This window comes from the organism of the source record quoted next, unplaced genomic scaffold, assembly GCF_019419815.1.
Source record: "Pyrus x bretschneideri cultivar Hongxiangsu unplaced genomic scaffold, Pyrus_bretschneideri_v1 Contig36, whole genome shotgun sequence".
NCBI classification, from domain to species: Eukaryota; Viridiplantae; Streptophyta; class Magnoliopsida; order Rosales; family Rosaceae; genus Pyrus; species Pyrus x bretschneideri.
In genome coordinates, this window is record NW_025999679.1 from 2043441 (window position 1) to 2115529 (window position 72089).

General features: G+C 39.9%; 2 pseudogenes; both read right to left on the minus strand.

The window, feature by feature from the left end:
• Positions 1-2198: 2198 nt before the first annotated feature.
• Positions 2199-54991, minus strand: LOC103931617 (annotated as a pseudogene).
• LOC125480853 lies at positions 10389-10499 on the minus strand (annotated as a pseudogene).
• Positions 54992-72089: the final 17098 nt, after the last annotated feature.

Consider the following 72089-nt stretch of genomic DNA (forward strand, 5'->3'; position numbering starts at 1 on the left):
AGGATCGGAGATTAGGAAGTACCAAAAAATGACCGCTTTCGCCAAAGAATGGAGAATCAGATAGAGACCTCAACCATAGCATACAAGCTGAATGGATGAAGTGGAAGAGTGCATTTGGCGTGTTGTGTGACCACCGTATACCATTGAAGCTCAAGGGAAAATTTTATAGAACGAAAATAAGGCCGGTGATGTTGTATGGCACAAAATGTTGGATGGTGAAGCATCAACACGTACATAAAATGGGTGTAGTGGAGATGAGGATGCTTCGTTGGATGTGTGGGCACACGAGAAATGATAAGATTCGGAATAAAGATTTCCGAGGTAAAGTAGGAGTAGCTGAAATTGAAGGAAAGATGAGAGAAAATTGGTTATAGTGGTTTGGACATGTGCAAAGAAGGCCTACTGACGCTCCAGTTAGAAGATGAGACTATGGGATCGAGGTCCACGGCCGAATGGGTAGAGGAAGACCTAGGAAAACTTTGGAAGAGATTCTAAGAAAAGACTTAGAGTACTTGGATATAACGGAGGACATGACACAGAACCAAGCACAATGACGTTCTAAGATTCATATAGCCAACCCCACTTAGTGGAAAAAGGCTTTGTTGTTGTTGGCAAATCAATACATGAGGAGACTTCATTAGATGACCCGTAGTAACTAATAATGATGTTGCATTATTGTTGATCTTAAAAACTACTTAGCTCATGTGGCATGCAGTCCAATAGCCAATAAGATAACTATGTTGTTATGATGAATATAGGTGTGCCAACTCGCCATCAAGCTCAGTTGGCAAGTAGGATAAATGTGGTGGTGGTGTCGAACACGCTTCTGACTTCTGTATCCGAGCGATCACCGGGCAAGGAAGAAACACATCGCGGCCTCTAGGTTTTAGAGCCTGAAGACAAGGCTGCTAGTCATTATGAAGTTCAAATAGGGTTAACTTTCAATGTGCCAAACACTGAGCAACCTAGTAACACCTCACTTCATCGAGAAAGATAATGAAATGACCTATTTCAATAAGAAAACCGAAGACTCCCTATTGATAGAGACTTGGATAGATAACCAGCTGAATTTGAAGCAGTGTTGTTACCCCAAACTGAAAATGCTCCTCGATCGCATGATTCTATGGCACCAGTTTTGTTAATCTAAACAAAGATGTCGTAGGTTGTTATTACCATGCTGTTAATCCAAATTGAAGGTATGTTGACGAAGTCAAGGAAGTTAGTGTTTTCTCAAAGGTTTGAGAGGGTTCCACATTGAGCTAGAATTTGCGCAAGGCGTTTGTGTGCTGAATTGAAGGTCCTTTAAGTGTTGCAAAGCCACTTCTATTTATTGGGATGGATTCATGTTGATCACTCACGCCGAAGTAGAATCCTACCTAGACTGTAACTCCTCGGCATCTCCTGATCCAATCCCTTATTAGATAGGCCTAATCCATGCACAACCTTTGCCCACTCAAATTAGAACTAGGACTCTGAACCCAATCCTCTTTCTGCATTTGATTCACTCCTAGTCTGATCAAACATGAGCCTTGATTCTTGGAATGGTACGAATGTTTTCAAAACTCTTCTTGATACTAAACAATTTTACTTATGGAAGGACTCGGACGATCACTCTTCATCCTGATCCCTCAAGAGCCTTTCTTCTCTTAGGACGGCCGTCACACTATGTGATGGACTCGGCCTAATTTAAAGGATTAAGAGCTGGCCGAGAACCCCCCAAGCCATTTCAAGTTTATAACTTCATTCGGCCTAGGCCCAATGTTTTAGGCTCAAACAATTCCAGATATACCCAGTGTTAAGCTCAATGTCGATAAGGAGATTCAAATTGCTCCTTCTTACCTGGGTTGGAATGCCTCAATGTCAAAAACCTCATTTTAGGCTAGATTGCAATCTAGTTGGCAATAATGCATCTATTACGCTTGCTCTATGGCCCAAATCATTTTTAGCTTATTGAATGTGATTAACCTTGTCTGAGTTTTGAATTTAGAACTCCTTCACAAATTAAGTTAATTGAAATTAAAATAAATTATCATTTACTATTTGACAATCAAACCTTTACACAATGAGCCAGCAAATAATAAAAAATGTATACCAATGCCTATAAGTTTCTTGTACAGTTGAGGTTCTTAAAAAAAGTGCCGTGTATATTTTACGCTTACTTTTCTTTTCTTCCATCATTCACTGCTTCTAAATTTCAACTACAGAAGCTTCCATGCTCTCCCTCCCTCCATATTCAGTATCTTAAGTCTTCCAAAAAACATAACTGCCATTAGAACCATTTTGCCCTCATCGCTTCATCTTCCTGAAAACCCATACCATTTGTCCTAGCAATTGCCATTAGGGTTCGGCTGTCGTTTGCAACTGTAACCAGTTGTGAACCCTACATTTCCATAAGCACGGCGGGAGAAAAAGATCATTTTAAATTAGCAAAAGTGTTTTAATTGTAAAACATTAAAGTAAAAGACAGCTATAAAAATAACTTCATTCGATCCCTATATAATAGTGAACTAATCTATTGATTTTTATTATAACATATAATAGGATGAAGTCAAGACTCAAGAGTCCATAATTAACAAAAATATAGTTAACAGGCAAGTTTACTCCGTAATTAACAAAGTTGTTCTCAGCATTTTATCAACTCGCAGGCATGAAGTGGGTCGCATAGGACAGGATCCCCGAATTATCATGGATGACAAATAAAATTCGATTAAAAAGTTATTTAAGGTTCGAAACATTGTCTTACTCTTTATCTCACTTGATGACTTCAATTACGATATTCAAAACATTGAATTTGAGGGGATCTTCTTTTATCTTTGTCTGCTCAGTTATGCATACTAAGATGATAAAGATGGCCAGATACGACAGCTGCGAGAATATGAGAGTCTCCACAACCTTTCCCCTTCTCGTTTTCTTCCTTTCGTGAGGTTGTAGAGGATGATCGTCATCTTCTATGGGGAGGAAGGAAGTGTAAGGAAGAAGGTACCTTTAACAAAATATTACAAAAGCCACACTGTCAGAAACATTGTTGTATTGTATGTCATTTTCCACACTTAAAAGAAAAATAAATAAGCTCGCGAATTAATACTGACTATATAGCCTTGTGTAGAAATGAAAAACTATCCAATCACAGCATTTAACAAAAATTGCCAGCATAATATAATGGATCAGTCATGCTCTGCATGCTTATGATTAAATTACTCCATATTAAAAAATGTTGCTGATTATGTTTGTAAACACGAAAAATTCCTGAAACAAGAAACAAGAATACGTGTACAAAATAATATTTTTGTGTTTAATGATTTTGGGGTTACAACCTCTTTGTAATTTGATCCTCTGATTCTATCTTCGTAGGGTGTAGGTTTGTGGATGAGTTGTTGATCCAAAGGGCCGTCGGGGCTTGATCTAAGGATGAACAGTTGATGAACGGATCTTCAAGGGGCGTTGGGCTTGATCTTGAAGAATGGGTGTATGGGTTTGTTGAGGTTGTTGATCCAAAGGGCCGTTGGGGCTTGATCTTAGGATGAACGGATGATGAATGATGAACACTTTCTTCAAGGGGCCGTCGGGGCTTGATCTTGAGTTGGTGGGAGTTCTTCAAGGGCCGTTGGGGCTTGATCTTGAAGGAGGATTTGACGAAGAACGAAGAGTGCTTTCTTGATCCTTCGGGATTTTCTTGAGAGCTTTAGAACTTTAAGGCTTCAAGGTTTTGGTGTGTCTAGGGAGTATTCTCTTCCATTTTGGGAGTAGAGAAATGTATTTGTGAATTAGTGTCTCTTTCTCTTGATGGAGAAGCCTATTTATAGGCTTTGAGAGTGAATCACCACCATTCATTTTTTTGGTGAAGTGAGTGGATGATGTAGGTGAAGTGAGTGGAGGTTGTAGGTGAGGTAAATGGATGATGTAGGTGAATGTTGGAAATGTGCCCTAAAACCAATCATATGATGATACTTTACGAACATTTCAAACTAATGTAGTTTAAATGTAAAGGGCAAAGATTATTGTTTGAGCCGTCTCATATAAATGTTATATGCTTAAACGATAAGTCCAAGGAATATGTGATTGGAAGAATGCGATCTAAAGAAGTTAGATTCATGAGACCATTCTTTCGTTGACACATCCTAAACGTTCCTGATCATAGGATTGTCAATTGGGCATTGACAGTCCGTTAAGATCAGTACGTGCTATGTCTTCTCTCAGGGAGAGTGACTAGTCTCGAGTCATTGGTGTGTGTGACATCAAGACAAGTACGTAGGTGCTCAATAGAGAATGAGTTCACTGAACACGATCAACAAAGAGTTCTCATATTCATGTCACATGAGAACTCATGGTTGGGATAATGCAAATTAGTCTTTTGACTTGAGGCATCACAGTTGTCTTGTGGTTAGGTCCTTAATCTTTGATTATGTCAAAGTCACTCCATCAGGAGGGTGTCCACGGCATCGTTGGGGTTAAGCCACTTAGCCATGGAGGCAAGTGAATGCGCAACAAGGGATCTCTAACCTTCAAACTGTTTGAGGGAGAATACTCTATGATATGATTAAGAATCTTTGGCCAAAGTATGAATGAGATTTAGGAATGTGTTCCAAATCACATTCAAGGTAATCATATAAGCACAAGACTCACATTGGATAGTAGACATGAATAAACTATCAAACCAAACAATGTGGTCAAGAGTATTGTATTAGAGAAAGACCGTATTGCATTTGTAATCCTAAAACTGAATAGGTTCTCCACCTCTTCTGATTAGCTTGGGTAACCATGACATGCTGCTAGGCGTCAACCATGGTTTGTGGAAGCCCTAAAAGTGTATTATCACTAACGGGAGAATTGAAAGTAAGTTTCAATTCACAATCGATTTGAAAGAGTTTGAATCGCCCACTGCCTCGCTAAAAGGAACCTAATGGATTGTACACCGTGTAAGGTAGAGATTGAAGATTCAACGGAGATGAGTAAGAATAATTAAATGGTTTAATTATTTATGGCAAGGATTAATTAATATGATTATTAATCAAACGAATAAGTTCGTTAAAAGACCTCGGGATAGTTTTGGACATTAAGGCCCAATGGGCTTCGAACGTCAAGTCCATTGACTTAAGTTGTGTGACAACTTAATGAATAATGATTCACAAAGGCCCAAATAGCCCAATAAATCCCATATGGCCGGCCATGTTAGAGAAGGAGTGGTTTTGGACTTATTTACAAGTTTGCCACTCAAATGAATTAAGGAATAAGTATGACTTTATAGCCAAAATTCATTAAGGGTTGTTTTAGGGGAAATTGGAGAAACACAAACTCTCCTTTCTCTCTAGAAATGGCCGGCCACCCTTGAGGAAAACATCTAGCAATCTTACTTCCTCAAGGTCACTCATTTCTTCTACAATATGCCTTGGTGTGGAGACTTAGAGGTTCTCAATTTTGGGAACTTGGAGAAACCTTTTCATCCATCCAAATCCATGGATCTAAGATGCAAGGAATGAAGGCCCTCTCTTTGGGTGATTAGCCTTTGCTTATGCAAAGAGGAATCTACAAAGGTATTGATTTCTCAACTCACTTTGTTTTGAGTTGAGTCTTGGTTCACCTATCTACTAGGCTTTGAAGTTCATGGGTTAAGTTTTGTTTTTGAGTGCATATAAACATGATTCCGCCTTTTAATTGTTAATTGCATGTTGTTGATGTTGCTCAAATGAACTTGTTTTTCACAAATCTTCCTTCAAGTGGTATCAAGAGCCTAGGTCTAGTAGTTGGTGAATCCTTTTGGGTTTTGTAGTTCATAGTTTGTGATTTGAATGTTGTAATTGTTACAAGCTTTATTCTTGCTTCTTTGAATGTAAATTTTGTTAGAAAATTTGCCATCTCAAATGTTGTAGATGTAGTTCATATGAGCATGAATTTTGGAGCTAAAATTTGGTGCCATGTTTTTGGGGAAATTCGGCCAAATCCAAAGGGTGGTTTTTTGGGTTCTTGTTTGACTTGTTAAAAGTGTTTTAAAGAAACTTTTGGAACCCCTATGTACCCTAGTATGGTTGTATGTTATTTCCCTTAAGTTTGAGTGGTTTTGGTATGTTTTTGGGTGAAGAATGTTCATGGAGCTCTTATGGGTTTTCATGAATGTTCTTCATTGTTCTTGATATGTTCTTGCCAAGAACAAAAGGTTTGGTGTTTTGATTCAAAGTTTTGATTTATTTCATAAAGTTTTGTTTTGAAATATTTCTTATGTTTAAATATCTTTGATATTTGTTTTGAAAAATTAAAGAAATTTTAGTGGATAGGTGTGTAATGATTTATTCCATTTCACACACCCCACTTACAAAACTTTGAAATTTTTTTATATACTTTGCTTCAATGGCTGGCCACCCTACTCAATTAGGGTCCTTGTGGGGCTTTTATGCAATTACATAAAGTTTTGATACTTTTGTGTATTTGTACTTTGACCCAAAAGTTTACGTTTTTACATAAAGGTCCAAAATCACTAAAAGGACAAATTGTTTTGCTCCTTTAATGAAGTTTTAGCTTTTGTGGAAAATTTTGAGTTCTAGTTGTAATTACATGAAGTAGTGGACTTTTGTGTTTTTACAAAGTGACCCCAAAAGTTTAAGTTTTTGCAAAATAGCCCAAAAGTTGAGGTTAATTGCACTATGGCCCAAACAAGTTGAGGTCATAGCATTTTGGCCCAAATTAGGTAGAGAACAAAATTGTTTTGTCTCTTTAAATGAGAATTGGATTTTCATTTCATTTAGCTTCATTTAAATCAATTATATGGATACAAAAACCAACTGAAAATGTTGCATTCAAGTTTAATTAGTTAAAGCATTAATTAATTAAAGAAAGGGTGATTATGAACCTAAGCCTACTATAATTGAGCTATGTGAAAGGCCGTTTCAAATTTGTTTGAACCATGGGAATGTGTAGATTAAATTTTGGTTGTAATTTGATATGATCAATTGTTGTAAAAGAGCATAAGCTCTTCTTTACTTTAAAGTAATTTGATTTGATCAATTGTTGTAAAAGAGCATAAGCTCTTATTTACTTTGAAGTACTCCTTTCTTGTTTTATTCGATATGCATGAAATTGGAGTAGTTGGGTCCAACGCCCTAAGACAACATGCCTTAATGTGATTAAACGCGTAACTAAAATCAATCTCCATCCCTAGACCGAGATTCAACACTTGGCTCGTGTTGAATCGAATCAAACGTTCATAGTCATCCTAAGGCCCTAAGGCAACTATATAGTCCATCAATGAATGCAAACCTTATGTTAGTAGTATCATATACTCTTGCTTTAAAAATCGTTTTAAAAGCTTAGTGGGAGTATTATATACAACTAAATCAATCAAATGGACCAATAGTTGTAATAGGACCAAAATTGTTTTAATTAGATTAAAATGAATATTTATGTGATGAGACCTAAAACCCTCAACCAAACCATTATTAAGTTGATAAGAGAGAGATGCTTTGAATATCTCTTCGTGGCCTTCCACCGTGGTAGGCTCCAATCGTTTGTGACTTGTACACCGGCTTCACCCTATCATGGGGGAGTACAAAGTGCATGCTTACACTCAGGAGGAGTCTATACGCATATGATGAGGTGAGTGTAGGCAACGAGGATGGCCAATATCATATCATTGTGAGGTTATTCTTGAACCCCTTCATGAACTAAGCATGGTGGGAATAACTTAACTAAGTGCAATGACGCCGATATCATATCATTGTGAGGCAACATTCTCTAGAGGCCAAATAAGATGGGTACTTGCAAGAGATGCAAATGAGTAAGCGTACTCTCTCATTATTATTAATGCTAGCCGATATCGTATCATCGTGAGGTGGGCTTGGTAATAGTGAGCCTCCCATACCCTAATAAGTCACATTTTGCATGCATTTATATCTTCCATATTTGGCGTCTTTGTGATGTTTTGGATTAAACTAGTTGCATTTTACATTATTTGGTGTTAGTGTGCAGCCAAGTGTGTAATAAGATCAATTGGAAGGAAAATGAAGCAAAAACACGCCTTTTGGTAGCTGAGCATTATTCCAAACGTGGAAAGGATTCTTGGGAGTTAATTTGAAGTCCAAATGAGGAATCTAGGACTAATGTGGCTGCTGAAATTCAGGAGAAGATGTGTTAGGAAAGTGGTGCATTGGAGTCACATTGGGTGGTTCTAAACAAGGCAAAAACATTCGGACACCTTGCTTATTCCACATAACTTGTGCCGTGTATTCCCTTGCCTTGTCCAGCTCCCTTTTGCACCAAAAACATCCACTCCCATTAATTAAACCATTCAGCCACTTTTACACCAACATCACACACCATGCCGTGCATTTTCATCCCTTGTTCCAGCTTGGTACAACCAATTCCAGGTTGTCCACTCCCTTGTTGCAGACATTGCACATGCATCTTTGATTAAATAAACCACATACATGCATATTATCCTTGTGCCGTGCATCCACCATACTAGAAATCCACCCATTCCATGCAGTTCCAGCTCACATTATGCCATTCCAGCTCCCTCATGCCCATGCCGTGCACTTTCATACCTTTTCCAGATTTGTACAACCAATTCCAGGTTGTCCACTCCATCACATTATGCCATTCCAGCTCCCTTATGCACTTCCAAACACCTTGCCGTGCATGCCCTTACCTTTCCAGCTCACATTTGCATTTCTAGCTCCATTCTTAATGTTGGCAGCCACATTCCCCTCCTATAAAACCATGCACACTTCACACCCAAGGAGGACTTCTTCTGGGCTTAATTCCATCATTCAATTATTCACACACATAGCCGCTCCATTTCTGTCCCTTTCTGTCCATTTTACAGAAACCATTCAATCATAGCCGATCCACCTCATTTACAACACATTTTGGAGAACCAACACCGAAGGCCACCCTTAAGGGATTTCAACATCAGTTTTGCTTCAAGGGTTTCTTCTTATTAATTCTATGTTCACTCATGTTTTATATTTTTATGTTAAACCTTTTGTAAACATGAAGTGTAACTAATCTCTCTCTAGGGATTCGATGTATCCTTGCAAAGTTTGCCACATAGTCAAGTTAGAATGCTCAGTTGGTCCATCTATTTCTTGTTTCATTCTCTGATTTAATTGTGACTTTGTGAGTTGATTTTAATGTTTGATCACCATTTGAATTAACCACAGGTTGTTTAGCCAAGATTAGGGCACACATCATGCATATTCTTGGTAGATATGTGAATGGATGAAGGGAATGCTTTGCAAACAACCTGCCAAGTGTTACCTTTGGTTTTATGAAAGTTTCTTGTGCGTAACACCTTCTTGATTAGGAACCAAAGTTGCACATCACAACTAGGCTCATGATTAGGAACATGTGATCAAATCCACACATCATATGGTTGATCATATCTAAGTGAAACAAACTCAAGAAATAGGTAGATGGCTGAGTATAAACTAACTTAACAAACATGGACTTGGTTTAGCAATGGTGAAACCGAATCCCTAGCTTCATCTCCATTGGTGCTATCCCATTTTATTAGTTGTTGATTCATTTAATTGTGTTTACTTCATTTTCTGGTGCTTTCAAGTTACAACAACAAATCTGCCTAATTTGATTAGTTTTATTCATTTCATAGAGTTCTTGCAAAACAAGTAATTATATAGGTCCAATTAGTCCCTGTGGATTTGACACCCTTGCTTGTGCCATTATACTAAACATATTCTAGCTTTAGGAAGGAAAACAACAACAAAAATGGCGCCGTTGCCGGGGACTGATTTCAGTCCCTTGTAATTGCTTGTTTGCTATTAAACTTTGTTCTTTTCATTATAGGTAGATTTCTGATTTTTATTCAAACTTGTGTTATTTTGTTTCAGGTAGTATATGTCAAATAGACTTGTTGAGTTAGGCCAAAGAATTGAACGGTTAAAGGGCAACACTTTGGACAACTTTGTGCCATGAAGTTCCTCCATTATCCGTGAAGAAGAGGAAGAGAATTCATCTAGTTCAACAAGTAAAGGATCTGAGCACTTTAATTGGGAAAGAGAAGAAGAGATGACGGGCAACCAAGATGAGCTTCGAGCTTTGGAGGACTTTGCTCAACCAATCATACCAAATTCACCTTCATGCATCTTGCTGCCCACAGAAGCTAGAAACTATGATCTTAAATCTTCACATTTCCATATGTTTCCTTCTTTTTATGGCTTACCTAATGAAGATCCTTTAGCTCATATTAAAGAGTTTTACAATGTTGTGAGTGGTTTACCTTTGCAGGGAGTAAGTGAAGCAAACTTGAGGATGAGAGTGTTTCCTTACACCTTGAAAGATAGGGCTAAGAGTTGGTTGATGACTCTAACACCAGGTTCCCTCACCACATGGGATGCCGTGGCTAAGAAGTTCTTGGAGAAGTTCTTTTCCACTCAAAAGACAGCCACATTAAGGGGACAAATCTTCAACTTCAAACAAGATGATGGAGAACCTTTCAATGAGTGTTGGGAGCGCTTTAAAGGCCTTTTGCTGCAATGTCCACACCATGGGTTACCTTTTCACTTACAAATGCAAATTTTCTATGATGGACTAACCCAAACATGTCAATCAACTGTTGATAATGCAACAGGTGGAGCTTTGAAGAAAAAGAATGCTCAAGAGTCATATAACATTTATGAGATGTTGGGGTCTAATGCTCAACACAAAGATTTAAGGGGTAAGAAAGTTGGAGTCTATGAAACAAGCTCTAATCATGATCTTTTATTGCAGGTAGCTAACCTAGAAAGGAAGCTTGAATCCGTGCTCAACATGGTGCCAAAAGCAAATGAAGTGTGTGCCATTTGCAACATACCAAGCCATCCTACTCATCAATGTCTATCTAGGGAGGCTTATCCCGAGTATGTCCAAGAGCAAGTGAACCTCATGAATTCTTACAATCAAAGGCCAAGGAATGATGTGTATTCCAATACATATAACTCAAGTTGGAGAGATCATCCTAACCTTTCATGGAAGAACAACAATCAATTCCAAAATTTCCAACCAAAACCTGCCACTACTCTAGAGGATATGGTTAAGTTGTTAGCCCAAAATACCTTGCAATTCCAACATTCCACAAATAGCACTCTCCAACAACATTCGGCGGCTCTAACCAAAATGGAGACACAATTGGGGCAGATTGCAGATGCCTTGAACCAAAGAGAGGTTGGAAAGTTTCCAAGCCAACCCGTGATACTCCAAAGGAACTAAGAGCAAGCCAAAGCAATCACTACACTTAGAAGTGGTAAGATTATTGATAATAGAGTTGGCAATGAAGTTACTAATGAATCTGATCATGTGAATGCAGGGGTTACTCAAGGAGAAAATGAGAAACCAAATGAGGAACCAAGCCATGCTACTTCCTCATTTGAAGCACCAAATCTTCACAAGGCCGAGAAACCATACACTCCACCAATACCATTCCCTGGAAGACTTGCCAAGAGCAAGCAGGATAAGTCATTTAAGGAAATTTTTGATATACTAAGTAAAGTGAATGTTAACTTACCTTTGCTTGATGTCATTAGGAACATGGCGACGTATGGGAAGTTCTTCAAGGAGTTAAACAGCTACAAAAGGAAGTATGGACCACATGAGAAGGTGGTGGTGTCCGAGAATGTGAGTGCCGTTTTGCAAAGAAAACTTCCACCAAAGCTCAAGGATCCAGGAAGTTTCTCTATCAACATCACCATAGGGGACAAGAAAGTAGAGAAGGCGATGCTTGATTTGGGTGCTAGCATTAACTTAATGCCTTATTCCGTGTACCTTCAACTAGGTTTGGGGGATTTGAAAGCCACCACCATCTCATTACAACTTGCAGACAGATCCATGAAATATCCAAGAGGTATAGTAGAAGATATTCTAGTTCAAGTTGATAAACTAATCTTGCCTGCAGATTTTGTAGTGTTGGACATGGAAGAAGCTCTTATACATGACCGAGAGTTGCCTATCTTGCTTGGGAGACCTTTTATGGCCATAGCCAAGACCATCATTGATGTGCAAAATGGACTCCTCACTATGACAGTGTTAGGAGAGACAGTTCAATTCAAAGTGTTTGAATCTCTTTCTCATCCTTCTTCATCTCTTGATTGTTATGCCATTGATGTGCTTGATTCACTTGTTTTATCTAAGTTCTTGCAGGCACAATCTAATGAACCATTACAAACTATTTTGAGTCAATCTCAAGATGAGTTTGATGAAGAAGATGCACTCATGGAAGAGGTAGCTGGCTTGGAAGCATTGGCACCGTATCCTTTGAATGTTTCACCTCTTTTAGAGCCTTTAGAATCATCAATGTCACATCTAACTCCTTCCACTGTTAAGGCACCAAAACTTGAACTTAAACCACTTCCACCACATCTAAAATATGCATATCTAGCTGAATTTGAAACTCTTCCAGTTATCATAGCTTCTGATCTCACCCCAAATGAAGAAGATAAACTAATTAGGGTGTTAAAAGAGTTCAAATCAGTTTTTGGTTGGTCTATTGCAGATATCAAGGGAATAAGCCCTACCATGTGCATGCATAGGATTCTTTTGGAGGAAGGAGCAAAGTCAACCCGTGAACCACAAAGAAGGCTCAAGCCACACATGAAGGAAGTTGTGAGGAATGAAATGTTGAAGTTGTTAGATGTGGGGATCATATATCCCATTTCTGATAGCAAATGGGTGAGTGCTATTCAAGTGGTACCTAAGAAGGTGGGAATCATAGTGATGAAGAATGAAAACGAAGAGCTTGTGCCCACAAAGCCCACGGCTAGTTGGCGTGTTTGCACCGATTACAGGAAGTTGAATTCTAGCACTAGAAAATATTACTTTCCTATGCCTTTCATAGATCAAATGCTTGAGAGATTGGCAGGTTACTCACACTATTGTTTTCTTGATGGTTACTCAGGTTACAATCAAATTGCAATTGCTCCGGAGGATCAAGAGAAAACCACCTTTACTTGCCCTTTTGGCACATTTGCATATAGGAGAATGCCTTTTGGACTTTGCAATGCTCCAGCAACATTCCAAAAATGCATGTTGGCCATCTTTTCTGACATGGTAGAAAGATTCATTGAGGTATTTATGGATGACTTCTCAGTGTTTGGTTCCTCTTTTGATGAATGTCTTAACCATCTCTCTTTAGTACTTCAAAGATGTCAGGAAACAAATTTGGTTCTCAATTGGGAAAAGTGCCAATTTATGGTGAAACAAGGAATTGTGTTGGGACATGTAATCTCTAGCAAAGGAATGGAGGTGGACAAAGCCAAAATTGACGTCATCACCAATATGGTAGCTCCCACCACTGTGAAGGGAATAAGAAGTTTTTTGGGACATGCGGGCTTTTATCGTCGTTTCATTAAGAACTTTTCAATGATCACTCGTCCATTATGCAATCTGTTAGCTAAAGATGTTGTATTTCATTTTGATAAAGCTTGTATGGATGCATTCAATACTTTGAAATATGAACTAACCTCGGCCCCTATTATTATGGCACCAGATTGGTCCTTACCTTTTGAATTAATGTGTGATGCCTCTGACTATGCTATTGGTGCAGTTTTAGGGCAAAGGGTGAACGAGCTTCCACATGTGATTTACTATGCAAGCCGGACTCTGCATGATGCTCAACTTAACTATTCCACAACTGAAAAGGAGTTGCTTGCTATTGGTTTTGCCTTAGAGAAGTTTCGGTCATATCTTGTGGGATCTAAAGTTATTGTGTTTTCTGATCATGCAGCCCTTAGGTACTTGATGACAAAAAAGGATGCTAAACCACGCTTAATTAGATGGATACTCTTACTACAAGAGTTTGACTTGGAAATTCGAGATAAGAAGGGAAGTGATAATGTTGTGGCTGACCATTTGTCACGGCTTAATGAAAACCATGGAGTTGGACAACCTTTGCCTCTAAATGAATCATTTCCAGATGAACAACTCCTTGTCATTCAAGAAAAAGAACCATGGTATACGGATTTTGTTAATTATCTTGCTTGTGGTATAATTAGAAATGACCTTTCTTTTCAGGAAAGAAAGAAGTTCCTTGCCATGGTAAAGCACTACATTTGGGATGAACCATATTTGTTTAAATATTGCCCTGACAAAATCATTAGGAGATGTGTCCCAGAGAGTGAGCAACAAAGCATTCTAACATTCAGCCATACATTGGCATGTGGAGGACATTTTGGTGCCAAAAAGACATCTCTAAAGGTTTTACAATCTGGTTTCTTTTGGCCTACTTTATTCAAAGATGCTTTTGATTTTTGTTCTAAGTGTGATAGGTGCCAGAAAATGGGGAACATTAGCCGAAGAAATGAGATGCCATTGAACAACATTTTGGTAGTGGAGCTCTTTGATGTTTGGGGAATCGATTTCATGGGACCATTTCCATCCTCTTTTGGCCACTTATACATATTAGTGGCAGTAGATTATGTATCCAAATGGGTTGAAGCCATTGCTACAAGAACTAATGATCATAAGGTTGTTTTGAATTTTCTGAAAGATGTGATTTTTTGTAGGTTTGGAACCCCAAGAGCTATTATTAGTGATGGTGGCAGCCATTTCTGCAACAAACCCTTTGAATCCTTGATGAAGAAGTACAACATCAACCATAAAGTGGCAACCCCGTACCATCCTCAAACCTCAGGACAAGTGGAGATTAGCAATAGGGAGATCAAGAACATTTTGATGAAGACCGTGAGCCCTACAAGGAAGGATTGGTCATTGAGGTTGAATGATGCACTATGGGCATATAGAACAGCATACAAGACCCCCATTGGCATGAATCTTTATCGCCTTGTGTTTGGGAAAGCTTGTCATTTGCCAATGAAGCTTGAACACCGTGCATATTGGGCCATCAAGAAGTTTAACTTTGATTACAAGGAAGCTGGAGTAGCAAGGAAACTCCAACTTAATGAGTTAGAAGAACTTAGAAATGAGGCATATGAGAATGCCAAAATCTACAAGGAACGGACTAAGCTCTATCATGACAAGGCCATCCTAAGGAAGGAGTTTCACCAAGGTATGAAAGTACTTTTGTATGACTCACGTTTGAGACTTTTTCCAGGTAAATTGAAGTCTAGGTGGGTGGGACCATTCAAAGTGCTGCAAACATTTCCCCACGGAGCTGTGGAGATAGAGAACATGAAGAATGGTACCTCTTTTAAAGTCAATGGGCAGCGATTGAAACCATATTTGGAGAAAGCGGAGGAAGAGCAAGTGTATCAAGTCGTAGATGTTCTTGAATTTACAACACCATGAACAAGCTACCATGTCTTGCCTAGACATTAAATAAAGCGCTTGCGAGGAGGCAACCTAGTGTGGTTTGTGTTCTTTCTTTATGTTGTGTTTATATTGTTACCATTCCATATTCTTTGCCTACTTGCATTGCATACAATTTTAAACATCGAGGACAATGTTTAGGTTAGGTTTGGGGGTATGGGATGGAAGGTTTGGTTTGTTTTTTTGTGTTTGTTTTAGTTAAGGTTTGGTTTGTTTTTTTTGTGTTTGTTTTAGTTAAGTGTGTTTTTGCTTACTAATATGAATGTATATGAGGGCTATGTTTGCAAACAAACTATTGGGTTGCTATGAGAAAGTTTTGAATCTTGTTGTTATTTATAAAGCTGTAACTCTTGAAGATATGATGATAGAGGTACCATACTCAAATTCTGGAAGAAGAATAGTGGAGACTACCCTAGTGAGTTATTTTGAGCCTAATTGCTTCTTTGAGAGGGTTTAAAGTGTTTCTACTCCTATCTTTTTCTTTCAATTTCACTCTAAATGATCTCATTACTTCTATTTTGTTTGGATACTAAGAATTACTCTCCTTTGCAGATACCATGTGTTTAGTATCATTTATGAATGAACTCAATGAGACGATGTTAGGCTATGCATGTTTTAACTACTAAAAGGCTTAAAGCCTATCCCTTTGTGTGCTCCATTCACCCTTGTTGTAGCCAAACACTTTAGCCTAATTCTTTCATCACCCACACCATACTCTACCATTCTAGCTCATTACAAGCCATACCTTATAGTTTGGGGAATACCAATGTGATGAAGACTAAAGGTAAATTGAGCTTTAGAACAAGATTATGGCGTGTACCGAGGGCACCTATGTTGAAGATGTTTCTAAAAAAAAAAAGAGGATCAAAGTGGATACAAGTTCCAAATCGCCTCATTATAAGACATAGGGCTTGGACGCCAAAAACAAAGAAGAAAGAAGACAAACGCAAGTGAAGAGCATGATCCTCAAGGACACTTTGGTATGCCCCAAGCTCTAGTATTTCATATCACTTCTTTCGTAACCTATAACCTAAGCCTTGCATTACAATCTTGAGAAAGACCTAACTGATCGTTGAGGATGTATTCATGGGTGATGGTAAGTGTGTGTGTTATCTATATTCTTAGCATTTGATTCATTTCATGAGATCTACTCAGAAACTGTGCTTCCATTTCAGATTTCATATGTGAGAATTTTGATTCCCTTTACATAATTTCACTCATATATGTTGTGGAGAGACTAAACCTTAGGATCTGAGTGAGAACTTGAGTGGAAGCTGTGAGGAGTAGAGTTGAGGCGAATTCTATCTTAAGCATTTGGGTATGGTGACCTTGAAGTTGTAAGACATGGAGAAATATCTTTATACGTTACAATTGATACGATTCTTTGAAGTGGCAAACTTTTGAGTTTGAATGTATGACAAAATCTTCATTGGTTCTTATTAGTTTGTTTAAAGCATGTATTAGCCAAATTGTTGCAGATTTTGTAGATGTTTGTGGGTGTCATCACTGTAAACCCTCAGGAGACACAACTCCTCCAACTAGGGACACCTAGGGGTTCAAAGGCTTGTTGCACATGCTCAGTGCAATCGTTTGGCCAGCGAAAGTGGTTTAGTTAGATGTTTGTGTTTTGTGTGTTTTAGTTTTAAGTTTGCTCGAGGACTAGCAAAAACCAGGTTTGGGGGTATTTGATAAGTCACATTTTGCATGTAGTTATATCTTCCATATTTGGCGTCTTTGTGATGTTTTGGATTAAACTAGTTGCATTTTACATTATTTGGTGTTAGTGTGCAGCCAAGTGTGTAATAAGATCAATTGGAAGGCAAATGAAGCAAAAACACGCCTTTTGGTAGCTGAGCATTATTCCAAACGTGGAAAGGATTCTTGGGAGTTAATTTGAAGTCCAAATGAGGAATCTAGGACTAATGTGGCTGCTGAAATTCAGGAGAAGATGTGTTAGGAAAGTGGTGCATTGGAGTCACATTGGGTGGTTCTAAACAAGGCAAAAACATTCGGACACCTTGCTTATTCCTCATAACTTGTGCCGTGTATTCCCTTGCCTTGTCCAGCTCCCTTTTGCACCAAAAACATCCACTCCCATTAATTGAACCATTCAGCCACTTTTACACCAACATCACACACCATGCCGTGTATTTTCATCCCTTGTTCCAGCTTGGTACAACCAATTCCAGGTTGTCCACTCCCTTGTTGCAGACATTGCACATGCATCTTTGATTAAATAAACCACATACATGCATATTATCCTTGTGCCGTGCATCCACCATACTAGAAATCCACCCATTCCATGCAGTTCCAGCTCACATTATGCCATTCCAGCTCCCTCATGCCCATGCCGTGCATTTTCATACCTTTTCCAGATTTGTACAACCAATTCCAGGTTGTCCACTCCATCACATTATGCCATTCCAGCTCCCTTATGCATTTCCAAACACCTTGCCGTGCATGCCCTTACCTTTCCAGCTCACATTTGCATTTCCAGCTCCATTCTTAATGTTGGCAGCCACATTCCCCTCCTATAAAACCATGCACACTTCACACAACAAGGAGGACTTCTTCTGGGCTTAATTCCATCATTCCATTATTCACACACATAGCCGCTCCATTTCTGTCCCTTTCTGTCCATTTTACAGAAACCATTCAATCATAGTCGATCCACCTCATTTACAACACATTTTGGAGAACCAACACCGAAGGCCACCCTTAAGGGATTTCGACATCAGTTTTGCTTCAAGGGTTTCTTCTTATTAATTCTATGTTCACTCATGTTTTATATTTTTATGTCAAACCTTTTGTAAACATGAAGTGTAACTAATCTCTCTCTAGGGATTCGATGTAGCCTTGCAAAGTTTTCCATATAGTCAAGTTAGAATGCTCAGTTGGTCCATCTATTTCTTGTTTCATTCTCTGATTTAATTGTGACTTTGTGAGTTGATTTTAATGTTTGATCACCATTTGAATTAACCACAGGTTGTTTAGCCAAGATTAGGGCGCACATCATGCATATTCTTGGTAGATATGTGAATGGATGAAGGGAATGCTTTGCAAACAACCTGCCAAGTGTTACCTTTGGTTTTATGAAAGTTTCTTGTGCGTAACACCTTCTTGATTAGGAACCAAAGTTGCACATCACAACTAGGCTCATGATTAGGAACATGTGATCAAATCCACACATCATATGGTTGATCATATCTAAGTGAAACAAACTCAAGAAATAGGCAGATGGCTGAGTATAAACTAACTTAACAAACATGGACTTGGTTTAGCAATGGTGAAACCGAATCCCTAGCTTCATCTCCATTGGTGCTATCCCATTTTATTAGTTGTTGATTCATTTAATTGTGTTTACTTCATTTTCTGGTGCTTTCAAGTTACAACAACAAATCTGCCTAATTTGATTAGTTTTATTCATTTCATAGAGTTCTTGCAAAACAAGTAATTGTATAGGTCCAATTAGTCCCTGTGGATTCAACACCCTTGCTTGTGCCATTATACTAAACATATTCTAGCATTAGGAAGGAAAACAACAACATACCCTACTAAGATTTTCCTCCAAAACTCTCGAATTCCGATGAGGGATATGGAATTTGCTAAAAATAGTGGGTGGTGCTATTTTGATTTAAAGACCCGGATCAAATAGCTTAAAATCAATCAATTTATATTCGTTATGTATTTGTTTACCAATATATTTGCAAACGCTATCCAAAACTTGACAAAGAAAAACCGAACGCTTTAGTTTCTGAACTTAGTACCACAATCCCATAGATTGTCTTGAATGGATTGTAAAAGTACCTAAGTAGTCTCATCCTCACAATCTTCCTATTGATAATGTATCAATGGAAGAACATGTTAGATAAGTCTACCATGAAGAGGACAATGCAAACTCTAGTGCTTGTCTCTTTGTTACACGAATAAGGAAGTTGAGAAGTAAGCACAAGGGCATGGACACTTTATGTGCCATGATTCTTCACTTACAAATTGTTGTATGAAGAAATGAGAGTTGCCTTGAACAACTCTTGAAAGTTTGTTATTATGTTTAGAACATAATGGTTGGTTGACAAAAATAGTCCATTTATATAGACTTATGATGATTTTGAATCATTGAGTGTTGAAGTGTTAAACCACTTAACGAGACGGAAACTAGGCAAGGACTTCACCTTTGTGTCCCTATCCTAATGGTTCACTAAGTTTATTGTAAACTATATAGTGAACAATAACCGCATGCTCTCCAAATCGTTTGATGTGTATAACACATTTGAAATAAGTTTCAAGAGAGATAGTGGGAGTTTAGGGACCATGACTATTGTAATCAAAAGGGAAGTCAAATGAAGAAGGCAAAATAACTCCAAGGGAACAAACTTTCTTTATGAAAGGATGGACATTGGAAGGGGTATTTGCAAGAAATGTCTTGCAAGTGTCAAAGAACACACCTTTCGAAGGTGTTGTAAAATGTTCTTGAATAATTCAAAACAGTTGGTTCTTCTACTTGAATACATGATTCTGTATTAGCAACTATGTTTTACAATTGTTGTAAAAGTGTGCTAATAAAAAGTAGAAGATTAATGAGAGAAGAGAAAGTACTTCACATTCGGAAAGTGAATAAAATATAGATCTCTGCGAAAGCGGATTGTACTTACTTCCTCATATGAACTACCAAAGAAATTGGAAAATACTAAAGATTGTCTTTACATTCCAATTTTAAGGAACTTAAATCCGTCACTATAGTAGAGATGGATGAATGTTTTGTTTGACAAAACATTGTTCTTTATTAATCAATAATTAGATTATTGTAATTTAATTGGTTGTCTCTATAGTAGAGATGATGTGGTAGTTTTACTGTTTAAAATACGATGATGCTTAAAACCCAAAAGGTTGCAAGGTAGTGACTAATCCCAACTGAGTTGTGATACCTCTAAAACATAAGTTACGAGTTGGTCATAGATGGATGCTTTGGATCGTTAGATCCGGATCCAATACCTTCTTGTTAAAATTGTATAGAGGTGAAATGTTCGAATCTTTATTCTTTTGGAAAGAAGAAAGAATCACAAAGTTGTTGAGGTTAATTCACTTAGATGTTAGTGGCACTTGTCCACAACATAATACTACTCATGTTGTATGACATTCACCGAAGATCACTCTCGGTTGGGCTATAGTTTATTTTGAATAAACATAAGTCCGAATACTTTGCAAAAGGTTTCAAAGAATTCAAGAAATGTAAGTAGATGAGTAAGACGTCTAAAGTATTTACCTCCTTAGATTTGATCCAAGGAAAAAGTAACACTTTAGATTAATTTCCTTGAAAAATATCAAGGAAAGTAGCATCGTAAGATAATGAATTTCTCCATTAGGAGAAGAATGAACATAAATAAGATTTAGTTCGTTGGACATTATCAATTACCCATATATATATGATATATACTTCTAAGACATGTTAGTTGTAGAGATCCATCCATCATGGATCTTAGCAAGCTAGTGGGAGCTATAAGCGTCTTATGAGAAAAGATCAATTGTTTGATTTCTCATAAAGATGTAAATGAATCTTTTGTTTACTAGGTTTACAAAAGATTAGTGGGAGTTGATCATATTCCTAAATTTGAATATATATACATGATATATATTAATTTTGAAAATGAAAGGAATTCTTCATCGTTAAAGTTATGACTTTAAACATTCTATAATGATAGAATGTATATGGGAGACATAGTCTATATACATGGGATGGAAATCTATAAAGATAGATTTCAAGATATAATTGGATTATATCAATTCCTAAAATAGACAAGAGATGCTAGGAAGTTTCTCATATGATGATAAACTTCAATTAGAATGACAATTCTAGTGAGACTAGGAAGTTGTTCTTCTCAAAGGGAATGTACCCTTTGACTCCCAAAGAAATAATGCGTAAATAGAATCCTTTATGCATACGCAGAAAGGTGATTTATGTATTTCATATTGTATGAAAACATTGATATAAGTTGTACCTAGAACGGTACAAGATGATATCAGTGCAAGCCCAGGATCAGAACCATGGCAACTGTCAAGTGAATCCTTAGGTATTTGTGAAATACTAAGGATGGATTCCTCAAGAATGAGGAAGAATTAGAGTAACGTAATGGAAGCGTAAATGTATTAGATTATGAATCTAATCCATCATAGAATATCTCTTCATTATGAATGAAGTGATAATGAGATATCTCTTTATTATGACTAAAGAGATATTTGGGTGGAAACGTTAAAAGTAAATGACTTTAATGTGTTCCATCATGTATGCAAAATATATTGCCATATAGAAGCTTACAACATTGTTGTTTGGATGGGAAAGTTCATTCATGAACTCTCCATTCGGTTCAAACCAGAAAGTGTATGACACTAATGGGGCGATAGCTCAAGCCAAGGAATCAAGGTCTCATCAAGGTCCGAACTCAAATGAGAGACTGAACCACATGATTGAGAATCATGTATAATGGTGACGTCGTTATTCTCAAGGTTGCTTCTATGGATAACATATAGATATCCATTGTTTAGGCCTACTACTCAGCCATTTATGAAATGAATTACAGAAGAGGTATCATCAATGATGACTAAGCTGATTGGCTCTAGTGCAAGTGGGAGATTGTTGGAAATGTGCCCTAAAACCAATCATATGATGATACTTTACGGACATTTCAAACTAATGTAGTTTAAATGTAAAGGGCAAAGATTATTGTTTGAGCCGTCTCATATAAATGTTATATGCTTAAATGATAAGTCCAAGGAATATATGATTGGAAGAATGCGATCTAAAGAAGTTAGATTCATGAGACCATTCTTTCATTGACACATCCTAAACGTTCCTGATCATAGGATTGTCAATTGGGCATTGACAGTCCGTTAAGATCAGTACGTGCTATGTCTTCTCTCAGGGAGAGTGACTAGTCTCGAGTCATTGGTGTGTGTGACATCAAGACAAGTACGTAGGTGCTCAATAGAGAATGAGTTCACTGAACACGATCAACGAAGAGTTCTCATATTCATGTCACATGAGAACTTATGGTTGGGATAATGCAAATTAGTCTTTTGACCTGCGGCATCACAGTTGTCTTGTGGTTAGGTTCTTAATCTTTGATTATGTCAAAGTCACTCCATCAGGAGGGTGTCCACGACATCGTTGGGGTTAAGCCACTTAGCCATGGAGGCAAGTCAATGCGCAACAAGGGATCTCTAACCTTCAAACTGTTTGAGGGAGAATACTCTATGATATGATTAAGAATCTTTGGCCAAAGTATGAATGAGATTTAGGAATGTGTTCCAAATCACATTCAAGGTAATCATATAAGCACAAGACTCACATTGGATAGTAGACATGAATAAACTATCAAACCAAACAATGTGGTCAAGAGTATTGTATTAGAGAAAGACCGTATTGCATTTGTAATCCTAAAATTGAATAGGTTCTCCACCTCTTCTGATTAGCTTGGGTAACCATGACATGCTGCTAGGCGTCAACCATGGTTTGTGGAAGCCCTAAAAGTGTATTATCACTAACGGGAGAATTGAAAGTAAGTTTCAATTCACAATCGATTTGAAAGAGTTTGAATCGCCCACTGCCTCGCTAAAAGGAACCTAATGGATCGTACACCGTGTAAGGTAGAGATTGAAGATTCAACGGAGATGAGTAAGAATAATTAAATGGTTTAATTATTTATGGCAAGGATTAATTAATATGATTATTAATCAAACGAATAAGTTCGTTAAAAGACCTCGGGATAGTTTTGGACATTAAGGCCCAATGGGCTTCGAACGTCAAGTCCATTGACTTAAGTTGTGTGACAACTTAATGAATAATGATTCACAAAGGCCCAAATAGCCCAATAAATCCCATATGGCCGGCCATGTTAGAGAAGGAGTGGTTTTGGACTTATTTACAAGTTTTCCACTCAAATGAATTAAGGAATAAGTATGACTTTATAGCCAAAATTCATTAAGGGTTGTTTTAGGGGAAATTGGAGAAACACAAACTCTCCTTTCTCTCTAGAAATGGCCGGTCACCCTTGAGGAAAATATCTAGCAATCTTACTTCCTCAAGGTCACTCATTTCTTCTACAATATGCCTTGGTGTGGAGATTTAGAGGTTCTCAATTTTGGGAACTTGGAGAAACCTTTTCATCCATCCAAATCCATGGATCTAAGATGCAAGGAATGAAGGCCCTCTCTTTGGGTGATTAGCCTTTGCTTATGCAAAGAGGAATCTACAAAGGTATTGATTTCTCAACTCACTTTGTTTTGAGTTGAGTCTTGGTTCACCTATCTACTAGGCTTTGAAGTTCATGGGTTAAGTTTTGTTTTTGAGTGCATATAAACATGATTCCGCCTTTTAATTGTTAATTGCATGTTTTTTATGTTGCTCAAATGAATTTGTTTTTCACAAATCTTCCTTCAGTGAAATGAGTGGAGGTTGTTGGTAAAGTGAGGGAATGATATAGGTGAAATAAGTGTTGTATTGGTTAACATTTATTTCACTGAAATTTCGATGTCTACAAATGCCCCCACTTCAAGGCGCGTCGTAGACATGTGCTTGTCACGTGTAGAAGATGCGTTTTGAAGTCCCTTAATGTAGATGTCAACCCAAGGGCCGTCGAGGCTTGATCTTGAATTGGGCTGGAAATTTCTTCAAGGGCCATCGAGGCTTGATCTTGAGTTCGACTGGAAGATTTTCTGGTTTCCTCCAATCGTTGATTTTCCACAGGCTTAATCTTGAACTGGGCTGGAGGATTCTTTTGGTCTCCCCCGAAGGTCTGAACTTACTCCTTTTATCTAGAGTTGAATTTAATTCAAGGGTGGTGAACACTTGATTTTGAATCGGACTTGTGATTTTTTCAAGGGCCATTGAGGCTTGATCTTGAGTTCGACTGGAAGATTTTCTGGTTTCCTCCAATCGTTGATTTTCCACAGGCTTAATCTTGAACTGGGCTGAAGGATTCTTTTGGTCTCCCCCGAAGGTCTGAACTTGCTCCTTTTATCTGGAGTTGAATTTGATTCAAGGGTGGTGAACACTTGATTTTGAATCGAACTTGTGATTTCTTCAAGGGCCATCGAGGCTTGATCTTTAGTGAAAATGGGACCATGAGCGGTTTCAGGATTCAGACACATGGCAGGCAAGCATGAGGTGGAGGTGATGACCTGTTTCTTTGTTCAATCTTTCCAATTCATATTGAAGAGGGTTAGAAATGACTCAGCATATGCAGTTGTTGCGTTTGCTGACGATCCACAAGATTGATGTTTCATTGTCACTCGTCTTAGCTGTTCTCCAAGCAGATGTGGTCCCTTCTCTAGAAGTGTATCAACCGTTGAAGATGACTACTCGAACGGATTCCAGGTAGTTGGTTCCAGATCGGAAGACTGACTCCAAGTGCCGGCTGATTGCTCTCTTTCTCTTTGCCATGCGAGTAAGAACAAGGACAAAGGAAAAAAATAGGGAAAGAGCATGATATGAGATACCTTTGCTTTCGCCCTTGATGATATGAGATACTTTTGCTTTTGAAGAAGCAGCGAATGAATCAGTACATATATTTGTTGCGCTCGTCTCCACATGCTTCGATCTACCTTTTCCTCCTGCCTCATCTGTACTCCAGGCATCTGGTATCTTCTTTGGGGGTACATCAATGGTTGAAGATGAGTACTTGAGAGCAGGGCTGGATAAGCAATCAGGGAAGGGATTCCAGGCAGTTGGCTCCAAACGGAAAGCTTGATTCCAAGTGCTGACTGATCTCTCTCTCTCTTTTTGTCTTTCAGGGAAAAACAAGAACAAAGGAAAGGATGAAGGAAAGGCATGCTATGAGATACTCTTGCTTTCGACCCTAATGATATGGGATACGTTTGCTCTCGAAGACTTGGTTGAATAGGTGTTCTCAAGGGAAGAAGAAAACTGAGCATGTTGAGAGGTTTGGTTGCAGCTACATTCTCGGCCGAGAAGAAGAGTCATGCGTTTTTGGATGTATGCCTTGCCATGAATGTTGACATATATAGGAATTTTAGTGGCAAGTAGTAGTCCGGATGCGACTTTGTCACCCACGTTTGTCGGCAAAAGTGTGGTAGTTGGGATAATGACATCCACGCGTTTTCAACTTTGTCAGAGATCTTTGACAAAGTTGCACGCGTTATTTGAAAAGCCGAGATGCGGCTTTGTCACCCACGCTTGTCGGCAAAAGTGTGGTAGTTGGGATAATGACCTCCACGCGTTTTCAACTTTGTCAGAGATCTTTTGACAAAGTTGCACGCGTTATCTGAAAAGCCGAGATTGTGTCTGAAGAGTGTTGACGAACTTGACGCAGGAAAATCTGGCTTTTAAGATTTGAAGAGTGGTGTCTCTTCAATTTTTTTGAATCGGTGGTTGTGTCGTCTCTCCTTTTATAGAGGTATCGATCATCTCCAACATGCACACTTTGAAGATTGCCCATTCGTGAAAATCGTCTCCGGTGTATTTTGATTTAACGGTCCTTTGAGATTTTACTCCATCCAACCCTTGTCTTTTAACATCTTTGAAAATGGCTAACCCATCTAACATTTGCTTAGATTTGAGTTTTAGCAGTGATACGGGTGCGCCGCGTCAGGGTAATATATGGTGCCCGTCTTTCTTATCTTCTAATGGCCCTCTTACAGGTGAAGACTCCGTGGTGAAGGATGCAACAACAGCTACGATAGTAGCTAGGAACCTCCTCCCTCCTAGAGATAGTAGACTGCTTTCAGAACGGTCCGATGAGTTGGCCGTTCAAGAGTCCATAGCTCTCAGTGTTCAGTGTGCGGGCTCTATGTCCAACATGGGCCAACGCCTACTTGCTCGATCCCGTCAAGTTGAATCATTGATGGCGGAGGTGGAAAATCTTAAACAAGAGATCAAACAGCTTAAGCGCGAGAATAGAGGTTTGCACGTGCTTGCAAATAATTATTCGACGAGCATGAAGATGAAGCTTGATCAGCTGCAAGAATCTGAAGGTCGAATTCAAAGTGACCGTCAAAGGCTTGCGGCTTTCTTCCAGAGACACCTTTTTCCTTCGTCATCTAGTGTTCCACCAAGTATTGAGGCGTCGAATGATCTATCTTCGATGCCTCCCGCTCCTGGAGTTTTGCCAAGTAGTGGGGCTTCACGTGAACAACCTTTGTGAAAGCTCCATCTTTTTTTTTTTTTTTTTTGGTGATTTTGATGATGATTTTGCTGTACACAGTTTATGCTCTTGCAGGCTAGGAGCGTGGTGCGTTTGCTTTAGGGGTAGTAGCACTTCAAAAATCTGCCGTTGATGGGGTCGATCTTCAAGCCGTCTTCTGCCATGATTAAGTAGGCGCCATTGGTGTAGACCTCTTGTATTACGTAGGGTCCATCCCACTTTGATGTGAACTTGCTTTTTGTCTTGTGGGTTGTAATGATAGGCCTACGCAATGCCAGCACGAGATCTCTGACTTCGAAAGACCTTGGGCGGACTTTCTTGTTGAATGCCTTGGATAGTCGTGCTTGGTAGCATTCCAAGTGTTGTTGAGCTTCGAGCCTCCTTTCATCCAGCACTTCCAACTCTTTAAGGCGCAACTTTGCATTTTCTTCATCAGTCAAGCCTTCTTGTATAGCCATTCTTAGTAAGGGGATTTGACTTTTGAGCGGTAGCACAGCTTCTACGCCATATACAAGAGAATAAGGCGTAGCTTGGGTGGGAGTCCTGTATGTAGTCCTATATGCCCAAAGTGCTTCACTTATTCTTTCATGCTAGTCTCTCTTTGTTCGGCCGATTACCTTTTTTAGGAGGTTGCACAACGTCTTGTTGAATGCTTCTGCGAGGCCATTGGCCGGAGCATGATATATGGAAGACTTGTGCTGCTTGAACTTGTATTTGTCGCAAAGCTTGTCCACGAGTCGGTTGGAGAACTGTTTTCCATTGTCAGTGATAATGTAGCGAGGCACACCATATCGGTGGATGATATGCTCCTTGATGAAACGAACAACAGTTTCCTTTTTGACTTCCCTTAAAGGTATGGCTTCAGCCCACTTGGAGAAGTAATCTGTTGCAGCTAGGATGTAAGCTTCTCCTGCAGATGACTTTGGCGTAATTGGTCCTACAACGTCCAATCCCCATGCGTCAAACGGCCATGAAGTAACTGTAGGGTGTAATGGTTCAGGCGGTTGATGTATGAAGTTGGCGTGGAATTGGCAGGCTTGGCACCTTTTGGCATGTTCCAGGCAGTCCTTCACCATGCTCGGCCAGTAGTAACCCATTCTTTTAAGCTGGAAATGTAGCTTTGGTCCAGACTGATGTGCCCCACACACACCTGAATGTGCTTCTTCCATGGCTTGATTAGCTTCTTCCTCACCTAGGCATCTCAGGAGCACTCTTCAAAAGAGCGTCGGTAGAGTGTCCCTTTGTAGTAAAGGAAGCGAGGTGCTCGTCGATGTATTTCGGAACGGTGTCTAAGATCATCTGGAAGTTTTCCGTGCTTTAAGTAGTCGATCAGCGGTTGTCTCCACTCTTCAGCATCGACTGGCAGTACTGAGATGACATTTGTATCATCTAGTGACATTTCATTAACAAGTGGAATCACCCATCTTTGGCAAACTGGCACGTTTGTAGCTTCATCTTTTCTTAGTGTCATACTCGAGGCTAGATTGTCAAGAGCGTCTGCCATTTGATTTTCCTTTCTTGGCACATGTTCTAGTGTCGCGGCCTCGAACTTTTGTAGCAGTTGAGTTGCCAGCCGGAAGTATGGGACAAGATCATCTTTCCTCACCTCATATTCAGTTAAGAGCTGATTGATTATGAGCTTAGAATCGCCATATACCTCAAGAGCTGTGATTTCCATGTTGATCGCCATTTGGAGCCCGATGATCAATGCTTGGTACTCAGCAACATTGTTGGAGCATAGCTCACTCAGTTGGAAGGAGTAAGGTAGTATTTGCCTTTGTGGCGACATGAATACTACTCCTGCCCCGGCTCCGTCTGCTCGTGCGGATCCGTCGAAGAACATCGTCCATGTCGGGAAGATGTCGATGTAGAACAACTCCTCGTCAGGCAAGTCGTCTGAGATTTTCTAATCAGCCGGGATTGGATGATCGGCAAGGAAGTCTGCTAGCGCTTGTCCCTTGACTGCTTTAGCTGGGACGTAGATGATCTCATATTGATTAAGAAGCAAAGCCCATTTGGCGAGTCACCCTGTTAAGACTGGCTTGGACATGATGTATTTGACAGGGTCGGCTTTAGCAACGAGGTGGATGGTGTAAGCACGCATGTAATGTCTGAGCTTCTGAATGGCAAACACCAAAGCGAGGCACATCTTTTCTATTGGGGAATGTTCAACTTAGCGCCGGTGAGAGTTCGACTGAGGTAGTAAAGTGCTCCTTCTTTCTGGGATTCATTCTCTTGCGCCAAGAGTGCTCCGATTGAACTTTCCTGAGCAGCAATATACAATATGAGCGGTTTCCCGGGCACAGGTGCCCCCAGGATAGGTGGACTTGACAAATATTTCTTTATGCTTTCAAAAGCATTATGGCATGCTTTGTCCCATACGAATGGAACATCTTTCTTCATAAGGCGACTAAACGGTTGACAACGCCCTGCGAGGTTGGAGATGAAGCGTCTGATGAAGGCTAGCCGTCCTTGTAGACTTTTCAGCTCGTGCAGGTTTCTTGGCTCGGGCATGCTTTGAATGGCCTTGATCTTTAATTGGTCTACTTCAATACCACGGTGCTTGACGATGAAGCCGAGGAATTTTCCAGAGGTGACGCCAAATGCACACTTTAACGGGTTCATCTTAAGGTTGTATTTTCGCAGCCTTTCGAACACTATTCGCAGATCCTTCAAGTGGTCTGATCTTTTCTTCGTCTTAACCACCTCATCATCTACGTAACATTCTACGTTTTTGTGTAGCATGTCATTGAAGATTTTATGCATTGCGCGTTGATACATAGCTCCAGCGTTCTTTAGACCAAAGGGCATCACCTTGTAGCAGTAGATACCTTTTGGAGTACGAAAGGCTGTTAGTTCCTCGTCTTCGAGGGCCATGCGAATTTGATTGTACCCAGAAGAGCCATCCATGAATGATAATGCCTCATGGCCAGTGGTTGCATCCACCATGATTTCAATGATTGGCAAAGGGAAGTCATCCTTTGGGCAAGCATCGTTGAGGTCTCGGAAGTCTATGCAAACACGTATTTGTCCTGATTTCTTAAGGACAATGACGATGTTGGAGATCCACTTTTGGTATTGCACTTCTCAAATAAAGCCTGCTTCGATTAGCTTGTCAATCTCGACCTCGATTTGTGGGATAAGCTCAGATCGATAGCGTCTTTGAGTTTGCTTTATCGGTCGTGTTCCAGGACTGACCGCAAGATGATGAACAGCGATGATAGGGTCCAAGCCGGGCATTTCTTTGTAGGTCCAAGCAAAGACGTCTTTGTACTCTAACAACAGCTGATAATACTCCTCTATCTCATCCGTACTTAATAATGCACTTACAAAGATAGGCTTTGGTTCCTTACTTATACCTAAGTTGAGTTCCTTGAGATCATCGACCGTGGCTTGCCCCCCATCTTCGAGCTGTAGTGGTGCAGCAGTGACATCCTCCTCGGGGATTTCGTCTTCTTTACCTTCTTGAACCGTGATGTGGAAAACATATTGGACTTCCTTTTTAGTGTTGTCTTCTCGAGCTTGTTGGCATAAGGATTGTCTGGTGTGGATGATAGTACGCCTTCTTACTTTCAGTGGTCCCTTTGTGTCGACCTCTAGGATTGCTTGACGCTTCATCCTTGAAGGAATCAAGCTTCGAACGTCGCCTTTTTCTGCTAACCCATCGAACTTTTTTTCCTTTGGTGTTATCTTCCTCTTTCCAAAAGGCTTCTCATTATCTTCAAATTTTTCCAAAGCTGATCGTCGCAGAGGAGAGATAGTTGTGTCGCTTTGTTTCTTAGGCTTTAACAACCTTTCAAAAACAGAGCTTTGGGATGTTGGCGTGTTAAGCCTCTTGAAGACAGAGGTTCGATCTTGACTACCAATGCGATTAAGCACTGAAATTCTGGAGCTTGAATGGCTCATCCTATCGAAGACCGACGTCCGAGGGGCGGGTTTAGGCTCTTCTTGGTCTTGTTCAATGCTCACACTGACGTATTGAGTGCTAGTGTTTTTCGCTTTGTTTGAAATCATCACAGGTGCATTTGGTGTGAAGCCAAGTCCGGCTTTGTTGTTGTCAACTCTGTAACCATGCTCCTTCAACTTCTTTTGAGTTTTGGTGAGGTTACGTTCTTTGTCATTGACAGTGTTTGAAACCTTCTTTCCAGCCGCCTCAGAAGAAGCGAAGTCGTACCCGGCCTTTGACATAAGTTTGTAGGCGGGGTCGAAACCTTCCTTGGTCCTCTTGGTTGGAAGAAAGCTTGATTCCACCTTCTTTGGTAGAGCTTTTATGAAGCCTTGTGGTAGTCTTGCGGCCTTAGCACCCCCTAGCTGTGTCAGAGGCAAAAATGCATTCGTCTTGAGCAACTTTACATTATCTGTGTGCCACTGTGTGTCGGCTTTTCTTGTTCCAGTTTCGAATGGAGATTGACCATTCTTTCTTCTTGACATCGGGATATACCGGAATATGGGTGCGTTCGGTCCTTCTGATGGCATCCTACTCCCTTTGGTTGTTGCAGGTTTAGCAAACTCGTCACCGTCTTTGCTTGAAGATGGCACAGCCTGCTCTTTTTGCTTTTTAGGCATGGCTTACCACTCCTGCTTTTTAGGTGCTGCTTTGCCCGTGGATTTGATCTCTTCCGGAAGAGCTTCGGGTACCATGTCTTCGTCCATGTAGAACTTGGCGTCTGCAAAGTGTGATTCGGCTTCGATGAATGGCTTGGTGTCACCTTGGATCACCTTCATTCATTCTCGGTAAAATTTTAGGCATTGGTGAAGGGTGGACGGCACTACCCCATTTGCGTGGATCCAAGGTCTTCCTAAGAGCAAGCTGTAGGAAGTTCTTGCATCAATCACGTGGAATATCGTGCTTGATTTGAGCTCACCAATGGTCATCTCTACTCGGATCATGCCCATCGCCCTTTGTCCTCCTTGGTTAAAACCCTGGATCAGCAGACGGCTCAGGGACAGTTCATTCACCTTGATGCCGATTATGGTCATTGTTGATTTTGGCATGATGTTTATGGCTGACCCACCATCCACAAGCATGCGGTTGACTTTGTATTCCCTTACGTACCCTGAGACGAAGAGAGGACGGTTGTGAGGCTTTGATCCCAGCAGTAAGTCTTCGTCAGTGAAGTTAATTACGTCATGGGTGGCATATTCATGTGGCTGAAGCTTCGAGCCTTCGTCGTTACTTTCTTGCACTTCGTGGTCGCCGGGACCTGCCAGGACTACTGCTAGTGCTCTTCGTATCTTTTTTGGCAATGGTAGCGCTTCCTCGATGCTAAAGTGTGTTGGTAGACCTTCTTCAGGTGTGAGGGTCTTTTCAACCTCAGTGGCGATAGCTTTGCCTTTTGAGGGCTCTTCTATTTCTACTTCAACCATGTGACAGGCCACAGTAGTGCACTGTTGGAAAAAGTCATTCGGGAAGTACTCATGCAAGGAAACGGGAATGCGTGGCTCCTGCTCCATAGGTTCCCCAGCATATGGTGTCTTATCATGCTTTATGTTTCTTTTAAGCTTCGCATTGTTGCGGCCGTGGTGATTTCTTCTTTGTTCCATCTTCGTCAGTGAAGTTGATGGTGAAAGCTTCCTTAGCGGGTTTCTTCCTAGTCTTGTCTACATTTGGGGCGAATACTTTGTCCTTCTTGAAGTTAGTAATCGGCTCATTTTTCCCGTGATTAACGATACTCAGCTCCATGTCGTGAAAACGAGTTGCCAGCTCTTCGAATGTTCTTGGTTTTATGCCTTGAAGGATGTAATGTAAACCCCAGTGCATGCCTTGAACGCACATCTCAATGGCAGAGGTTTCAGAAAGCTGATCTTTGCAATCCAGACTTAAAGAACGCCATCTATTTATGTAGTCGACGACAGGTTCATCTTTCCATTGTTTCGTACTGGTCAGCTCTAGCATGCTTACAATACGACGAGTGCTGTAGAAGCGGTTGAGGAATTCCCTTTCTAGCTGGTCCTGATGCGAGAATTATACGCACACAAATTAAACCCTCTTTTTATCAATTGCAGTGAAGAATGTAAGTAGGGATCGTTCTGGCCCGGCGATTAGGCAGGATTGTTAATCACTTGGATTTGACTCAAAAACGTAAAAACACAAACTAAAATGATTTCTAACTTAATTTGACACTCCAAGTAAAGGGGGATTTTGATTTTGACGAATTTGGAAACAAAACTTAATACTTTATAAAACGAACAGATTTTAAAACGAGTTTGGATTTAATGAATGAAATGAAAGCTAACTAAGGGGTTCATCTCCACACATGTTATACTTGCACACAAAACGATTTCTAATTGCTTTTCAATAAACCATGAATTCTCAACGCCCCAGATTAACCGTGAATTGCACTAATTAATCCTCAGATTTTCCTAACGTTATTGAATTGGATGATTGCATACGACAACCCAAAACATTCCCCACAAGTCCCCTACATGATTGCATAATAGAGATACAAGCAAGAATCATTAAGTTCTATGAAAACCATAAGCATTGACGAAGCACTTGTTACTATGATTGCATGAAACTTATGCCAAGAATTTACTTAACACGATTGAGATCATCAACCTTTACTACTTGTGAATATAATTCCATAACGATTAGGTGAAATTTCCTTATATCCTAGCATCCAATTTATGCATGATAATTAAGCGTGCACTCTCAACCAACACACACAAATCAATGTGATTCACATAGATAAGTAAATTGAATTCACAACTTATGAAACGCAATAGAAGTAATCAAATCATATCGCAAGCATAAACATGTATTTCGAATCCCCCCTAGCCAAGGGGGGGTTTAGTTCCTTATACGTACAAGACAAAGATAAGTAAATTTAATCATTGAATATCAAGGAGAGAAAACACCTAAAAATTCCAACAACTCAAACTTGAATTGTATGAACGTTTAGGCCCTCTTCTCCTCCTCTTTGTTGTAGCACAAGGTCTAAGGATAGTGTTTTGGAGGGTATTTGTATGTGGAATGGAGTGGGGAGTTGTGGAAATGGAAGGGAAGGCACGGCTTTGAAGTATTGTGGATGCTGGAATTGGTTGGGTAAGCCACGGTTAAGGGATTCTAAGGGGAAGATGGTGTGTGTTTGTGTTGTGGTAATGAGAATGATCCTTTGTGGCTGCAATAGATGTTTATTTATAGGTGGATGAATGATTAAAAGAGGGAATATGACAGCTAGGGAGAGAATATGGCTGCCATCATGAAGAGTGAATGGATGTGCTGGAATTGAGTGGATGTGTTGCTGCCAGGATGGGGGAAAATATGGAAAATGGAAGTGTGATGCACGGCAAAGCTGGAAGTGTTTGTGTTTGGGGAGATGATGGGAATGCATGTGAGAGAATGTGAGAGAATGTAAGAGAATGATTAAGTAGGGGATGCATGTGGATTAAAGAGTGAATGGTGGCTGCAATAATGAAATGGAATGCTGGAAAGGCTATGAAATGCACGGCAATGAATTTGTGTTAGGTGATGGGTGCATGTGTTGGCTGAATTATTGTTAGGAAAGCATGTGAGGGAATGATTATGGTGAATGATGATGAATGCATGTGGAAGTGTGGCTGAAATGAAGGAGTGGAATGCTGGAATGTTATGCACGGCAATGGTGGAAATGGAGGTGCTGGAATTGATGGAATGCACGGCTAAGGATTGTACATGGCTTGGGTGATTAAACAAAGAGAGAGACAGCTAGGGGGGTGGGAATATATGCATGATGGTGGCTGAATTATATAATGAAAAGTGAATGATTAATGCTCTAGTGTTAGGACAAAGGTGCGGCTAGGATATAGGAAAGGTTTAAATGTCTTAAAACTAAAGGGAACAAAGTTCCAACACTTTGGTCTTCAATTAGGTCTTCAATTTCGTCCAACACTTTGGCTCCAAGCATAAGCTATCCATCCTTAGCCCAAAAGTGCTCCAAAAGGCTCCAAAATGCACTTCTTTGCTCCTTTAGCCCTTAGAACCTGAAAACATACGAAAATAACTTAAAAGACTTAAAGAACTAAGAAATAACAACGTAAATGCACAAGAACAAGCCAACTAAGTTGCCTAAATATGCTCCTATCAAATTCCCCCACACTTAGCTTTTGCTAGTCCTCGAGCAAAACAGAAAAACAAAACAAAACCTAAACTTTCCAACAATGGTCTCAGGGATTTTCAATGCACATGACATGTTAAAAATTCATTATCTCCACAGATTTTAGTCATCTTCACACTTAAGTACATTCTTAATCATAGTCACCACATACTAGTTCACAATTAAGCATTTAAAACCATGTTTTGAATGTAGTAACATGCCTTAGAGAATTTGCTCAATTCCTTATAAGATATGCACTCAATTTTCACTCAGATTTTCTAACTACACACCCTAATCTAGTCATATGTGAGAAGATTGATGTAAACATGAAAACGAACACTCACATATGTTTATAACAAGGAAAGCACTTTTCTGGAATGTATATGAATAAGATCTCATGAAAGGAATGCTACCAATTAGATGCGAGAACCAGGGACACCATATGCTTACATCAATTCCAAACTCCACATTATTGACAACATAATGATCAAGATTGAAGCATAAGGATTGTAACGGGGTAAGGGTGATTGGTTAACAATGAAAGGTAAGGATAACAAACGTTCTTTAAGCAATAGCAAGCAAAGTAATGAAATTTACACTTAGAACCACTTATGATAGCAGAAACTCACTTAGACACAGGAGGGGAAAAATCACACAACTCTTAGGGCCAAATTCAACGTTTTGGACCCTTTCTTTAACTACCACAAATATGTGAGCTTATTTTCACTTATTTCATCCTCTTTTTCTTTCTTTTTCTTTTTCCACGAATAATTTTTTTTTCATGCCTTATTTCTTTTCGTGGCATAACAACACACACACACAAATTCCTCCACACTTGTTGTTTTGCATATTCGAAAGGATTCCCTCTAAGTCATGCTTACTATGCTTCAAGAACAAGGGTATGGGTGGTCCTAATCTAGGCTAGGTGGGGATGATATGGGTAAACAAAGAACAAAGGCTAACAATGGCTCAATGGGGGTTATGACCTACAATATATATATAGTGCATGGGTTGGCTGTTTGGTTGACGGCTTCACTACACACTTCATCCTGATATATATTATGCAATCATGCTTTGACTGGAATGGATGCAAGTTCTAGCATTTGGAACTAAATGATGAAACGCCTTCTAATTAGCAACCAAGCAAGAATAATGAGATCATGCAACGAGTTTGAAAACAAGAATCACAGATTAATACTCTCCAAAGAATGTTTAAAGCTCAAGTCTCTCAGGGTTGTAATGTTTGTTTGAGTTTCTTCCTTCAAGCATGTTACAAAAACTAATTTTTTCTTTTAGGATTGCATGTGAAGTCATACATTATAACCATAACCAAGCATATACCAAGAGTATATCAAACTTTTCTCCATGTTTATAACTCTTTCTTAACAGTCATGCAATTAAAAACCAAATCCTCATTATTATGTTGGAAGGTACCCTAAGACACAAAAACACAAAAACGACTCAAAACACTCTTTTTAGGCTTTTCAAAACATGTTTTTCAAATTTTTATGTGCTTTTCGGAGTTATAAAACAAAACACACTAAAACACTCTAAATCAGCTTAAAAACATTTTAAAACAGCAAGGAACAACACTTGAAGTTATGGGTGATAAAATCCAACGAATTTGCATCAACATACTTAGTTACCCCCCACACTTCAATCAAACATTGTCCTCAATGTTTTAAGCTTAAAACCACACTAAACACAAGCAAACACATAAACAGCAACTAAACTCATTAAACATGGCATAATGTATCTAACAAAGAGAAGAGTTTAAGGACGCAAATCTGGTTATGGAGTGTAAATTCCATCTTCTCCTTGGTGATTGCATTGAGGCTTGATCTTGAGTTTTTCCACAGGCTAATCTTGAACTGAGCTGGAGGATTCTGACACATGGCAGGCAAGCACGAGGTGGAGGCGATGACCTGTTTCTTTGTTCAATCTTTCCAATTCGTATTGAAGAGGGTTAGAGGATAACTCAGCATATGCAGTTGTTGCGTTTGCTGACTATCCACAAGATTGATGTTTCCTCGTCACTCGTCTTAGCTGTTCTCTAAGCAGATATGGTCCCTTCTCTGGAAGTGTATCAACCTTTGAAGATGACTACTCGAGAGCAACGCTAGGTAAGCAACCAGGGAATAGATTCCAGGTAGTTGGTTCCAGATCGGAAGACTAACTCCAAGTGCCGGCTGATTGCTCACTTCACTTTGCCATGCGAGCAATAACAAGGACAAAGGAAAAGACAGGGAAAGATCATGATATGAGATACCTTTGCTTTCGCCCTTGATGATATGAGATACTTTTGCTTTTGAAGAAGCAGCGAATGAATCAGCACATATATTTGTTGCGCTTGTCTCCCCATGCTTCGATCCACCGTTTCCTCTTGCCTCATCTGTACCCCAGGCATCTGGTATCTTCTTTGGGGGTACATCAATGGTTGAATAGGTGTTCTCAAGAGAAGAAGAAAACTGATCATGTTGAGAGGTTTGGTTGCAGCTACATTCTCGGCCGAGAAGATAAGTCATGCGTTTTTGGATGTATGCCTTGCCATGAATGTTGATGTATATAGGAATTGTAATGGCAAGTAGTAGTGCGGATGCGGCTTTGTCAGAGATCTTTTGACAAAGTTGCACGCGTTTTCTGAAAAGCCGAGATTACGGCTTTGTCACCCATGCTTGTCGACAAAAGTGTGTAGCTGGGATGATGACCTCCACGCGTCTTCAACTTTGTCAGAGATCTTTTGACAAAGTTGCACGCTTTATCTGAAAAGCCGAGATTTCGTCTGAAGAGTTGGCGAAATTTACGCAGGAAAATCCGACTTTGAAGAGTGGTGTCTCTTCAATTTGAATCGGTGGTTGTGTCGTCTCTCCCTTTATAGAGGTGGTCGATCACCTCTAACATGCACACTTTGAAGATTGCCCATCCGTGAAAATCGTCTCCAGCCCTTTGAGATTTTACTCCATCCAACCCTTCTCTTTTAACATTTTTGAAAGTGGCTAACCCATCTAACCTTTGCTTAGATTTGAGTCTCAGCAGTGATCCGGTTGCGCCGCGTCAAGGTAATGTATGGTGCCCGTCTTTCTTATCTCTTAATGGCCATCTTACAGGTGAAGACTCTGTGATGACGGATGCAACAACAGCTACAATAGTAGCTAGGAACCTCCTCACTCCTAAAGACAGTAGGCTGCTTTCAGGACGGTCCGATGAATTGGCCGTTCAAGAGTCCCTAACTCTCAGTGTTCAGTGTGCGGGCTCTATTTCAAACATGGGCCAACGCCTACTTGCTCGATCCCGTCAAGTTAAATCATTGATGGCGGAGGTGGAAAATCTTAAGCAAGAGATCAAACAGCTTAAGTAAGAGAATAGAAGTTTGCACGTGCTTGCCAATAATTATTCGACAGGCATGAAGAGGAAGCTTGATGAGCTGCAAGAATCTGAAGGTCGAATTCAAAGTGACCGTCAAAGGCTTACGGCTTTCTTCTAGAGGCACCTCTTTCCTGCGTCATCTAGCGTTCCACCAAGTATTGGGGCCTCGAATGATCTATCTTTGATGCCTCCTGCTCCGATGCCTCCCGCTCCTAGAGTTTTGCCACGTAGTGGGGCTTCACGTAAACAACCTTTGTGAAGGCTCCATCTTTCTCTTTCTTTGTTAGATACATTTTTTTTTTCGCACTTGTAATTTCTCGAAGATCAATGAACAAGCTTTGTTTTATTCAATGTATTGGGTTGCCTCCCAAATAACGCTTTCTTTTACGTCTTGCAACCGGACGAAGAACTTCTTTTCTCACTGAGGACCCACGACATGGAATTGATCTTTGAATGGGGGGTGATACTTGAGATGATCCGGTAATGGTTTAAATTCTAGAGTGGGTGCCTGAATCATTAACAACATATTAGTATAAAACAAAATTGAAATTCGGGGAGGTGGCTTACCTGTGTGCTCCTACATAAACTCAAGAATAAACACCTCTTCGAAAGTTGTAGGACTAGAAAATTCAGCTAGATTTGGTGTTTTGAGAGTTATGACTTGTCCTGTGTCATAAAATCCAATTTCTTTGCGAATTGTTGTCTCAAGTATATCCTCTTTGATGAATTCTAGACATTCCCCAGTCACATCTTGCTCTTGATTCTTTGGAAAGGATTCGAAGATGCCTTTCTCACCCTCTTCTTCCTTGGATTGCATGATCCTGCAAGGAATAGGGACATTCGGTGGAACGGGGTTAGAAATAATTAAATTTGGAACAACCTTACCTGAATTGGATGGCGTAGGAGCAATAGGTGCCTGCAACAAAGGTATTTCCACCCTTGCCATAGGCTGCGTGTGTAACATCCCACATCGCCCAGGGGAGTGATCCTTAAATGTATATTCCCATCCCTACCTAGCACGAAGCCTTTTGGGAGCTCACTGGCTTCGGGTTCTGTAGGAACTCCGAAGTTAAGCAAGAAAAGGGTTAGAGCAATCCCATGATGGGTGACCCACTGGGAAGTTGCTCGTGAGTTCCCAAAAACAAAACCGTGAGGGAATGGTAAGCCCAAAGCGGACAATATCATGCTACGGTGGTGGAGCGGGCCCGGGAAGTGGTCCCACCCGGGCTAGGATGTGACATTGGTATCAGAGCCTAACCCTGGCCGCGTGTGTGCCGACGAGGACGTCGGGCCCCTAAGGGGGGTGGATTGTAACATCCCACATCGCCCAGGGGAGTGATCCAGAAATTGCGTTCTTTGTTATAACATATGTGAGTACTAGTCTTTTATGTTTACATCAATCTTCTCACATATAACTAGTGTAGGGTGTGTAGTCAGAAAATCTGAGTGAAAATAGAGTGCATAACTAGTGAGGAATTAAGGGAATTCTCTAAGGCATGTTACTACATTCAAAATGTGTTTAATTGATTAAATGCGAACTAGTGAATGGTGACTATGATTAAGTATGTGCTTAAGGGGAAGTAAGACTAAAAGTTATGTGCGTAATGATTTTTGACATGTCATGTTTCATTGGAAATCCCTGAGGCAAACGTTGGAAGGTTTAGGTTGTTTTCTTTGTTTTGTTTCGTTTTGTTTTCTTTAGTTGTTTTGTTTTGCTCGAGGACTAGCAAAAGTTAAGTGTGGGGGAATTTGATAGGCGCATATTCATGCGACTTAATTAGCTTGTTCTCGTGCATTTATGTTGTGTTTACTTATCTATTTTAGTGTTTAAGGCCACTTTTGTGTATTTTCAGATTATAAGGCCAAAGTGTGCAAGAAGATGCAAATTGGAGCCTTTTGGAGTGAAAGAGGAATGAATGAGTTGAAGACTTGAAGAAACGACGAATTCCAACTCCAACGATGAATTCTTACGAAAACGAGGAATCCTACTCAAACAAGGTTTCCTATTTTAGGAAAGTTGACCCTAAGTTTCCCGTTTTGGTAACCTTTCCTAATTCTAAACGTCCATATTTTCTAGCCACTTTATAGGCCTCGTATGCACTTTAGGACACAAAACCAAGGCCCTAGCCCTATTTCCCTTCCTAGCCGCACCTTTATATTTATGATTTTATTTCCTAATTCTAGAAGCCTTTGAATTTATTTTCGTTAATAAAATTAAGCTAGGAACCAAACATATTTAAAACCCTAGGTTTTACATCTTTAGCCGTCACAATCCCATCCATTTATTTGATAAAACAATCTCAGCCATTCACACACATAACCCTAATTCCCTAAGCCGTGGCTCCCCCATGGAATTATCCCATTTTATGTTCTGACCAACGCGGTGCATTCCGCAATTTTTCACCCAAATTTCCCACCTTTGCCGTGGACCCTAATTCCATATATTTCCCCACATCCGTAGCCTCCATTACCATATAACCCTAATTTCCTATTATTTTCCCTAGCCAACGCAGCAACCATTTTATATTTTTCTCCCATTAATAAATTAATCCAGCCGCACCATCCCATATTATTATTTCTTCATTGCCGTGCCTTTCAAAAACTGTCAAGCCGTGCATTTTGATAACCTAAATTCCTGGCAGCCACTTTTTTCCATTAAAACCGTGCAGCCATTCCACATATTTTTTATATAACAGCCGCAATCCATTCTCCCAGGATTCAAAATAGCGCAGCAGCAACCATTATCAAAGAAACTGTCCAGCCGCACCTTTTTCCTTCTCTGCAGCAGCCTTCCTCCACTTTCCACCACCATACAAACCTTCACACACCACCCCATAGCCTTGCCGCATCCCTAAACCACCTTAAATCTATCCCTAACCCAGAAAACCATCCAAAAACCACCCATAACCAAACTGTCGCAGCAAGGAGAAGAGGAAAGAGGACTTAGACGCGCAGAAATTCAAGTGGATTCGTTGGGCGTTCTAGGTGTAATCCATCCTTTGTTCTTTATGTTTAAATTCAATTTTATTTTTCTTGTTGTGACCATGAGAGGCTAAATCCCCCTAGTTAGCTAGGGGGTGATTCGAAACCATGTTTATGCTTGCAAGATGAATTGATTACATTTGGTTGGAATTTCATAAGTTGTGATTCAATTTGTTTAACTGTTTGATTGATAACTTATTTATGTATGTTTATTGAGAGTGCACGCTTAATTTTCATGCATGAATATGACGCTAGAATATAAGTGAATTTCACCTAATAGTTATGAACTTTTATTCACAAGTAGTGGAGGTTGCTTATAAACAATCGCGTTAAATGAATTCTTGGCACTAGTTTCATGCTCATCATAGTAACGAATGCCTCGTCAACACTTATAGTTTTCATGATGCTTAATGATCTTTGATTGTATCTTTATTGTGCTTTTCACGTAAAGGACTTTTGGAGAATGTTTTGAATTGCGTTGCGCTAACCCATCCAATTCATTAACTTAAGGAGAACTTGACGGTTAATTTAAGCGGACCTAATTAACCTGGGGTGTTGAATTTCATAATTTATCGAAAGACCAACTGAAAATCAAATTGTATGCAAGTGTGACATGTGTGGAGAAGAACCTTCTAGCTAGCATTCATCCATATTTTCATCACATTCATATTTACATTCTGCTTTTAAATTACAATCGTTGCATTTAGTTTAATTTCGTCAAAACCTCAATCCCCCTTTACTTTAGTGTCCAATTTAGTTAGAAAGTGTCTTAGTTTGTGTTTATAAGTGTTTTGTATTCTTTGAGTCTTTTGATTTGTTTGAGTGTTTTTATTGTTAGTTTTGCATTCTTTGAGTCTAGTTTAGTGTTTCAACTTTATTTTACATTTTTGAGTCAGTGTCCAAGTGATTTAGTAATCCCTCCTAATCCCCGGTTAAGAACGACCCCTACTTATTTATATACTACAATTGTCACAAGAGGGTTTTAATTTGTGTGCTTACTTAGACAGCATCACACATAGATAAGTAAATCGAATTCACAACTTATGAAACGCAATTAGAAGTAATCAAATCATATCGCAAGCATAAACATGTATTTCGAATCCCCCCTAGCCAAGGGGGGGTTTAGTTCCTCATACGTACAAGACAAAGATAAGTAAATTTAATCATTGAATATCAAGGAGAGAAAACACCTAAAAATTCCAACAACTCAAACTTGAATTGTATGAACGTTTAGGCCCTCTTCTCCTCCTCTTTGTTGTAGCACAAGGTCTAAGGATAATGTTTTGGAGGGTATTTGTATGTGGAATGGAGTGGGGAGTTGTGGAAATAGAAGGGAAGGCACGGCTTTGAAGTATTGTGGATGTTGGAATTGGTTGGGTAAGCCACGGCTAAGGGATTCTAAGGGGAAGATGGTGTGTGTTTGTGTTGTGGTAATGAGAATGATACTTTGTGGTTGCAATGGATGTTTATTTATAGGTGGATGAATGATTAAAAGAGGGAATATGACAGCTAGGGAGAGAATGTAGCTGCCATCATAAAGAGTGAATGGATGTGCTGGAATTGAGTGGATGTATTGCTGCCAGGATGGGGGAAAATATGGAAAATGGAAGTGTGATGCATGGCAAAGCTGGAAGTGTTTGTGTTTGGGGAGAGAATGGGAATGCATGTGAGAGAATGTGAGAGAATGTGAGAGAATGATTAAGGAGGGGATGCATGTGGATTAAAGAGTGAATGGTGGCTGCAATAATGAAATGGAATGCTGGAAAGGCTATGAAATGCACGGCAATGAATTTGTGTTAGGTGATGGGTGCATGTGTTGGCTGAATTATTGTTGGGAAAGCATGTGAGGGAATGATTATGGTGAATGATGATGAATGCATGTGGAAGTGTGGTTGAAATGAAGGAGTGGAATGCTGGAATGTTATGCACGGCAATGGTGGAAATGGAAGTGCTGGAATTGATGGAATGCACGGCTAAGGATTGAACATGGCTTGGGTGATTAAACAAAGGGAGAGATAGCTAGGGGGTGGGAATATATGCATGATGATGGCTGAATTATATAATGAAAAGTGAATGATTAATGCTCTAGTGTTAGGACAAAGGTGCGGCTAGGATATAGGAAAGGTTTAAATGTCCTAAAACTAAAGGGAACAAAGTTCCAACACTTTGGTCTTCAATTTCGTCCAACACTTTGGCTCCAAGCATAAGCTATCCATCCTTAGCCCAAAAGTGCTCCAAAAGGCTCCAAAATGCACTTCTTTGCTCCTTTAACCCTTAGAACCTGAAAACATACGAAAATAACTTAAAAGACTTAAAGAACTAAGAAATAACAACGTAAATGCACAAGAACAAGCCAACTAAGTTGCCTAAATATGCTCCTATCAGGTTCCAACTGTTGATAGACTCGGGTTCGAGGTCGATGTACCAATCAAAAGCGTTACTTTTCAGTGAACGCACGAACTGTTTGACGAGTTAGTCTCCCTCTGTCCCAGCATTGTTGCAAGTTTCAATGAAATGGGTGACATGTTGCTTCGGGTTACCTTTTCCATCGAACTGCATGAATTTTGGGGGCTGATAACCCCTTGGCATCGTCAAAGCATCAATCTTCTTGGAGTAGGGCTTTGAGTACAGTACAGAGTCATGTGAACTTCCTTCGTACTGTGTCTTGATAGTGCTTGCAATCATCTCCTGTAGTTGTTGGATAGAGAGAGATCACATGAACGCCGTTGCTTGGTCTAGCTTTAGCTTCTCTTCGACTTTCTCTGCTGGAGGCTCCTCTTCTTCGTCGACTTCTTTCTTTACTAGGCTATCATTTGGGTCGACTTTCACGTCAGGCCGCGCATCTAGTTGGTTGACGAGTGCGGCAATCTGCAAGTCCTTCTCTTCCACAGTCCGTGTGAGCTTTGCGATTGCTTTATTCATCTGAGCTAGCTGCTCCTCGATTGAAGTTGCTCCAGTGGTCATGACTTGCATGGTTGTACTGCCGCTCGAATCAGCGTCGGAGAGTAGGGACTCTGAGTATTTCCTCGGACTTTCCCCTCTTGATGCCCTTAGCGAGGCTAGGGTGATCACAGGCTCGTGCCTCAGGTGCTCTTGTTCCTTTGACAAAGTTAATGCAGGGGTGGAAGCCGCGGCAAAAAGAGCTCTTGCCTTACTTCGGGTTATGATGCCCGAAATATCACCACTTGCGGCGATGATGTTCTTGTTCTTTGCTTTGATTGCAGGAACAGCTTGATCCTTTCTTGATGCCATTTGCGTTTTTCGATGATTTGAGGATAGAGATGAGAGGTAGAGATGTCCCACCGGGCGTGCCAAATTTGTAAACACGAAAAGTTCCTGAAACAAGAAACAAGAATACGTGTACAAAATAATATTTCTGTGTTTAATGATTTTGGGGTTACAACCTCTTTGTAATTTGATCCTCTGATTCTATCTTCGTAGGGTGTAGGTTTGTGGATGAGTTGTTGATCCAAAGGGCCGTCGGGGCTTGATCTAAGTATGAACAGTTGATGAATGGATCTTCAAGGGGCGTTGGGCTTGATCTTGAAGAATGGGTGTATGGGTTTGTTGAGGTTGTTCATCCAAAGGGCCGTTGGGGCTTGATCTTAGGATGAACGGATGATGAATGATGAACACTTTCTTCAAGGGGCCGTCGGGGCTTGATCTTGAGTTGGTGGGAGTTCTTCAAGGGCCGTTGGGGCTTGATCTTGAAGAAGGATTTGACGAAGAACGAAGAGTGCTTTCTTGATCCTTCAGAATTTTCTTGAGAGCTTTAGAACTTTAAGGCTTCAAGGTTTTGGTGTGTCTAGGGAGTATTCTCTTCCATTTTGGGAGTAGAGAAATGTATTTGTGAATTGGTGTCTCTTCCTCTTGATGGAGAAGCCTATTTATAGGCTTTGAGAGTGAATCACCACCATTCATTTTTTTGGTGAAGTGAGTGGATGATGTAGGTGAAGTGAGTGGAGGTTGTAGGTGAGGTAAATGGATGATGTAGGTGAAATGAGTGGAGGTTGTTGGTGAAGTGAGGGAATGATATAGGTGAAATAAGTGTTGTATTGGTTAACATTTATTTCACTGAAATTTCGATGTCTACAATGTTTCAACGCATAACGCGGTGTTTAATCAGTGGTATATTTAATTATTTGTATTCTGACTTTGATATTAGATAATGATGTACCAGGCACTATATCGATACCTAATTAAGAATATATGTGTGCATAGCTGGCCTTCAAGCCTAGGAACATAGTAATAATATTTTATGAAATAATTAAGAAAATTGCAACCACTGCAAAATAATGATATTATTTAATTCTTATCATTGTGATTGATAAGAAAAGCTTTTTTAAGAAGCATTATTATTGATGGGCCGTCCGGTTACAATGTTTCATGGATGTAGGGAGCCTTAATTCAACAGAGGAATGAATTCATCTAGTTCCGATGACAATTGAGTTGCGAATATGTGTATGTTTTAGTTATGTCATTAAGTTGCGAATATGAATATGTATATGTCATTGAGTTGCGAATGTGAAACTTGCTGACACCAATTATCTAATATGGGAAAGCCAAGTCAAACCTTTCCTTCTTGGTCAAAATCTTTGGTGTTTTGTTGATGGTTCTTTCCCATGTCCACCTGCCACTCTTGCTCCCACTTCCTCTTCTGACAAGTCCTTTGACCCTCCAGCTGCCTCACAAGATTCCCAACCTAATCTTGATTACTTTTCTTGTCTAAAACTATTCTTCCTCAAGTGGTTGGTCTCTCTACCTCCAAGGATATTTAGGATTGTCTTCAACAGAACTTTTCGCAGCAATCTCTTGCTAATGGGGCTCAATTGAAGTTTCATCTTTTCTCCATCACAAAAGGTACCAAGTTGATCTCCGACTACCTTGCTCATGCTAAGAATCTTGCGGATCAACTGACTACCATCAATGACCCTGTATCCAATTCTGATTTGGTCACTTTTGTTCTTCGTGGTTTGGGTCCCGAATATGGCATGCTTGTTACGGCTATTCTTCATTTCCCGCCACTGCCTAGTTTTTATGATCTTCGTATTTGTCTTTTATCCTTTGAGGCTCAACAAAAGTTGGTCGTACAGATGACTCCAAACGCTCAACCAAGCGCTTTTCTCTCTGCTCATAATCCATGCGAACCCTGCACCCCTCGCACCCGTGTTCAACCTACTCGCTTTCCTGCTGTTGCCTCTGCACAGGGATATGGTCCTGTTCGCCCGCCACTCAACCTGGCTGTTTCTCAAGGCCTCTTAGGCCCTCCGCCTCTTCTTCGACAATGCTGGAATTGCTGACAGTATGGTCATCTTGCTGCTCGGTGTCCTCATCCTCGTGTTTTTGCTGGTATGCATATTGCCTTTTCAATTGACCCTAATTGGTACTTTGATTCTGGAGCTACCAATTATATGACTCATGATGCATGCTCAGCTTCTACCTCAATTCTACAGTCTTCTTTTGACTAAGTTGTTATTGGTAACGGCACTTCCCTCCCCATCACTCATTCTGGTAATGTCTCTTTCACTTCTGGTACTTATGTCTTCTGTCTTTCTGATGTTCTTCGTGTTCCTTCCTTACATAAAAATCTGTTATCCGTTGCTCAATATACTAAGGATTCTCATGTTAGCATTACATTCTTTCCATGGGGCTATACAATTCATGATTTAACCACTGAAGTTCTTTTTTTTCAGGACCAATGTAAGGATGGTCTTTATCCTGTTCTTCCAACACTTTTGTCTACCTCACCGGTTGCACTTGCTTTTGTAGCCGTGTCATCTTCTGTTTGGCATCATCGTCTCGGCCATCCGTCCAATAAAGTGCTTCACACACTTGTTTCTCAGTCATTTTTAGATTCTAAATGTTTGGCAAGTCAATTTTGTAGCCATTGTGCCTTGGCCAAATCTATTAGGCTTCCTTTTTCTTCTAATGAACATAGTTTTGTTGCTCCTTTTGAATTAATACATTCGGATGTTTGGATGTCTCTCATTATTTCGACTTATGGGTTTCGTTATTATGTTTTATTTACGGATGATTATACTCACTTCTCTTGGATTTTTCCAATGTGTCTCAAATCTAAAGTCTTTGGTCATTTTCCAACTTTGTCATGTATGTCAAAAATAAATTCTCTTTGTCCATTAAACAAATCCAAAGTGATGGGGGTAAGGAATATGATAACTTCCAATTTAAGCAATTTTATGCCACTATTGGAATTGTGCATCATTTTTCTTATCCACACACACCTCAACAAAATGGTTTAGCTGAACGAAAGCATCATCATATCGCTGACATGAGTCGTACTCTTCCTTTTACTGCTCAAATGCCTCATCATTTATGGGCTGAAACCCTTTGTACAGCCGTTTACTTGATCAATCGACTTCCGACTCCGGTACTTGAATGGGCTTTTCCATATCAAAAATTGTTCTCTCACAATCCAAATTACTCATTCCTTCGGACATTTGGGTGTGTATGTTACCCATTTCTTGGTGTTTATGTTTCTAACAAATTACAACCCCGCTGTCTTGAGTGTGTCTTTGTAGGTTACAGTGATCGTCATAAAGGCTACCGCTGTCTACATCCTCCTACGAGTCGACTTTACACTTCTCGTCATGTGAATTTTCATGAAGCCAAATTTTATTTTGGTGCTACTAACCGTTCCACACCTGTCGTGAGCACCGACTTTGTCCTTTTAATTGTTGACTTTTGCTTGGACCAAAATTCTTTTCCAAGGCCCACCACTACAACACAAAACTCAAGTCCTATTTTTGTCTCGACTCCAATTCATCAAATAAACCAAACTCCTAACCCCATTAACTAGACTCCTCAACCTGTGCCTAGCATCCAATCTCCCCCCTCTGCAACTTCTTCAGAACCCATCTTGCATCTACCGCCTTCCAGCACCCCTATTCCTGATACATCACCCGTCCCACCAATCTCCAGTCCTCCATCTTCTATTCAAACTCGTTCTAAATTAGGAATCTTTAAACCAAATCCAAAATATGCCAATTTCTCCACCCATTACCCTCTTTCTCACGCCCTGACCACACTACTCATGTGAAATCCCGTTCTCGGATTTCACTATTATAATCTACGTATTTGTATTATTGAGATTTTATTTTAATTTATTTGAAATTAGATTTCAATTAAACTAGTAACAAAAAGTGAAGTTTGAAAAATTATTATTTACTCGTTGACCTTTTGAAGTCACAAGTAACGTTCTCGAATAGATCTCAAACCCACTAACGCATAGGCGAAAGCCGTTTTCAAGTCCGAATTATAACGGTATAGTTACAGACGTTTGAAATTGTGAACTATAGATTGTGATAAATATTTAATTCCCACATGTGGGTTAAAGGTTAAGTTAGTTTAATAAAAAGGGAACCAATCAGATTTTTAAGGAGGGGAGGAGTGACCAATGGGGGGAAGGAGAAAGGAGGGGAAAGGAGAGACCCGAAATGGGTCATTTTTGACCCGCGAACCACCATTTTTGACCCAGCTTCCGTTTTGAGTGATCTTGGTGTCCATGGAAAGCTCTTGATGAGGCCTACACCTTTGTAGTGTTAGATTTCCCAATTTCTTTCCCATTTTTCCAGTTCGAAGCCACAAACCCAAGGGTGTTCCGGTGGCTTTATCCCTTTTTCCGGTAGCTACGGTAAGTTTCACCATCCATGACCACCACCAAAAGACTTCCCTCAACCCCAGGAACAAAGCCTAAGAGGTGTTGGAGGCGTCAGAGTTTAATTGGAAGCCAAATTCGAAGCACACCCACCTTAGGGTTTTGGCGGTTCGTGGCCAGTTTGGGGTGTTTTCCGGCCAAATTGGCCTTGGCCGCAGATATAAAGTTTACTCTACTCATTGGGATCTTCATTCCTGTAAAATTTGGTAATTTTGGAAATAATTAGATTTTTCCAGCGAGTCGGGGCGGCCGACAGCCACCCATGGCGGCGCGTGGCAAGGGGGCTGTCGATGTCATTCTTAGGATAAATTAGATGCCTTGAGCTCAGTTTTGTTAATTGTATGATATAAGTTGATTGTTGGAACCTAAATTCTTGATGATACGTTAATTGGTAAAAGTGTGAATTGACGATTCGACCGTTGGATCGTCACCAAACCTTAATGTGTGATAGAACATAATATTTGTGGATCATAGAAACTTTCAGATTGGGAATCCGACATATGGATCTTCCCTAATTGGATTTGTAAGTTTGTAAAATAAAATGTCGACCGCTACTAGAATTGGTGATTGGCTAAGATCCGACCGTTGGATCGCGATGAAATTTTAGTATGGTTTTCTAGGAACATAATGTGGATTGTGGGAAGTTATTGATAAAAAATCCAATGTACAGACCTTCAGGATCAAATTACACGGAGTTGTGGACCCTATTGTTGACCGAGAGTTGACTTGTGGTCAACCTGTCTCGGAGCGTTCTAAATATTAAAATTAGTACTACGGGACTAATTGAAAGCTAGTGGGTCTATATTGGTAAGATAGCAACTTGAATATATGAAATATGATTGTTATCTTAATTTCTTATATTAGTATCATTTGTGAATATGAATTGGTCTTATAAATATGATTTCTATTGAAATGTGAAATTTATATATTTAACCATAGACCTATGCTAATTAAATATGATTTGGCTTGTGTAGTGGTGATGTTTGTGATATATACGTGTTTAATTAACTTTTTAATAATGTGAATGATAATTATGATGAATGTTATGACAATTATGGGATCTAAATATTGTTTGATAATTATTTGGATATGATTGCCAACTGAATACCTATTTGAACTTGGCACCATTACCTAGCATGAGATGGAGATGAAAGTCAGGAGATGAGTTAGGTACTTTAGTAGAAATAGTAATTGAGGGAATTCCTTGTGTTGTGCTCCATATGCTAGATCTTGGTTGATATGTGGAATCAATAGCAGGTATACGTATAATTATGTTTAATGTGTGATGATGAGATTGCACCACATAGTTGTGGTACATGGATGGTCCTGCTGGGTATATTCGTGATGGGGACCATATGTATTCAGGGATGATCATGCTTGGTATATCCGCTATAGGTGATTACTGCCTGCACGACGAGTTTATGCCTATGGTCTGGCTTGGTTTATCCGTGATGGGGGACCATACGCATTCTAAAGGTGATGATGATTGGTTGTGCATGATACATTTTTAGGCGATCATATTTGGTTTGGTTCCGTGGAGTGGTCCGGAACCCGAGGTTGTTGAATTTTGTGGGGTGGCCTAAAATTCCATTGTTTGGAGAAGTAGGCTTGGCCTAATTATGTAACCTTAGCCTTAGTTTATATATATATATATATATATATATTTGTGTCAATGGTTTCAAAAGTCTTGTAATTGAGTTAGAAAAGATGTTGGACGTCTGAGTGACTTCTTTGGGATTTTGATGATTCGATTATGATTTCATAAGGAATGAATTTAGAAGATATGAGAATGATGATCAAATTAATTAATTAATGCGGCTAGAGGATGGTTTTGTGTTAGTCGGCTCTTAAATATGATGTGTATTGTGAATTGCGATGTCCTGATGAGACATAATGATTTATATGTTGGATGGGAGAAATATCATGTTTTCATGGGGATTGGTAATGTAGCTGAGTCTAGGAATTACATGTTGTCAGGTTATATCGAATGATTGAGGAATGCGATGCTTTTCTGCTTGAACTTAGTGGGATAAATGTCTGATTTTGTGAATAGTGAACTACGAATGTCTTGATCCCTATTGAGAGTACGTAGGCAGTCTAACGAGGAGGTTCGATGCAGCCTTAAAGTAAAAGAAAGATTTCTTTGCAATTTGATTCTCGAATTCTGATTGCCATATTCCTAAGATGGGGTATGTGAGTTATACGAGTTTTTGGGTGACGTCACGTGTCGATCTTGGATGTATGTCGGGATCGGGGCGTGACAACTTGCCTCTAATGTTGAACCCATATGTTACACTCAAGCTGCTCGATCTCTAGCATGGAAGCAAGCCATGCATGATGAATTCAATGCTCTTCTCAAACAAGGTACCTGGTTTTTGGTTCCTCCATTCTCCACACAGAACCCAGTTGGCTATAAATGGGTTTTCAAAGTCAAACGACGATCCGATGGCAATGTTGAGCATCACAAAGCACGTCTTGTGGCCAAGGGATTTCACCAACAATATGGGGTCGATTATTTTGATACATTCAGCCTGGTTGTTAAACCAACTACGATTCGAATCGTGCTCAGTCTTGCAGTTAGTTCCAGATGGTCCATTCGACAACTCGATGTTAAGAATGTTTTTCTCCATGGCGCCTTATCTGAGGAAGTTTATATGAAACAACTTCTTGGGTTTGTTGATCCTAGCCGACCAAATCATGTCTGCAAACTTCACAAGGCTATATATGGTCTTAAACAAGCACCTTGTGCTTGGTTTCAATGTTTTAGTTCATTCTTGATTCGTGTTGGTTTTACTCAAAGCCGCTTTAATGATTCCATGTTTGTATATCAGGATCAATTTCATAAGATGATTTTGCTTTTCTATGTTGACGACATTGTGCTCACAGGTAGCATTCAGTCCTATTTACAAACTTTTATCAATACCTTGGGCACTGAATTTGACATCAAGGACCTTGGCCGACTTCATTACTTTCTTGGTATTGAGGTTACAAATGAGAAAGGTTATGTTCATTTTAATTAGGCTAAATATGCTCTTGATGTCCTTTAACGCAGTAACATGTTTGCATGTAAATCGGTTTTTGTACCCATGTTGTCTAAGGGCAGCCTCTTTTGCACTCATGGTTCTTCCCTGTTAGACCCCAGCCCATATCAACAGATTGTCGGTGCTCTCCAATATCTCACCATGACTCGTCCCGACATTTCGTATGCTGTACAACATTTTTCGCAGTTCATTGGATCTCCTACTGATGTTCACTATGAAGCAGTCAAACGCATCCTACGTTATCTCAAAGGTACACTTGGACATGGCCTCCCTATTCGCTGTTCTACGAATTCCTCATTTGTTGTTGCCTATTCGGATGCAGATTAGGCAAGTTGTCCTGATACCCGCCGGTCCACTACTGGTTATTGTGTCTTTTTCAGACCTATTTAATTTTCCAATGTGCAAAGAAGCAACGTACTGTTTCACATTCGAGTGCCGAAGCTGAGTACCAAGCCTTAGCATATGCATGTGCATATACTATATGGATTCAAGGTCTTCTCCATGAACTTCGGCATTATCTCACACATCCAATTATTCTTAATTGTGACAATTTAGCTACCACGTATCTCGCTGCCAACCCCGTTTTTCATGCTCGCACCAAACACATTGCTATTGATTATCATTTTGTCCAAGAATGTGTCATTTTGGGTAGTCACCGAGTTCACTTCATCCCTTTTACTCATCAACTAGTAGATGTTTTTACCAAGGGATTGTCTGCTGATTGTTTTGGGCGTCTTATTTCCAAACTTGTCTCTTTGCCAGTGTCAAGTTTGCAGGGGGATGTTAGGGAGTTACAATAGTTAATGACACTAATTATAGAATATTGGCCAATTGTCTGTTATATTGTAACTCCATATTTATGTGTATATCTATGGTCTTTAAGGTGTAACCGTAGAGTAATAGCTACTCACTTGTATATGGATTGTGTAATAATCAAGGAAATTCAGTTTCTACACTTATAATCAGTTTTAGTTTGCTTTCCTTTTTCATTTTTGGCTAGCCATGCGTGCTAGGCTTATTTTATAACCAAAATGGTCCTTGAGATTTGCATAACATATCACTTTGGTCACTGAGATTGAAAATCAATAGAAATGGTCCCTAAGATTGTCCACCATCCATTATTTTGGTCATTCTGTTAAAAACTCCGTTAAGTGTCCTGGAGCTCTTGGTTGGGAGTTTGGGCAATTTTCAAAGCTTCGTAACTCAATCATTTCTTAACCAAATTCGATCCATAATATATCAAAATAAAAATAGGAAAGTGTAGAACAAGATTGAACCATTTGGAAGCCCAATGGTAGTCGAAGATGGCCGAAAAATAGTCTAAAAGGTGACTGGTTCGTGGGAAAACTTACAGGAAATTGGGTAAACTTTCAACATTCATAACTTCTTCAATACTCAACAAAATCGAGTGATTCAAAAAACGAAAATCATACTTATCAACGAAACGAAGAGAATGATACCTTTCTTGATGGCTAATTCGCCGTGATTTGGCCGAAAACAGCTCGAAAGTGGCTAGCTCGAAGCTTTGAAAATTGCCCAAATGTTCGGCCAAGAGCTCCAAGACACTTAACGGAGTTTTTAACGGAATTATCAAAATAATGGATGGTGGACAATCTTAGGGACCGTTTCTATTGATTTTCAATCTCAGAGACCAAAGTGATGTGTTATGCAAATCTCAAAGACCATTTTGACTAAAAAGCCTTAATTTTATCCATGCATTTTTTTCTTCCCCGGCCAATTGGCTAACTAGATCGAAGATATGTTGTCTTGGTTACTAATCTAGTATTTCTATTGATTAAGTTCTATATTTCGAAGTGTATAATCAATAAATATGTTATAAAATAATATAAGCATTATTTTATCAGAGAGTATTATGTTGCTCTATTATTGTTAATTAAAATAATGATTTCTGTATGTTGACACGATTAATCTATTTAACTAGTGGTTTTGATTATTCTACTTCTTAATGTAAGCATATGGTTTTGATTAACATGCTTGCTTGACGAACAAACATTTATCTACTTAGATATGACTATATACAGAGTAATGCTAGGGAGATCACGTATTTACACATCAGTATATTATATTATGTAGCAAATTATGCAATAATCAACAATCAATTAGAAAAATTATTAATTGATGTGTCATGTACATATCACTTCTCACATTAAATGATAAATTAATGTGGTAGAAAAATGTTGTCACCCTAGATTTTTTATGCATAAGTGAATAGATTCAAGGATGGAAAGAGAAAGAAAACTCACATCATCACGACGAATAATACCAAAATGGCGGGGGAAGTGATCGAGAGGTCGAGGATAGTTTCCCCGGTAAGTCTTGAATTCACACTTTGGAACAAAGCGCCAATGATTTGCTGGTAAGGATTTAGTCCACTTAAGCTGTCTGAACTCCTCTCCAAGGATAAATGGTACCCATTGTACCATAATCAACCCAAAAACTGTGACAACCAAAATTGATGAGTGGAGGCTTGGTAGCAAATGTAGGAACCCAATCTCCCCTGTGTTCTTCAACAAGTAATTGCACAAGTGTTTTTTCTTTTGAAAGTTTTCTCAAAACCCAAATCAAAAATCTCAAGCATGAGGGCAGCAGTGTGTTGCCAAGAAGGACTTGAGGAATAAGTATGAGGAGGAGACCAAAGTTTTTGCTGAAAGCCATCATGTTTTCATTGGTTGGAACAAAACCACAACTTAAGAAAGTTGAAACTGTGGTGAAAAGCCAGAATGTATGAAGGTTTAACCCCTTAGTTTTTAGTACATTTCTTGCATTTGAAATAACTGCAAGATAAAGTGAAACCATTGTCACCCCAAGACCACATAACCCAAAAACCCGACCGCATGAAACTTCAAAGACTCACCATCTAATGGTTTATCAATTTCGCCATGATCAATGTCCATCCCTAAATTCAAATCTTGACGCTTGGTTGCCAAGCCCATTTCGATTGGATCGATTACAAGATTTGTAGGACTTGACGAAGAACTAACATCACTACTAATAGAAACAACTTTGTGTTTAGCTAATAGCATGAGTTTGAACTTCTTCAATTGAAGTCCAGCCATGGACGTGAAGACCTCCCCACCTATGAACAGTAAAATGGTTAAAATAATGAGTTGGCCATTGGAGAAGACCTCCATTTCAACAGTAGACATGCTGGAAACCGTTGTTGCAGAAACCAAGGTTAATAACAAATCTAAGTTCCTAGGCCTAAAAGAATGGTCGGTTCTTGGCTTCAAAGCCTTGAGAACCTCAAAACCAAGAAAAGAAAGGGTGACAAAATAGACTAGTTCCATCCAAAAATGGCTTTGCCCTTTGGAGGAAGCAACGGTAGTAACATAGAAATAGAAAGCCTATGGATTTGCTAAGATGTGCTAGTTTGAGAAATGAACAACTACAGAGCTGTTGCACTTTCTTGCCAAAATGAGCAAAGTTATTCATCTTTGCCCTTTTTTTATGAGGAAAAAGTTTGTATGGCATGGTTTTGCGTTTAGGGTGGGGATATTTATATACGTGGAGTGCTCCAGCCCGTGGTTGCTATTATTTATTTATTGATACTCTAAAAATCTAATTGTGTACTTTAAATTTTCTATATTTAAAAAAAATATATATTCTCATTAGGAGTGCACAATAGATATTTGAAGTGCCCATAATAATTCCTTATTTATTAATCAACAATTATAATCCATGAAATTCACATGGCCTCTTTTAAGTAAATAATGTGATCATAATAACTCACATGCCAAATTTCATTAAAACATTGAAGTCCTTGTGCTGCAATCACTTCTTGGTTATGAACATTTACATTACACTTAAGGTCTTGAGTTTGAATCTTCATTCTCTCACTATCACCTGTATAAAAATAAAAATAAATGACTTCTTAAAATATGTGAATGTTGCTAGACCAAATGGACATTTATTTTATGGAGTTTTAAGACTACCATAAACAATGAGATAGGTCATCCAAATTTGTTACACAAATATATACGGGTATGGGAATATTTTTGCTTACCACCATAACTATGGTGTATGCTCACCATACACCTAATTATTTGTCACATGTCCTTTCAACTAAACTGGTTAACTTTCACATTCTTTTTTTAACGAACGATTTTATATTTATCTACATTAAAGCAGAGGAGGTGGGTTTAGCCTCACAATGGGTTAGCAATAATGTAGTTCAAGTTCGCCTTTGGGGAGAATTGTTACAACACATACTTTGAAATACTATATTTTATGCCCGAGATGTGTGAAATGACTATTATGCCCTTGAGTGGGTCTCTTAAATAATCTATTGAGCCTCGATTGGAAAGTTTAAACCTCGTACTTTCTTAAGTATCATAATTTTATTTTTCGTAAATTAGTTTAACGTCAAAATCGAATTACGAATCAAGACCCCGATGGTCTATTTGTAATTAAATAAACGTGGAGAGGGTAACTTTGTAATTTCACCTAACTCGGGTTAAGTGGGATTAACCCACTCTGCTCTCTCTCTCTCTCTCTCTCTCTCTTTTATTTTTTGAACTTCCCTCCCTCTCTCTCTTTCTTGAACTCACTCTCCCTTCAGCCCCGAGAGAAGAAAGCTCTCACTCTCCCACTTACCTTCACAAATCAAAACTTATTTCTACATATTCAAAGTTTGTTGGATGCAAGGATCACAATGGTGGTCTTGCATGTGAGATCAGTGCAATGTGGACCTCGGCACCGTTGAAGCTAAGAACTTCGAGCTCTCAAATTCAAACCAAGGCGAGACTTGTGTTTCTTCTTTGAATTTTTGAGTTAATCATGCTGTTCTACACTACATGAAGTTGGTTTTATGTTGAAACTTAAGGGTTTTGACCTTTGCTTTTCTCTATGTTTCGAACCCAACACCGACGACAAACTTCTACGAAATGTCGTCGAGTTTGAAGTTGATGGGTGTTCTAGTACATTAAATATTTTTCCCTTTGTCTTTGTGATAATTGGGATGATGTTTTGAACTACTAATTTGAGTCGTAACCCTTGCATGCACCTCAATCTCTCTTTTCCAGTTCTCGACGAGTGTGAACGGACGAACTTCGGCTAGTTCGTGGTTGTTGGGGCACGGACCCCTTTGGAATAGAACTCATGTAATTAAATACCTTGTTGCATGTGGATTTTAGTTGAGAAACACCGAGATTGACATGCATGCATCCTGTTTTTCCCATTTTCAGAATCCGACAAGGAACTCCAGTCAACTTCCTTCGAATTCGAGACGGATTCAAGCTCCATTGGTCCAAATTTGGGTTTTGGTAATTCCACAGGCCTTAATTCATGTTTTAAGTTGGTTTTGGAGTGACAAATCCATGAAATCGAGCTCAGGAAAGCCTTGATTGTGTTTTGGGATTTTTCCTGCAGCTTTCGGCTACGGCAATGGTGGCCAACTACGGTCACCGTTAATTTTGATGGCAAGAATTGAGATTCTAATAACTTTAACGAAATCTACCAACGGAGCAGGTATATTTCGTTAACCTATTCAAACCCTCACTGCATCGGCGAGTGTGACATCTACTCGTCGAACCGCAACAACGAGTACGACGGCGCGTTTATTGAGGACGGCAGCCCACGGCTGCACGTGTTTTTGGTGCGTGACGACACATGGCATCATTGCGGCGGCACATGCAGTAGTGTGTGATAGACCTAAGACCTACCCTAGGTTTTTTTGGATGCTAGTATTTCCTGCTTGCTATACTTATTTTAGTGGCATGAGGATGATTGATTGAGTTCAGGTATGATTTTTGAACTTGAATTGAATGTTTTTTTTATTGTAGTAATTGATGAGATTTTACTATTATGGTAGTAAATATTATTATATAGTTTTCGATATATATGGAGCCTAAAATAATCCCAAAAATTCTAGAGGCAACACATGGACCTTTGCTCAAGAAAGATAAGATTGCCTTCATTAAATGGGCAGGCTCCTCAAATACTTTCACGCGCATCTCACACCCCTGAAGGTCCCGACAGCTGAATACGACTGCCCACAGCTTACCTACCCTTGGCAAGGAAAAGTTAAAGCATTAAAGATAATGATTGATTACCCAAATCCTATCCTTAGTACATTCTTAATTCAAGATTGACTCCATTCAAATAAGTAATCACTATTTAAATCAATTAGGGATAATTATTCCATTATCTCAAGATATTATTTCCTATTTAATATCTTGAGAATATTTCTCCACAAAACCTTGGCCAATAGGATGCCGCCATGTGTAGGCTAAAACCTTAACACCTTGGCTAGCCATTCTCCTATATGTACCCCCTATTCTACCAAATTTCTGTACGATTTTGCTACCCTTAAAAATCCCTAAACACTTTACTCTTCTCAGATAAACTAACTTAGGCATCAGAGATCCATTGGCCTAACACCCCACCTCTTGGGTGCATGAGGCTTAGGTCCTTGATCAAAGGTGTTGATTGTTTTGCAGGTGCATTTTAATCAAAGCTAAAGATGGCAGAAATTTGCATCGACAAATTGATGCTTTCATTAAGAGCTAATTCAAATACTTGAAGAAGCCTCTTGCATTTGGTTTCTTGAATTTTCTGTTACATTGAATTTCTTACATGTAACATCAATTAATTTTTCGTAGAAAAGTTTATTGATCAATCATTGGAGAAAGGATACAATGGTAGGAAATTTAGAAACCACGACAAACGGAACCCCTTACGTACAAGAATTTGGACCGGAGAGCAGAGATGAGGACATAGCCCCACTGCCGCTCTGCACAGGAGCCCATGACCCAAGAATAGGAGGCCCACGACGTGCCAGCTATTACAACAGGCCCAGGTTAGGAGGCCTAGCCCATTGCAACAACCCAGCTGCTATCCAGCCAGCCCAGGCCCGGGGGAACCTTGCAGAGCTGGCCCAACCAAGAAGAGTAGCCCACGTGTAGGCGGCCCAAGTCCAACTCACTACCAGCCAAGCCCAGTCCATTGTCAGGTGAACCCAAGCTAGCGAGAAGTCAATGTCGGCCCAATATGTAGCGCAAGCCCAAGGCTATCCCCCATATGTACGAACTTGTTGCTTCTCTGCGCACGCTCTGACCACCCAGCCAGGTTGGCTCGCCCCGCGACTTATTCTAATAACCTAGCCCGTTGCCCAATCCAATCCGAGGCCACCTCCAGAGATCCAGATTTCGACCATTGGTTATGCAAGTGAACCAGGGTTATTTTCTCCCCACTTTTTTGTAGGAATGCCCACTTTGGGCTCAAACTTTGTACTTGTAGTCCACTACACTTCCACCACACGTGGAGGTGCCCATTATCCAGACTATTCCAATCTAAATGGCGAGCACCACCTGCCGTAGGAGGTCACCAATTTGACAAGTGACATCCCGCAACAGACCACATTGGTGAACCAGCTCCTTAAGCGCATCGAGACGCAGTGCGCCCCAGATGAGGTGTCCCAAAGCAGAATAAGGGCGGAATAATGTGACTCATTCCAGCGACGTTTTGGCAAAGAACTACTTAACCTGCACGAACCATGCATTCGGGTAATGTGCACTATCGTTTGGGCTCACGGGAAAACATTTTCTTTCACTTTAATACACTGTGAAACGTTCATTCCCAACTCGGCTCTCGAATTAGTGTGCATTTGAGTTTAGGCACACACTTCGATAAGCATTTAGAGCATTCTAGGCAAAGCATTTACATGAGGCTAGGCCCACAAAGAGATCATCCTATGAGGCACTAGAGTAGGCAGCCACATAAAAGATCGAGAAGATCATGAGAACAGTCCAACTCAAGTTTCATTGGTAGCCTCTGCCAAGCGTAACGACGAGCAGCACAAAATAAACCATATATACCACGACCGAGGCACAAACGAGCAGGACATTCCAAAAGGCAACGTAGACCAGTAGGTCAACACCGAGGGCAGCCAGAGGCTCTGCTGTCCCACTAGGTGTAAATCCAGGAGGAAGTACAAAAGCTCATAGCAGAGCAATTGCGTGGATTCCAGCACATTGAGACTACCGACGATGTCCCTAGTAGAAACGTGGCCAACATGAGTAGGTCACAGTTTACAGATGAGATCGAGCAGACAGAGCCATTGCGAAAGTTTTGCCTGCCACATTTCACCTTGTTCAAAGGAGATGAAGATCCGGACAGACACTTGATGCACTACTAAAGCTCCATAACCCTTTACTACAACAATGACGCTCTCATGTGCAAAATCTTTGCCCCGATGCTCCAAGGTGAGGTGCAAGACTGGTTCCATAACCTGCCGCCATATTCAATTCGAAACTTCAGCAAACTTTCCTTGGTTTTCACTAAGCAATATTCATCATACCATTCAATCAAGAAAAAGTCTGACCATCTCTTCAACATGAAGAAGGACCCGAAGAAGTCACTATGCACATACGTCAAGAGGTCTAGGCAGAAAAGGCGAAGATCGTTGGATGTAATGACATCATTGCAAGCTTAGCTTTCCAGAAGAGGCTTAAAGCAGATCACCCACTTTTTGGAGAGCTAATCATGGGCGTGAACTTGACCCTGACAGATTCTTATACTTTGGTAGAAAAAAAAACTTCCTTTGGCATAAGGTTAAGTGCTCCCAGAAACAGCCTAAGCAGCTGTGCAAAGATGCAGAGCCAACTCAGAAGAAGGTGGATGATAAACCACTTAATGACAAAATAAGCTAGGAAGCAAATGTAAAGATCGATCCTCGGCGAAGGGAAGCATAGCACGCAAGACGCATACCAAGTTTATAGTACTGATTAACCAGATTCGTCACAACCTTAAGGATAAGTTGTGGTTTAAGATGCTGCAACCCATGAAGGGAGACACCTCCAAGGTGGACCAGACAAAGTACTACACATTCCATAGAGGTCTGGGGTATGCAACCAACGACTGCATCACATGGATGAAGTACCTTGAGAAGCTCATGAGGGAAAACAAGTGTGACCAATATGTCGACAGGCCAGCTGCCCGGCTGAGGTGAGAAGCAGATGCTGATGCCGAACCCTCAGCCAAGATGATCCAAATCAACATTAGTTTTGTCGAATCCGAGCATTTGAGGGCCACCAACAGTTCCAAGAAGAGAAACATCTAGCAGGTGAGATCGGCCTTTTAGGTTTAAGCCATAGATAATGTACCTGGATAAATTATCATCTTCACTAAGTAGGACGCTGAGGGAGTAGACTTTCCCCACAACGACACCTTGGTGATTTCTGCTCAACTGGCCCACATCATTGTTGACAGAATTATGGTGGACAACGACAACTCAATCAATATCCTATAACTGTCAATCATCCAGAAGATGGGCTTAGAAAGCACGATCAAACGCAAAGCAGATGTCTTGACCAGTGAAGATTGGAGTTGTGACCTCGATTGAGTTTCAGAAGATTCAATTTTGCATCCCAGGAAGAGCAGTTAGAGAGATCAAAGGCGACAAGGACATGACTCGGCAAAACATTGTACAAGTTCTTAAAGAGACGAAGAAGTCTTTCACCCCAGAAGTAGCAACTGAAGTGCAGAAACCTAAAGAATAGTAATCAGGTCATGAAGATAACGTTAAGGTCGACAATGCCCTGGCAAAATGAATCAGGATGGAAACCCAAAGAGGATGTCGAACATATCATTCTTGACCCAAGCCAGCCAGAGAAGATGGCTAGGATTGGTTTACATCTGAGCCCGATGAAGAAGGATGAACTCAAGGTTTTCCTTAAGGAAAATTATGACGTTTTCGCATGGTTACCCTTTGACATGCCCGACATTAATCCAGTGATAGTTTGTCATAAGCTGGATGTCGACCTTACAGCCAAACCTGTGATCCAGAAAAGGTGACATTTTGTACCCGAGGCTGACAAGTTACTCGAGGCCGGATTCATTGAGGAAGTGGTACACTCAACATGGCTGGCTAACATCATGCTGGTGATGAAAAAAGAAAAAGGCAAATGAAGGGTATGCATGGATTGCACCGACCTCAATAAGGCGTGCCCTAAAGATAACTACCCGATTCTCCGAATTAACCTGTTCGTTGACTCAACATTCGGGAACCAACTGCTCAGCTTCTTGGACGTATACTCAGGCTTCAATTAAATTGACATGCACGAGCCTGACGAGGAGAAAACCACATTTGTGATCAAGCGAGGCACATACTGCAACAAGGTCATGCCCTTTGGCCTCAAGAACGCATGAACAACCTACTAATGACTTGTAAAGACGATGTTTAAGAAGAAAATTGGAGTAACCATGGAGGTCTAAGTCGACGATATCATGGTCAAAGGCAAGCAGCGGTCAAGCCACCTTGGTAACTTGGCAGAGATTTTTAATATCCTCCGAGAGTACAAAATGAAGCTCAACCCAGCCAAGTGCACTTTCGGCATCTCCTCAGGCCAATTCTTAGGGTACCATGTAGCTGAGCAAGGAATTGAAGCTCATCCAAGGAAAATTAGAGCAATCCTAGACATAAAGTCTCCCACAACTCTGAAGGAGATCTAAAGTTTAACAAGACGAGCAGTTACACTCAATCGTCTCCTATCACGATCCACCGACCGATGCAAGCTCTTTTTCAAGGCAATCAAGAGGGCGTAGAGAGGCAAGTGGGACGATGAGTGCGAGAATGCATTTCAGGACCTGAAGTAGTACCTGACCTCACCTTTAATACTATCCAAGCCAGAAGCAGCAGAAAACCTGTACATCTATCTAGCAGTATCAATAACCCAAAGATCGAAAAGCTTATTTTGGTGCCTGTTGTTGCAGTTAGGAAGCTCAAACCTTAATTTCAAGGACATCTAGTCATCGTCATGACCCATTACTTACTGGCAATCAATTTTGCATAGTCCATATGCTTCTCAATGAGTTATGAACTGAACGTTGGAACTTAGCTAATACGGTTTAGCATACAAACCTCACATGGTGATAAAGGCCCAAACATTAGTGAACTTTGTAGCAGAATTCACCGCGAGCCTAAATGATGCAACATCTCAGCCCAAAAAGGCCCTAGAGGCAGCTGAACACGCAATAGTCACAATAGCCCCATCTACAACAGATTTCTGGCGCTTGCACGTTGGCGGATCATCCAACTACCAGAGATTGGGAGCAGGCATTGTTCTCATTACCCTAGAAAGTTCGATGCTTGAGCAAGCGATCACTCTAAGCATCAAGGCATCAAACAATGAAATAAAGTATGAAACCCTACTAGCAGGTCTCTAATTGGTGAAAGACCTAACGGTGAAGAAGCTAGTGATCTATTATGATTCCCAGCTGATCACCAACCAAACCTTAGGGGAGTATGCAGCAAAACATCTAAGGATGGCTCGACGTTTTATGCGTACACACTTACTAGGTTCTACAAACAGAAAATGCCTACGTAGACGCACTAGCAGGCCTAGGCTTTGCCTTAGACCATCAACTCAAGGGCTTTATCCCAATCAAGCACCTGGAAAGGCCGAGCATAGATGAGTAATAAACAATCGAGGTGGTGTAGATCAACACAGCTCCGAGTTGGCAAGATCCTGTCATCAACTACTTAGTTAATGAAACGCTCCCTTTAGATAGACTAGAGTCTAGGAAGCTCCAGATGAAGGCAGCACGCTATTACATATAGAACGATATGCTCGTTTCTCAAGATCATATCTCTGCTGCCTATCGCCTCCTAACAACCTAAAGATTCTTACTCAATCCATGAAGGTGTCTGTGGAAACCATTCTAGAGGCCGCTCCCTAGCACAAAAAGCTCTTAATGCAGGCTAATACAGGCCAACCATACATTAAAATGCCAATGAGTATATACAAAGGTGCGACAGTTACCAGTGCTTTACGCCCGTGCCCACACTACCTACCAGTAAACTCCACTTGCAAACGATCCCTTGGCCAGTCATGCAGTGGGCGATTGACATGGTAAGACCAATGTTGTCTACCACTGGGGATAAAGGCATAATAATCGTAACAACTGACTACTTCATAAAATAGGTTGAAGTCGAACCCATGACTACAAGTACCCAGATGAACATAGAGCACTTTATATAGAAGAAAATCATCTACCGCTTTGGCATCCCTCACTCTATCGTCATAGACAATGGTTCGCAGTTTGTGGGCAAAGACTTAGCAAAGTTCTTAAAAAAATATGGTATCAAGCAGCATATGTCCACGCTTCGGTATCCGCAGGGTAATGAGCACGTTGAGGTGTCTAACAAAATCATTCTCAACTGCCTCAAGAAGTTCCTCTCAGACAATGATGGCAAGTGGCCAAATAAGCTCCCTTTTGTTTTCACTAGCAACCGGCAAAACTTAATTCTCTCTAGCGTTTGGTTCTAAGGTGATCATCCATCCCAATGTCATGGTGCCAAGCATCAGCACTTTGTAGAACGAGAAAAAGATGGCAACAAACTTGGACTTGGTAGAGAAAGAGCGCGAGAAAGTTATCACCCACATTGTAGCCCATCAGTAGTTGTTCCTCTCTAGCTACAACAAAAGGGTGAAGATTCAGCAGTTCTAGCCAGGAGACTTAGTCCTCAAAAATGCTTTCATAACCGTTGGTTGGGGAGGCTCCAAAAAGATGGTTTCCATTTGGGAAGGTGCATACAAAATCAGCTGAGTAGGCAGAAAGGGTAGCTACACTCTCACCACTATGACTGACAAAGAAATCGAAAAACAGTGGAATGCCTATAACCTGAGAAAGTACTATGTGTGACCTCCCACCATTCCTTCGACCCTGTTCAAGACAAATAAAGTTTGAATACTCAAGTATCTCGACAAACATGACCTCGCATGTCAATGACCATCAACTGTTATGCTATTACTACCTACAAGCAAAGTTAATACATTTCTCTTTCAATGAAGATTGAAGGAATTATTCACAAGCCTGGGTCGAATGCATAAATAAACTAACCATCTATGCCAAAGCATAAGACGCCCATGCCCTTGCAGACATGACGTGTGATTTCCCATCAGGAGAGGGTAAACTAATATGGGATATCCAGACATGGAAAGGTTTTACAAATGCTCAGTTTCCCCTGAATGCATCTTCTACTTGTGCCGGACTGCTCCCAGAATTGGCCACAATAGACTTTTTCCTAAAAGGACTTAACCGACTGAAAGATTCAATTTTGTAGGAGCCCTGGTCTTTAACTAGAAGAGACACTAAGTGCAGTATCCTTGGCCATGAAAGAATTCGCATGACTAGATGGTCCATCCTTGACATGCAAGTCTTTATGAAAATAACTCGACTCTAAAGTGTTGCAATACTAGTTAAGCGACCTGCAGAATCAATCACAATTGCTGCCCAAGAGATTTGTGTCGAGCTGCGTGCAATTTAGCAGAATAAATGACCAGTAGCTTGAAAGGATATGGCCTATGAGGTGTGATTTTGCCTATACCTTAAGCCTAAAACATCTCCAAGAGTCAGGGACGACACCTAAAGTTATCAGGCAGGTCATTTGCTTCTCTAAGTAAGACGCCCAGCCGACGACCCAATGGTTATTAGCCTTAGGCAATCTGTAAGCTGAGACTTATACTAGCTATGACTACGCGAACCTGTCTGCTTATCTAAAAGTAGCGCCTCCAACCGATGGTCTACAATTTAAGTCTTGTATGAGCTAAAGCTGAAATGCATGACTATAGTAGCTATGCATACTCCTCTACTTTCTACGAGAAGCACGTGTCTGGCTGCCGACTTTATAAGTTAAAAATTTCACAATATGCCATAGAAGGGCCAAGGCTTGTGCAGCCGCTAAAGTCGAGATTCAAGACTATAGCAGCTACGCGGACTTATCTACTTTTTACGAGAAGCACATGTTCGACCGTCGGCTTTACAGGTTAAAAATTTCACAACATAACCTGGGAGGGCCAAGGCTTGTGCAGCCACTAAAGCTGAGATTCACGACTATAACAGCTACATGGAATCCTCTGCTTTTTACGAAAAGCAGGTGTCCGATCGTTGGCTTTATAAGTTAAAAATTTCACAATATGCCCTGGGAAGGCCAAGGCTCGTGTAGCCGCTAAAGTCGAGATTCATGACTATAATAGCTACGCGGACTCGTCTGCTTCCTATCGAGGCTACGAGTTTAGTTGTTGGCTCTATAATTTAGAAATCTTGCATTTTATCCTTGTGCAAGTAAAGCTCCCAAGCATGAAAGCCAAAACTAAAACCCAAGTGACGACATGGGATCAACTACTACATTAAAGCAGTTCACCTAGCCGCCCGTTCTACGGTAAAGTTTTACAAAAGACATGGCAAAATAAAAGGATAAAACAAAGCAAGGAAAGCTGTTTATTAAATTTCTAGCAAATTGATTAACCGGCTTGAAGGCCAAAAATGTTCAAATAAAGTATAACGAAAAGGAAAAGAAGAAAATTCATAAGTCTAAGCAAAAAGGCTACTCATTGGACGCCTAAATAACCACTGGTCCCTTGACTACCACGTCTTCAGCAGCCACACCGCTCTCAGTAGCACCAACTTCAATTAGCTCATCCTCAACCGCCCTTACCTGGACCCCTTGACCCTCAGCTACTCTACCAAAGGCATCCTCAAACGAGAAGTTAAGTAGATCAACTGGAGAAATGAAGAAAGTCTCGAAATCTATCTTAGAAAATTCATAATTTCATGCCCTACCTTGAAGATGGTCTACATAGCTAAGCTTGTACAAATTGGCCTAACAAGAAGGAATCTTAACTTCATGACTGACCCTCTCATTCTTCAACTGCACATTCTCCTCAACAAGCCTAGTGTGAGCATCTTGTAGCTTACCCAATTCCTTTTTCATGTTCTCACTAGCAAATAGTGCACCTTGCAGATCTACTTTCTTGGACTCAAGATTACTGGCAACATCCTTAAGATGAGACACTTTAGCATGCATGAAGACAAGCTTCTTGTCCTTGGTGAAACAAGCAGATCGTAGCTCCGAATTGACACGCTCAAGGTCCTTGACCACCCATGCAACACACTGGCTTCCTTCTTTACAGCTTCCAACATGTATCCCAGAGACATCAGACCTCTTCAAAACGGTGAGTTCAGATTCAAGCTTCTCGATATTTTCAACAGCAGAGCAAAGCTAAGCCGTCAATGCTACTTCGGCCTCCTTAGCACACTCGACAACATCCTGATTAACGTGAATAGACTCAGCTGCCAAGATTAAAGTCTTATGCATTGTAGTAATTAGGGAAAACCTTATTCAATAGGTATAACGAGTTTGAGTGAACGACAACTTTCCTAACACTATCAACAAACTTGGCATATGCATTGATATCCTCAAGTAGGTCAACCTTCAGTACTGTATAGACTCAGTGGATCTCTCACAACTGCCCATGCAAGCATACTTCCCTTTCTTAACAGATGAATCAGTCGCAGCAGAAAGGGAATAGGCAGACGCTACCTTAGCAACAAAATCTACCTTCCTACTCTTCATAGCGACGAGTCTCTTAGAAGCCGAACCGAACTTAGCTCCCGATGCATGTTTGGACACAGACCCAAACACTGGGGCCACTACTGAACCTTTTCGCTAGGCAATCATCTCAACAATGGTTGTGGTTACCTTTAGAGCAGTAGGTTTCATAGTTTCAGACTCAAAGGTCTTTTTCGTCCACTTAGGAAAAGTCAGATCGATGACAAGCTTCTCAGTAGTAGACGAGCCCCCGCGAGCAGGAAAATAAGTCATTGGCTTCTTCTTGCCCGAAGGCACTCATAAGCAGATAAGAAAGATCTCTTTTTTCCACTCATAATAGTAGTAGCTTATACAACAGTGATCGGGCTAGCAAGCGCCTTGTCCTTTACCCAATTTATCTCTTCCTTCGAAGGCAGCCTGCCTTTCTCCCTACGAAAAGGACTGAGTAGCCAGCATCACTCACGGTACTCAGTAGAAATTCCTAAGGCGATGTGCACTTTCTTCATATCCGCTGAAGTTCGTGGAGTTGAGCCAAATTCTGAATCTACACATTGTAAAAACGACGATCAATAAACTAAAGTCATGGAGTAGTTTAACAAAAATTCAAGTAGGCCAAGAATGAAGCAGTTCACTTACCATTGATAAAGCCAGTCGAAACATGCAACTCAGGAGAGGAGTCATACTAACACTCTCGGCTCACCTTTGAGGTATCTTTCGCCCACTTATGATCAACTTTGCAACAAGCATCAAGCAGCCTATTTCAAAGAAGTACTAGAACTCATTTATGGTCAATCCAAGATTAAAGAACCTGCTCAAGTTCGAGAACCCCACCATAGCACGAACTGCGTTCGGGGAACATTGAATAGGAATGCATTTCATGGAGCAGATCACCTACTAAAAAAATGCATAATGGGAAAAGTAAATCCCAACATGAAGTAATACGGATGGAATTTGATAGTCCTCTTCCTAGTAGTCGCACTTTCGCCGCACAATTCATGGATGTTATCATCCGTCACCTGTTTGATGCAAACCCTTTATGGAATCGCATGCTTGTACGTCTCAAGAAAATCCTGAAATACCTCATCAGAATTGATCTTGACATATGTAGCCTTGAAATAGCCCACCTTGCTGGAAGAACCACCTTGACGGTACAAAGGTGGAGGGTATTCATCACTTTTGCAATTGGAGGAAGACATCTCAAAATCCCTACAAAAAGTACGAAGAAAAATATGACCACAATATTACTGTACCACACCAAAAATATAATATAATTTATAATTTATAAAGGGACTTGTTATTGGCACTCCAAAAATCTCATTCTACACTCCAAACTTTCTATATTTGGAAAGAAAAATACACTTGTGAAGAGTGTACAATGAGATTTTTGGAGTGCCAATAACACTTCCCTTTATAAATTATATAATATATAACCATATAACACATATTTATAATATTCCAATAATTAGAAAATAAAACCCTACTTATATTATCATTGTTGTTGGTGACTTTGATTTCTTGATTGGTGGAAATCAAGTACAAAAGAGTTCCCAATTCTTTCACAAATAGGCAAGAATGTCTTTGTAATCCCCACTTCTACCGTTGCTAGTCAGAACGCATTTAGCTTAGAGAGGAGGGTTGTGGACCCTTTTAGGGCATCATTGACTCCTAAAATGTTAGAGGCACTAGTGTGTATTAGTGATTGGTTTAGGGGGGATGAAGTAAACTTCTAAAAGGAACCAATGGAAGATATGCTTCAATTTTACAAGGAAATGGAAAAAGTGAAAACAAGTAAGATATGTTTTAATTTTTTTAGTAAATTTGTTATTAAATGGTTTTCAACTTTAATTCTTTTTGCTATTAATATATCTTCTTTGTTTGTAATGTAGGCTTGACACAAGCTCAATCTTCTACAAGTTCAATGCCTCATCCAAAAACTTCGATATCTCAAGCTTGAAGAATTGATCAATGAATTTTACTTTTGGAAGTTTACTTCCAATTTTCATTTGGTTTGAAACTTTAACTTTTATTTGGATTGTTAACTCCTATTTGTTTTGGTTCATAACTTCTATTTGGATTGTAAGCTTAATTTTCATCGTGAATATTGATGCATCATTTGAATTATTGTGTGTGTGAATTGTGAATGATGAATAATGGATGAATTTAGGCTATGAGACAAAGGTACAAAAAAAAAGTTTGCCCTTGAATTGGGTTAAAAAAAAAACAAAAACAAATATTGTTCCAAAACAAAGTGGCAATTACCATTACCATACCACGTCAACCGAACATTTGGTAATACCGAACTTCGGTATACCGAAAGTTTGGTATGGTAAGAGTAATAGATTTTGTCAAACCGAAAGTTTGGTACGGTAATTGGTACGAGAGTTTTGGTACGGTAACCGTACTGATCCCACTTCTAAATATATGCACGTGAGAAAGGGGTACAAGGATAAACTGGCATTTGACCCTTTGAACTACCATCCTAGTTGAAATTGACCCCATCAACTATTTTTTTGGTAAATTGATCCCCTAAATTTTCTTAAATTAGTCCATGCGGTCTGATTCCATCCATATTCTGTTAAATTGAAGGGCACATTAATCTTTTAATATCTGTTCTAATACAACAAAAAAAAATTTTAGAAAACCAAAAAACCAAATTAAACTAAACAAAAGAAAGCCCACCACGAAACCCCTCCCCCCCCCCCCCCCCCCCCAAAACAACAAAATCCAGCAGCCACGATCTCCATAACCACCACCCCCCCTCTTCTCTTTCTTCATCTCTCTCTCTCTCACGCGCCCAAGATCAAGGAGTTCATGTGAATCATCCATGCAAGAACGGGGATTTGTGACTTTGTGTGAGGGACGTTTCAAAAGTTGGGTCGGGTTGGGGCTTGTGTGGATTGTTTGTGGCTGCGACTGAGGGAGGGGAAAAAATGGTATTGGGTCAAAATTGGGCATGGGCATTCGGGATGGAGGTTTGAGGATATGGGTTGTCGATGGTGGGATTGGGTTGTAGCCGTGTGGAGAAGTGAGGTTGCTGGACGGTGGTTTTTTTTTTTTTTTTCTTTCATTTTCCTTTTATTTTCATAAATAATTATACTTTTATTTGTTTTTTTATTTTACAAGTTGATTTTATTTTATTACCACATGGCGTGATTTTATTGGTGCATGTTGTTCAGTACGCTAATGACAAATTGGACAAAATCTAACTGCAAGGGGTCAAATTACTAAATTTAAAAAGTTTAGAGGGTCAATTTACCAAAACAAATACTTAAAGGGGTCAAATTTCAACTAAGGTTTTAGTTCAAAGAGTATAAAAAATAGTTGAGGGAGTCAATTTTAACTCTGGGTATAAGTTTTGAATGATTAAATAATAGAGATTCACGTGGAGTACGTCATTAAACAAACATACATGAAATCTTCTTTCATCATCTTTTAGACTAGGTCAAGAAGCTAGGCTGCTGAATTGAGTCATATTATTATTCTTTTTCTTATCAGTTAGATCCAAAAAACACCTTTTATGCCCAATTTGCTATTTAAGTTATAAGATGAAAATATATCTAAACCCCTTCATTTATAAATTCTTTATTCATTTTAAATTTTGAACAAAATTGTAGACAATTAAAAAAAAAAAAAACTGTTTTGTGAAAATGAAACCAACAAATAATTGTGTTGTGGCCTATATTAAGCTGACAGAGAGGGTGTGACAAAAAGAGAGAGACAGAGAGAGAGAGAAGGTTAGGGAGACTTGTGCATGTCTCCCCTATCAATGCCTTTATGTTGAGTAAACAATAGGGTGACAGAAACTTTCTCCCCAAGAATACAAAGTCTAATGCCACTTAGTACTATGTTCTAGTGGTATTCCTCTTCATTTGTAAGTAAGAAGTCTCAAATTTGATTCTCATCAAGGACGAATTTGAACCAAATTATTATGGTTATCCCATTGTAAGGCTTAGCTTACTTCCACATCCCTTAGTGTAGATAATATTGTATGTATCGTATGTATTAACAAAAAAAAAAAAAAAGGAATACAAAGATTAATAGGAAAGGTATTGTAAATCACAAAGGATTCCTAACTTAATTCTATCACTTAAGTGCGTAAATACTCAAATAATATTTGAATCAAATCTTAAGGTTGAAGTAGAAGCAGTTGATGAAGTTGTCTCGTAGGCACTAATAGAGAACACGCGAGTCTCACTTAGGGAATTGCATACAGGAGTAAGTCTCACAAAACTTGAGTAAAACGCACACAAGGGTATGACCGTCCTAGGGTAAGTGCCTCGTTAAAACCTTGTCAGGCAAAAAGAACCCCAAATGAAAAAATGTTCATGTACTAAGGGAAAAAATACATTAAGTTCAAAAAACTATACTTCAGAAGATTCTTCTTGAGTTTGACAAAACTTCCACTAAGAACTACAAGTGGTGGAAATTAGACAATTCATGACCAATACCTTGAACAAGCTTTTGGAAAGTTGACTTTGACATTTGGTGAAGAGGTTGGCAAAGTTGTCTTGGAAATGTACTTAGTTGACTTCAATCTTCTGAAGCTCTTGTTGTTATGCAAGAACTTCAATGCAATACGCTTGGTGGTGTCTCTTTTGATGTATAATTTCTTGATCTATTCGATACACATAACGTTGTCCTTATAGATCATTGTCGTGACATCAATGATGAAAGAAATTCTGTAAGTTCTTCAAATATACTCATCAATAAGTCTCATCCAGAAATATTCACATGTGGCCCCGTTAAGAACTTTAGCATAGTTCGCAGAAGTCATAGCTAGGGTTTGTTTGGTGAACCTCCAAGATATTGCGTTATTCCTAATGGTAAAGGCATAACTTGTTTGAGAATGTGCCTTGTACGGGTCAGATAAATAACTTGCACAAGCATAACCAACAAGACAAGTATCATTTCAAAGACCAAGGGCGTGTGATCTATTAGAAGATGCATAGAGATTGAATAAGCCCAAGTCCCTAGTACCCTTCGGGTAATGAAGGATGTCTTCAACGTCTTTCCACTAAGCGTGTTGGCGCGTTGCTATATCTTGCCAAAAGATTAACAATGAAAGAGATGTCTGGTCTAGTGCATTGACATAAGTACAATAAAGCACCAATTGCACTCATATATGGAACATCATGCCCCAAAACCTTTTTCTCATCATCTTTAGAATGGAAATGGTCGTTTTGCTTCTAGCTTTCAAAT